The sequence below is a fragment of the Oxyura jamaicensis genome, chromosome 10 (assembly GCF_011077185.1).
Source record: "Oxyura jamaicensis isolate SHBP4307 breed ruddy duck chromosome 10, BPBGC_Ojam_1.0, whole genome shotgun sequence".
Taxonomy (NCBI): domain Eukaryota; kingdom Metazoa; phylum Chordata; class Aves; order Anseriformes; family Anatidae; genus Oxyura; species Oxyura jamaicensis.
Window position 1 is genome coordinate 8,487,722 of NC_048902.1, and position 62,663 is coordinate 8,550,384.

General features: G+C 41.9%; 2 protein-coding genes across 2 annotated transcripts in view; one reads left to right on the forward strand and one right to left on the reverse strand.

Annotated features, from left to right (window-relative positions):
• The window catches only part of PSTPIP1 (proline-serine-threonine phosphatase interacting protein 1), a 52,545-nt gene extending 27,134 nt beyond the window's left edge, over window positions 1–25,411 (forward strand). The window contains exons 4-15 of the mRNA XM_035335870.1: window positions 3,435–3,469; window positions 4,883–4,989; window positions 7,014–7,076; window positions 8,183–8,281; window positions 10,132–10,177; window positions 11,059–11,138; window positions 13,894–13,992; window positions 14,716–14,812; window positions 17,850–17,934; window positions 19,502–19,572; window positions 22,252–22,349; window positions 24,050–25,411. Coding sequence (XP_035191761.1) covers window positions 3,435–3,469; window positions 4,883–4,989; window positions 7,014–7,076; window positions 8,183–8,281; window positions 10,132–10,177; window positions 11,059–11,138; window positions 13,894–13,992; window positions 14,716–14,812; window positions 17,850–17,934; window positions 19,502–19,572; window positions 22,252–22,349; window positions 24,050–24,181 — 1,012 coding nt within the window. The 3' untranslated portion in view covers window positions 24,182–25,411. The remainder of the gene's footprint in view (window positions 1–3,434; window positions 3,470–4,882; window positions 4,990–7,013; window positions 7,077–8,182; window positions 8,282–10,131; window positions 10,178–11,058; window positions 11,139–13,893; window positions 13,993–14,715; window positions 14,813–17,849; window positions 17,935–19,501; window positions 19,573–22,251; window positions 22,350–24,049) is intronic.
• An 11,082-nt stretch (window positions 25,412–36,493) lies between these two features.
• On the reverse strand, window positions 36,494–60,686 carry TSPAN3 (tetraspanin 3). The gene is made up of 7 exons (XM_035335874.1): window positions 60,529–60,686; window positions 48,687–48,878; window positions 47,586–47,660; window positions 43,743–43,844; window positions 42,498–42,650; window positions 42,184–42,267; window positions 36,494–37,448 (listed from the first exon to the last, which is right to left on the reverse strand). Exons 1-7 carry the CDS (start codon window positions 60,589–60,591, stop codon window positions 37,356–37,358), a joined length of 762 nt encoding a protein of 253 aa, XP_035191765.1. The 5' UTR covers window positions 60,592–60,686; the 3' UTR covers window positions 36,494–37,355.
• Window positions 60,687–62,663: the final 1,977 nt, after the last annotated feature.

Genomic DNA, 62,663 nt, shown 5'->3' on the forward strand with positions numbered 1-62,663 from the left:
CTCCTTGGCTGCCCAGTTCCTCTAAAAGCTCTGCTGGTCTCCTTCTACCCCTCCACTTGGAAAAACACTGAAAAGTGCCTATTTTACCGGAGCAGCTCAGTTCTGCTGTGCTTGAGTCAGAGGATATACTACAGTACCAATATTTTAGCCACTAGATGGCAAAAATCACCAGAGGTTGCTGCAGAGCGGCTGTCACAACGGCTCTTTCTGTTCCCCGTTTTTCCATGTTCAGGTTTAATCCTGTCTGCACCTGAAATTCATTTTGACAAACGTAATCTTTAAATGTCCAAGAGGGAGCCTTTACAAACAAGCACAGCAAATTCATGTCCAACCCTATTTCACTGAGACATCTGCAAGGGGCTGCATGTACAGATAGATGCCCAAAGGTGTCCTGTCCTTACCTGGGGTGGTTTAAGTTTTCCTGAATGGGCATGGAAACACCCGATATGAGGAAGTTAAAAAAAATGGGGGGGGGAGGGGGGGGAGGGGGAACTGTAGTTTTTCTTGAATTATTTTCAACCTGTTTTTCTAATTTGGCCAGAGAAAAAAAAACATACAACAACAAAATAAATTACTACCGAAATGCCAAGCAGCACAATATGCACTGAGGATAAAAGCACTGCATAGAAGTGTTCCTAAGAGCGAGACATGCTCACTTCAGTTGCTTTGGAATCAAGCCCTTACCAGTCTTAATAGACGGTCACACCCACACAGAAGGAAGAGGCAACAGGGACTGCATATACAAGGGTACCGACTGAATTCAAACTCTGATGTACGTCTGCTACATGGGATGCTTTCATGGAACTCTCCGAAACACTGACATTACATATTTCACTGGCATAATCTGAGCATCTAGCAGCAGAGAAAAACTTGTCTATAGGATTGCTGCTGCTGTAGCCAGCACATCCCTGCAGCCCGGAAATGATAGAGGAATACCTGGTGGATCTGTGCATCGAGATTTTATTTACTTGTCCTCCCCCCACATAAGCTGACAAAACAACATGGTTGCTATTGCAAGTCCCATAGGGATGAAGGATCTGATTCACTGATTTCAGAAAGTTATTATAAAAATAGGGAAGGAAATGGCTTAAGTCTATTTCCGCCTTCTTAGGGACTGTGGCCTTGCTCTAACCAGCAGCTAAGGAACGGCCCGCACAGATCTTTTATGCCAGGAGCAAAAGGCCAGAGATTTCTGAAACAGCAACTAAAGACTGTGTGGGGACAAATGGGTGTCCCCAGCCAGGTGCGTTATTATACCAGAAAACCAACTAATCCTTACAGAAAGCCAGCAAAACTGAGAGAAGCTTTATGTATGGCTTATCATGACCTACTCTGGTAGCTCTGATGTCTGGAAAACAAACAGGAAAAAAAAAAGCAGCAAAACACTTCTGTCCTTGATATGTATTGATAATGAATTATTTTTTTCAGTATCCATTACAGCAGCTTCTTCAGCCTTCCCATAATCCAAATCACCAACATTAATGAAAAACTCTCTGAATAACAGATCAATATGTCACGCAAAAACAGCACGTGCAACTTGTAAGCGTCCTCTGTTTTTAAAATGTCAGTATTTACCTATTTCTAGCATGAAGCTGCTAGCATATTTCCCACCTCCCGTTGGATGGTCCATACTAAAAAAAAATAAAATAATAATAATAATAAAAAAATATATAGTTATGGAATAAAAGGAGCTTAAGTTTTCAAAATAATCCTTTAGAGCTTTTGGGTGGGGAAAAGCTAACTCAGCTACTGATATTCAACTTGGTTTCTGATTTCAAGTTTTTAATTAAATGAGCTGTAATTAACCCTGTTTTTTCCTTAGTGTTGTGAAAATTTAGATTCCATCAGTTTCCACTCCAGACTCACTTTGTGTGAACAAGGGTACACAAGGAAAGGTGAATGGACCTTCAAAATGACTGAATATTGTTAGGATGATAATCTGCCACCAAAACAAATTTAGTTTACCACAGCTATTTCCTTGAGAAGATGCTGAAAGAGTCCAACAGGTAGATGAATGCTCATGGTTTCTGGCTGAAAGCCTTTTCCTTATATTTCCATGGACAGATACAAAGCCAGATTTGGAAGCACATTGCAGGGCAGCTATTGCTAAGGACAGACCCAGTCTTTCCCATCCCCTGTGCACTTTTCTTCTGCCTGGTAATGTGATCTTGCTACTTGGACAACAAGCTTTGATTAGGAAACAGATGTCCAGCCTAAATTAACACAGGGCAATTAGGACCCTTCACACATTTCCTAAGCCTCCTGCAACACCCAGGACATGCAGGATTTCTCTCCCCATCTGCAGTCACACATGGCTGAGGAGTGATACGCTCCTCTTCCTGGCTCTCCCAGTAGCCAGGCTTCAGCCAAGGAGATTTTGGAGGCTTTTCCCCTGGCCTCCTGCCTGGGGCAGTTGGGCACACTCTGGAGAGCCCAGACATCTTTCCCTCAGGGAACAATACAGCCTGGGGCCTGAAGAGATGATTTCTGAATCTGAAAAACCTCAAAATCACTGCACCCACTATCTTGGCTTCTGTGTATGCAAATGTCCTTCCAGCCTGTGAACTTGGAGCTCGAGCTGATTATTAAGTTGAAAAGGCCCCTTACAGACTGTGCTCTTTCCTCTCCCATCACCTCTATACTGGTCTTTGTGCTGCTTTCCAAAAGGACTCTGGCTCACCAAAAAGCAGGACATCAGGTGAACTAGCGGTACCCCTTCACGTCCTCCTGCAACTCCCCCCTGCAGAACCGCTCTCCTCAATGCACAGGTCCATCAGAGGAGCAGTGTCAGTTTCTGCACTGTATATCACAGCCCGAGGCCTGATTTTACAGCACGGGTTATTCATGTTGTGCTTCTGGGATGCTGAGAGCCCCTGCGAGCAAGTTTCACAGCTCTCAGCACCTCGTGTCCTTCCAAGGACGGCGAGCTGCACCACACGGGGGTGCTAGGAAAGCGCAGCACGGAGATGATGCACAGCGGAGCTGCTCCAGCTTCAAGGGTGACCAAGGAGGAAAAATTTGCTGGTGCTGCATTCAACACAGGAGGCGGGGCTGGCTTCTCTCTACCCTTCGGGCTAGTGCTCTGAAACCCAATTTCCCTTGACCATCTTTATTTCACTCAGTTGACTTGCATCCGTTGGCAATGTGCAAGAACAGAGAAATGTCTGTTAGCGCTCAGTTACAAATACAGATTAAAAAAAGAGGGTGCACATAAGGAGCGCTGCAATTCCTTGCTTCATGGAGCATTTTATTGCATTTCCTAGTGGTAACAGATTGATGCTATTGTGTCTCTTAGCACGGTCAATTTTTATCACAGGACTATTAAGAGCTTTATTTCTGGGTGGATCTTTTGTTTGAGGAAAGTTTTTCCTCTAGATGCACAGTCCATCTCTCGAAGCCTACGCTAACAAAGCGCATTTGTTTTTATCTCACAGCACGCTGAAGGCAGCATTTGAGAGGCTTAAGCAACGTAAGTATTTACATCTTTCTTTCTGACCTGGGTTAAGACAGACACGTGATTGTGTTTGCCCCCTCTGGGGTCTTTCCTTCTCTTCCCCCTCACACTTCTAACGTTTCTGTCCCTGTCCTTAGTGTGGAGCGTGGAGGGAAAGGGCACTCAGTAGAGTCCTTCTCCAAGGCTGGGCATCAAATCCAATCTCTGGAGGCACAGAAAAATCGCTTGTTCCTCAAACTAGTCTTACCTGGATCAAATCACATAATATTAGTGCTGTTCTCACCTCTACAAACCACTAACGCCAAACCAGCATGCTTGCCTACTGTGCCCAAGGCTGAGCTAAACCCTTTCACACCATAGCCACTAGGACTGTGCACCTGGGTATTGGCACCTGCTCTTGGGGTAACAACAACCCCCTTAGAAAAGCACCTGGTGAATTAAGGCAGTTTTAGAGCTTGGGTGGGGGGAGTTCAACAGGCTCCGGGGAGACCTTACAGCATTCTTTCAGCATCAAAAAGGGGCCCACAAAAAGCTGGAGAGGGACTCTACCGGGGAGTGTATTGACAGGACAAGGGGTAATGGTTTTAAACTAAAAAAGGGTAGATTTAGATTAGATATAAGGAAGAAATTCTTCACTCTGAGGGCAGTGAGGCACTGGCACAGGCTGCCCAGAGAAGCTGTGGCTGCCCCATCCCTGGATGCATTTAAGGCCAGGCTGGATGGGGCTTTGGGCAGCCTGGGCTGGTGGGAGGTGTCCCTGCCCATGGCATGGGGTGGAAGTAGGTGATCTTTAAGGTTCCTTCCAACCCAAACCATTCTGTGAGTCCATAAGTTTTGGAAAATGCAGGGCTCCATTTCAGAGCCACCAAAGCTGACAAATGCAGAGATGTTACCAGCCACTTCCAAGAGCATCAGCCCGGTGTCCTGGAATTCAGCCCATCTTAGCTGGCCCTTGAAAATCCTCAGCTTGCAACCACCTCTGATGAAGTTTGTGCAAGGCTGGAGGCAAATGGGAAAGAATATCCAGCGGCATAGAGGAGGGAAAGGCAGACTCCAGCGGGATGATGGGCATCAGTTCCCTCCTTCCCTCACCCCACATCTATGGCTGGGGTAAATGGGACTGTGAAGAAACACAGCCAGCCTCTGCATTTGCCAAGGCTGCTCTGAGTGGGTGCTCCAATTCTGCAGCAAGCTGTCTTGCCCATGTATGTGCAGGCACTGCGAGGACCTGCAATAAGCCCTGTTCAGGCTGTGTCAACCCTCAGCAATGTCAGGCTCCCTGCGTTTCTGCATACGCTTTTTTTTTAAAGGCTGCTTTGCTCATGGCAAATTGTACAGTGTCCACATCTCAGAAGTATCTCCTGAAAAATATGACTTTACATTTAAAGACCTTACCACTGACTGCGTATGAATTCTGATCTGCTTTAGAAATTGAAAGCGTTGGAAACTCTCACATCCAGCTGGCAGTCATGCTGAAGGATGAACTGAAAGGAATAGAGGAGTTCCGAGAAAGACAGAAGGAGCAAAGAAAAAAGGTGAGGAATCAGCAAAACTTGGAAACACGTTGGGTCAGTGGTCCATTCTGATGACCTGCCTCCAGCCATAGGCTGGGAATAGTGCAAAAGGTGATAAAACGTGTCCAGCATATCCTGTTCACTCCATGTACTAGACTGTGGAAGAATGACTTTCTGAGCCCAGCGAGAAGTTAAGCAATGCTCTGAACTCAGGAGACAGAAGCTTAGTGACTTGTACTGTCTCTGTGTAACTGCAGATACTATTCTTATCCCCATAAGACGTTAATCCATCCTTTCCTCTTTTTATACCTGCACTAAGTACGTTGCTATGGCATGATCCTGCATGATCTCTAACATGCACTAAAATAAAAGGATAACACAAACATCTAAAATCATAAATAATCATAAATAATAATTTATGATAATAAATTATCATAAAATCATTTTAAATTTGTAAAATGAATGTTATGCTGAATGCAGCACACATACTGAATTACAGATACTGGGAATAGCATCTAGTTGTTGTTATATAATAAAAATCAGAGTATATTTATGTAAATTTCATTCTCTAGGGTCTTATTCAGCTCCAAGTCACTTGAAAAAGTAGCTCTTCACAGAGACAAGTGGTCACTCTTACTCCTCTGGTTCCACAGGCTTGAAGACAAAGAGCTGACAGTCACTTAACACTGAAAACAATGACTTAAGGAGCAGTAAAAATCAAATATCCAGTCCTTTGCCAATTTCAAACAAATGAAAATATATATGGGCAGTGTCCAATGCAGCAACTCACATCTACAGCCCAGACACACAGGAACTTGGAGCAGCACAGAACTGAATACGAGAGCGGGTAAAACCAGCTCTGCTTCTGACTGTGTTGCTACTGAGATCTGAAGCTCACAAGAATCCGATAAAGCAAATTATGCATGCAAAGACAGACAGTGTGCACCTCGGTCATCAGCATTCCTCTCCCACACCCACGCTTCACTAATGGGATCCGCAAAGAGAGAGCCTCTCTCTCCTGTTGAAAACAATAAGCCTGTAACTCAAACGGGAACTGTTCTAGGGGCCTGGGGAAAAGGTGGAATCTCCTTTGGAGTCTCAGGACCCCATCGCAAGCTGTTCTCTCTGTCCAGCATTGGCTCTGAGGAAGCCAGCATCAGGCATGCTAGGTATTAGGTTAGAGGTTGGACTTGATGATCTTGAGGTCTCTTCCAACCTAGAAATTCTGTGTGATTCTGTGTGTGTGTCAGTATTTGTGGCGACCTCACCAAACACTATTTAGTGTTTGTGCTGGCTCTGCTGTAGCTGCTTTCAGGACTGTGCTGTTCAGCCTGATGTCAAGCAAGCCTCTGGGTGGCCCTGGAGGGAGTTTTGCTTGAGCAGAATGTAAAGATCAAAGTCCCACTGAAGAAACCCAGCCCCTGCCAAATAGGAGCATATCTCACTGTCACACATGGCTGGGCACACCACAATTAAAGCCATAAAAGAAAATTCAGCGCTGTCTTCCCAATGTTGACCAGATTATGTCACGGAAATCATATTGCAGAGAGCATAAATTTGCCAGAAGCAATTGAATATAAATTACAGAAAAATTGTTTGAGTTCAAAATGAACAAGTACCCTTGCTCACATGGGTGAGACAATGGTTTGTTGTGCAAAGACACAAGATCAAGCTCTTGAGCCAGCAGATGAACTCTGCTAGCAGAGCTGATGGGCACCGTGACTAGGTGTTATGCTATTTAATCTCCTTAAGGGGGAAGAAAAAAAAAAAAAAAAAAAAAAAAAAAAGGAGGCAGAAAATGAAGACCTACATCCTCTCTGCTATTAAAGGAAACCACTGAGGCAGAATTATCTTGGATTTCTTATTTTTTTTTTAACCCGATACTGATGCTCCCTGTGTCACTTAGAAGCCTGTCGGTTATAAAAGCAGAGTGAGGTAATTTTCCCCACAGGCCTGTGGCTCATAGGAAGACTCTGACAAAGACTTTCTAAGAAAGGGGGAAAAGTCCAACGGAAGAAATGCTTACTCATGTGTGTTTCTTACAGTATGAGTCTGCAATGGAGCGCATGCACAAGAGCAAGTTGTCCCACTATAAGAAAACAATGGAGGTAAGCAAGGAGGTCCTGTGCGGGTATCTCAGTGCAAGCCAGCTCCCGTTGTAGACAGGGTGAAATCTGGATCATGTGTACCTCCCTGTGAAGAAAAGTCAAGAATGTGTGTGCGAGTGTAACTGTGTGAGAGCACAAGTGTGTGTGTGTGTGTGTGTATGTGAGAGAGAGAGAGAGAGAGGATGTGATTCCTGCTGGGAGGAATCCCTGCCAAACACTCTGAAGAGCCCAAAACAGACACTCAGAAAGGCATTAAGTTAAATTCAAACAGGATTTGACTCTTTCTAGGTGAAGATACTTGTAGGAAAATGTAATTTCCCAGTCTGTGTAAATAGCATTTTAAAAACAGTGAGGGAGTCTTGCAAACAGAAGGTAACCTCTCCGGCTGGAAGTCTCACAGGTCCAGGAACTGCAGACTGCTGGGTTTGATTGCCAGGGGGCAATTGCCTCTAAGGAAAAGTAGTTGCAGACCTGTCAGCACTACAGCTGGAAGGGTACTGACAGTTTGTATTTAAACATGGCTGGTGTACCAAGTGAAGCTCTAAGAGAGCTCTTTTGGTGTAAATAAGGATTTACTTGGCTTCTGAGTACTCCACTGGGACTGTTACCTGCGCGGGGCTGGCTCTGCCTCACAGCCTGGAGCAGCGGGCAAGACATCCATCGGCCACCTGATGCTTCAAGTCACCCTGTGGAAATGACAGCCTGTCCCCACCTGTACCCTGGGGAGCTCGGGCTCTAACCTGGGCTCTGTGCTGTAGCTCAGGCAGCTGCCTGATGCGCCGATGGCGCTCGCACTGCCTGCACACCCGTGTGGAGCAGCCACAGCAGGTGATCACCTCTGCAGGGAGCTGGCTGAGGTTGTACAGAGAGAACAATTTCAGGGCTGTAAGAAGAGGGCCTGATTTATGCTGCTAGCCTCCTGCCCTTACTTTTCCATTCTATTTTTAATAAGCACCTCTTTATGGTGTCACAGGGAGTTTCCTCCTTTGTCCAAACCTGGGCACTGTTCTTCTCCCAGCCTGCAAAAGAGAAAGTTCCTTGAACGTCAAGTTGGAGACAAGCCAGCCCTGTTCCCTAACCTCACATACGATTTCATTTCAATACAGTCAAAGAAGACGTACGAACAGAAGTGCAAGGAGGCAGATGAGGCTGAGCAGTCCTTTGAACGGACGAGCGCTTCAGGCAACCAGAAGCAAACAGAAAAGGTACCTTTGATGCCAGAGCTTTGGGGTGATGCGTAAAAGGGAGAAAGCTGCAGGTTTCTTTTTTAACATTCAACAGACTACAATTGAACAACTCATTCCACAGGGTGCCAGGTGTTGCTTTCCTTCTAATTAACCCATTAGAATCAAAATTAAAATGAAGCACCTTCCCGATGAGACCTTCCTTCACCTTCTTCAGTAGAGCCTGGTAACCCTAATCTTGTCCTATGATAGAGATCAGGGTTTTTTAAAAAGGCAGGGGAGGAACTGAGTTATCTAATTAATTTTATTTATTCCAGGCTATGATTTAATTGCTTCATGAGTTATGAAGGCAAACAATGAGATTTTTCTCCAAAATTATTCATAAAAAAAAGAAGCAAGTCAGAAGTACGTCAAGCAGTTAAGTTTTGCCTTTTGGTCGCTTACATTTAGTAGGCATAGTATCTTACAGTAAAATACCTTTTTCATAACATTTTTCTTCTTATGGTTAGTTTAATTTCAAGTAAATTTACAAACTCAAAAATAAATCATTGGAAATTAAGGCACTGCAGTCCTTCATTGCATCGCCTGATACTTGTAGCTGTCAATTCGCTAACTTTTAATGGGAACGTTTCACAGCAGAACAGATGGAGAAAACAAAATAAACGAACTCCCTTTGGCTCAATAAAATCAGTGCAGTGTAAGCAAAAAGGATCAAAAATCATCTCAAGGAGTGGGGAGATGGAGACTAAATTCAGCATCAGAAGTTGACATTTTATTTCTAGCATTCCCTTATCTTTGATGAAGGCCTTCTAGCTTAGCCATAAAGAGGGGATGAAACCCTGGCCCTACTGAAATTATATCAGAACTCTTAGCAACTTCAATGGCATCAAAATCTGACCCAGCTCCTTTCGTGCAGAAGAGTCCCAGGGTGTTTCATTGCCATTATTTCCACACACATGCCAGCACATTTGAAATGCACAGGGGCATCTCACAAGAAACGTTGGCTGTTTAATTCTGCTCAGCACTTGCAAACAGTTTGGGTCAGGACGAAAATAAGAATGAAGCTTGTGTTCCCAGCTTACTACACATTTGCCAACCAGCTGTGATGAGGAATACGGTCATGAGAACCCCTACCTGAGCACTGTCTTGAAGGGCAGAAAGGGAGAATGTGTTATACTGATGTCTAGAGCCGTGTTTTAATGTACTGTCATCACCATCTGTGCAGAAAGACCTGGGAGAACAGAGCTGTCAATAATATCTGTATTTTCATTTGTTAAAAGCTGAAGATTAAAAAAAAAAAAAATCTGCTTAGACTGAATTTTACTTTTAGACTTCTGAGTTGTTATGGGAAACAGCCTGGCATTTGCAACATGTTTCAAAGGCTGTGTTCTTTTCATATGTATATTATATGAGGAGCTTGGGAGATGGAGATTTTAACTGCCATCTTCCTCTGCTTATAAATACCTATTAGAAAAGCACGCTGGACATCATAAAACAGCAACTTGGCCAGCAGACACAAGCTTCAGGCTGGGTCATGTTGGCACTAAGCTCCTAAAGCAGGCATCCCTGAACGGACTGGTATAAGTTGCCAGTTTTCCCCTGAAGCCTGTCAACTTACAACTACGTCTTGGAAATTCTGGTCCCTTCTTCTGCATAATCCACATTCAACAGAACGGGTGGTTGGACTTGATGATCTTTAAGGTCTTTTCCAACTTAAATGATTCTGCGATCCTGAAGGCAGAACAGCCAAGAAGTATTTGTACTTTGAGATTTACCTTATGAGGGGAAAGGGAGGAGGCAGAAGAACATTGGGCTAGGAGCAAAAAACCACAGCAATTAATTTGGGGTGTTTCTTTCTTTTCCTGTTTCAGAGTCAGAACAAAGCCAAGCAATGCAGAGATGCAGCGAATGAAGCAGGTAATACTCTATTTGCCACAGAACTAAGCTTTTTCTCAGCAAAAATCTACCAGCACACTGATTTTGACATAGCACCACCTGGATCACCCAAGCTAGCCCTGTTTGAAGTCAGGTTTCTTAAGTCACCTATCCAAAGGCTAATGGGGAAGCCTCTAAACAACAGCAAACCTGAGAGACATTTACTTTCACTTGTGGACGTGCAAATCTCATTCTGTTATTAAAGGTTTTGTAGAAGACCTTCTGTAACGACTTCACCCAGGAAAGAAAAGCTCTTCTTTGAGCAAGTTTGAAAGCACAATGACACTCAAATTTCCCCAAACCAACCCAAAACAGATACAGAGGCCCCAGGTTCCCTGTACACGAGCACGGTAGCATGACTACATTCTTCAGCCAGAAACACAGTACATGTCCAAAAGGACGTGGCCAGCAACACCTGAGCTGGTTCATGAGATCAGACTTGTCGCTCACAGCTCGTGTAGAAGCTTGCACTAACTCACAGGCTCTACCTGACCTGCCCAGCAGGGAAAGAGCCTAAGGGCGGTCAGTGCCTAGGTATGGCCCAGCTTCTTGATCTCTTATTTGCATCGTCCCCGCTGTAAACTTTACAGATGATCTGCAAACCATGCACAGAGTCCTTAGTCTAGCATAAAGTTGCAAAGAAAAAATATATATATATTTATATCCTTTCTGCCCACCAGTTTTAAGCTCACATATTCTTGATATATTCTTGATAAAGTATGATATACTTTAAGGCTGTGGTTTGACAAAGTAAACACGGCAAAAGCCACAGCAAAATCCTAATGGGAGGAAAAGGAGAAAGATGGTATCATTTTTCTTTCCCCTAACTGTTGGGTTTCTATTATGTGTGTCTGTGTTTACAGAGAACGTGTACAAACAGAACATTGAACAGCTGGATAAGGTCAGGACAGAGTGGGAGCAGGAACATATCAAAACCTGCGAGGTAAACATTGACTTTTGCAGCCATATATTTGTGTGCTCTTTATTTTATCCTAGTTACAGTTATCAGTCTAAGACTTGAGATATTGTCCTAAGGGTTTTGTGGCTTGCTATACACCAAGTCTCAGCGTAAGAGATGTCTTTGCAAGAATGCTGCAAAATCTAAAGTAGATTTAGTTGCTGGCTGTCTCACTTGCTTACATGCTCTTTGCTTGTTCAGCATATGTAAGCAAATATACAGGAGGGAAATAACCGCAGAGGAGCAACATTTGAACTGGCACAACCCAGTTGCAAGCTTTTCTTGCCTGTTTTCAACTACAGCATTACTTCAGAACCCACTAACTTTAAGGATGGTTCTCTATCACAGCCAAGATAAGACTTTCTCGAATAACTGCTTTGTGACAGAACATAATTTCAGTAGAAGATGAACAGGAATATATGAAAATTCAGTTTTAGTTTAAAAGATACATTCCAAAATGGAGACAAAAAGAATTACATTAATCCATGTTGTGATTTAACCCAGCTGGCAGCTCAGCACCACACAGCCGTTCGCTCACCCTCCCTCCTCCCTCTCTGGGATGGGGGAGAGAATCAGGAAAATGAAGCCTGTGGGCTGAGATAGAGACAGCTTATTAGGACAGAAAAATAATAACAAAAATGATAATAGCATTACTACTACTATCGTATACGAAACAAGTGATGCACAATGCAATTGTTCACCACCCGCTGACCAATGCCCAGCCTATCCCTGAGCACCCCGGCTAGCCACCCCTATGTATTGTTCAGCATGACGTCAGATGGTATGGAATACCCCTTTGACCAGTTTGGGTCAGCTGTCCTGGGTCTGTCCCCTCCCAGCTCCTGCTGCACCCTCAGCCTGCCCGCTGGCAGGACAGAGCGAGAGTTTGTTTTTCCACTCCCCCTTTTTTTTTTTAAATATATACCAAGTCCAATGGAGATTAAAAGTAAAATTTTGGAGTAATCTTCCAACTGAAAGGTGATGGCTGGGGGAGAATTTCCAGTGTGCTGAGGATGGACATACAGATTTGTACTTGGTTAGTAAGTTTTGCACAACAGTTTATAGGAACTGGTTGACATCCAAATCAGCCACACATTTGGTCATAATGATCCTTCAAATTCATTCGTCCACTTGCTGAACTATGGTTTTGCTATGTTTACTTGTTTCAGACTTTATTCTCACATAAAATAAAATGCCAGGAGAATAGCTTTCCTGTTCTCCGTTTCCCCTTGAATATTACCTGTCTGGGAGCACTAGAAAGTCCCATGGCTGGCACAGCAGGCTTTCCCTGGAAATTCTGCCAAGCCTTACTTTTCCCAAGATGCACATTCTCCCCTTCTCAAAAAGCCAACAAACAAGCAAAACATTCCACAACCTGGAACACTTTATTTCTCCCACATGGCCAAAGTTTTGATAGCACAGGGCTTGTGGCCTGCCCACCGCCTAGTTCAAACAGCCAGTCATGAAGGAATGGCATTTTGAATCCCTTCTTAAAAAAGTGCTTGGAGGTAGAACCGGCAGATTTCTTGAGACCTACTGAGGTACTAATGAGTACAAAAAAAACAGCTGAAGATCCCAAACTTCTGGCTGCACAGCAGGGAGGAATCTGGAAGCACTCAGGTTGCTGAGGTCTGTAGCTAAGCACTGGGCATCTGCAGCCTAAAAGCCTGCCTACCAAGTGGAAGCACGGGGACAACCTTTATCTCGGGGCCGTGCCATCTTCCCTGGCATGAGAAGCCCTGGTCCAGCAGCAGTGGGTCACAACAGCTGGCAGGGCACAAAGGATACGTCTAATACAATGCCCTAATTTGCAAAGGGCTTGACAACCCCAAGTCACTGCTATTCTTTTTGCTGAGCTGCATTTCTCAGAAACTGGTCCCAGCACCAGCTGAGTCTCCCTTGCCTGTGACTCCTCTTTTTTTTTTTTTTTTTATAACTGGTAAGATATTCAAAGGCAGGCAGCTCACCCAACGGAATGTTCTGCTGAACATTGTATACATTTATGGTGTTCTGGACATAATTACTAGCAAATGGAAAGGGGAACAGATGGCTGGAAGCATCTGAGCTTTTCACACCTCATAGAAAACCAAAAATTGATGTTCTACTTATAACGGTATAACTTAGACATCTTTTTTTTAAAAAAAATATTTTAAGTTTTTAGAGAAAGTTCATCTGCCTCTTCCCCATCTCCATTCACTTTTTTCCTCTTTTTTCCCTTTCACTCTCCCCAAATCTTGTCAGCTGTACAATATGAGAAGAATCACACAGATGAGGGAGAGAGAAAAATGGAAAATGCCTTCTCTTTACCATGAATATAACCTTAGAAATTTGCAAAGGCAACCCCAGAGAGCCTCAAATAGATCCAAAAAAGAAGTTTGGAAGGGCTTTTTAGAGAGCAGAGCTAGGTGTTTTTGGCTCTACCTCTAACATATACGCAACCCTTTCATGACAGTACTGATCTGTTTCGCATCAACAGTTCAGTGCAATGTGCAGACAGGACCCTGAACTCCTCGGCAGCACTCAGCATTCCTTTCCCCTTTCTTTTTGTCTGTAAAACATAACTTTAATTTGGTGCAAGCAAGTAGATGTAGTTTCTCCAGTAGATGAAGAGATGTCCTCTGTGCAAGAGCGTTCAGAGTGGTTTGCAGATTTACCAGCTGGGCACAGAGGAGCCCAGCCCTGTCACTGCAACACAAATAAACGACTGCTGTGACACTACCTCATGTCTCTTGGGCTGCAGGTCTTCCAGCTCCAGGAGTGCGACCGCATCACCATCCTCCGGAACTCGCTGTGGGTTCACTGCAACCAGCTCTCTATGCAGTGCGTGAAGGATGATGAGGTAGGGGCACTTGCCAAGGAGCTTCACGTGCGGAGGAAGAAGGGCTAGAGTCCCTTAGCAGCACAGCTCTAGCCTGGCATTATCTGCACGTGTTGTCTTCAGCAAAGTGGCTGTTGTGCTGTTCTGGCACGTTCTGGCGGTGAGAGGGGAGCTTTTCTCAATCAAGCTCATTCCCTTTTGCCCAGATGCAAAACAGATACATGCCTGGATTTAGGCAGCCTGTGGCACACGTGCTGACACCGTGCCTCCTCCCCTCAGTTTGCTGGGGAATGCCTCCAAATACCAGACTGCTCGGCTGAGTATATTTGGGCTCAGGCACACCTTTCAGAAAGGCATCCAGTCATGGGCTCAGAATGGGCAGACAAAGGATACATCACTGTGTTGGTGCTTTGCTTTTTCCCCTCAAACTTTCTATCCAGTTGGAGGCTTGTGACTCACATCCTACAAAGTGTGGGTCATGTTCCTCACTCGAGTAGGTCTGAGTTTTAACTCTCAATGGTTGGTTCCTGTGATTAATTTGTCTTCCTCTCGTAGAAGGATATTCAGAACACAAATCAACAACTGTGTTTACAAAAATGGCTGTACCGGGGACAGACCAAAGAATCATCCAGATCAGACATGTACCAAGAATAGTTTCTTTTAAGGGGAAAACTATTAGAAGAACATTAATTGCTAATTCAACATGAAATGTTTAAAATTAAATTCCTGACTTCTGTTTTGTAGCTGTATGAAGAGGTTCGGGTAAGCTTGGAGAACTGCATCGTAGAGTCAGACATAGACTACTTCATTAAGAGCAAAATGACAGGAACACAACCTCCAGGTAATTATTCCGATCGGTCTCGTCAGATGAATCATCCACTAGCTTCGGGCTGCGGCTGTGCAGCACTCTCCACTGGAGGCGAAGGCAGCTGAAGGAGCCTGCTCGCTCTCCGCTCTGGCTATTCATTCCCACCCACTGTGGCTCACTTCCCCCTCACTGTGCTGTCACCGCTTGCTGTGCAGTGGTGTAAGTGGGATAGCTCAATGATCCACATTAAAAATAAACCTCCACCTCCCTCCCCCCATCCCCTCCCAAAAAATAAGAAAGAGGTTGGGTTTTGTTTTTTCAGTGATGCTTATTTCACGGCACAGCTGAACTCGCACCACCAAGGAGGTGGCAAACTGCCTTGCAAAATGGCATCCTCAGTTTCCTGCAGTGGTGACAAGTCAGAGCCAAATTATCATTTAACTGCACTCTGGCGTCCCCTTGACAGAGATAGCGCCTCTTTATTTGTAGCACAGAGAAAGCCAGGCTTGGGGCTTGGTATTCCATTTTGTTCCACCTGCCTGGTGGGGAATAACCTCCTTCATCCCCTCAAGAAGTTGTTTGTATAGGGGCAAGACCCTAGAAGGGGGAAACCCTTGCAGCATGCAGAAGCGACGTGAAGTTCACAGGCTGTCCATTCAAGCCAAAGAAGCCTCTTCATCAACTTCAGTGACCAAAGCCTCTGGGGCAGAAACAGAGAGTGGGACAGGAAGAACAGCAGTTGTGAAATGAAAACATGCTGCTCCTGGGTAGTAGTTCTCCCAACACGCCAACTGAAATGAGCCACCTAACATTTCATGTGTACAAATGCAAGCCACACCTTACTTCAACAAGCAATATCAGATATTTACAGACTGAGTGAAAGCCTGCACTTCCCTGCAGCTGCTGCAGTGAACAAGGATTCACAGCCTTTGTAAAAGGACAGAAAATCCCCATTTCATCACCTCATTAGCTGACTATACCTATCTATTCTGAAAAGACCTCCTCTACTCACTTATTTTTTAGTCGGTGTACAGACACCGTTTCACTTCCACTATCTGCTGTAACACTGCACTGAGGTGTCAAAGAGAAACCCCCCTTAGTGTCGACTTGGGAGTCTCAACAGAGCTCATTTCCCTTCAGAACAGGGAATAAGCTATACTGGCCTAAGAACATTTTATACTGATAAAAGCTTCCCATGCTAGGGATTGTAGAGGTACAAACATCAGTAGTACCAACACTGTCCCGTGGGGTAATTATCTTGTGTGGGAACAGCTCAGAGCCCTTGGATTCCATCACAGAGCTCAGAGCTGGCAGCAATGACACCCTAGCAACTTCTTCAGCAGAGCTGGGTGCTGTTGCTCATCCAGCACCGAGCTATCTAAGGCCTGGTTTTCACTCAGCATTTCTGTCATCATACCCATGAAAATTAAGAATTAGGAAGCTTGTTTGTTTGTTTGTTTTAAACTAATAATATAGATGCTGGTGCACTGGATGCCATTTTACTGCTATGTGATAGGGGATTTAAATTTGACTGCTACAGGAGCTTTCCCCTAGGAACAGCTACATTTTCACCGGCAGAAGCGAGAACTGCGCTTTGCAATGGTGTAAAGCAACCCCTGTACAAAAAAAGATTTGTAATTCTCAGCTAGTTTTTTTCCTCCTGTGTGAGATTTCTCATTCTCTAGTCACCTAGGCAATTTTCTGCAAACAGTTCTTGGCTATGTCAAGACTCATTTCTAATAGGAAATAGGAGGGAACAAGCCTTCAGAGCTTAATGAAAGGCAAAGAAACAAGTGATTCCTGCTTTTATTTTTTTGCCACCTTCTAGAAGGTGACATGTTCTGAAGTAACATCCTGGTATCTCCACAGCTCTGGCTAACGGCTCTGCTCTGTAGCACATGGTGAGCTGTTGATCTATATATTATTTGCAAAACGCAGGGGGAAAACTCACATAGGGTTTTGCATTGTGTAGGGGTAGACCTCTTGGTTCCTTGATCCTACTGCTCTCTCCCCTCTTCCACCTAATCTTAACACACGTCACAGGCTAGAAACAATAGCAGGTGACAGTCCAGAAGGTTAAGAGACAGAACCTTAAAATGGTCAGAAAACTCCTTACATTCTGAGTCTCACTTGTAGGGATTCTTCACACTCGCTAGCTGCACGTGCCTGCTCTGCTTATGGCCTTGGCTGATCCAACAAGTCCTAGCTCAATGTTTTTCTTAATTAACTAGTGTCAGAAGTGAGTTAATATGATATCAGGCCTTCTGAATCAGATTTGACTCATATTTATTTGGCTGTAACACTGAGAAGGCAGAAAGGGTGTCTGGCCACCAGCTCTAAGCAACTGCACTGCCGGCTATGAGATGAAAAATAAATCTGTAACTATTTCATCTTTGAAGCTAGACTTGTAAATGGTCTCAATTGCACCCTTAACAACACCATAGGGGAGAGTGAAGGAAGGGTAACATAACTGTGTTGGAGAGAGGGAAAAAAAAAAAAAAAACATCTCTGGGTAAACAGCAAATCAGCTCTCAGGAGGTAGAGGGGGAGATATGAAAGGTAGGAAGACACTCAGGTACAAGCACAGACCAGGAAATTGCTCATTATTGCTGCTGGAAAAAACATTCAAAATTTCCCCAGCTTCAACAGAAACTCCCAACTCAATACATTAAGGAAGAAAGAAACAAAAACCACTGTAGCCAATTGTATCAGGCTCACAATAACCGTGCTCTCTTCCCTTAAAGCTTTGGCTTTTAAGAAAACAGAGGAAACAGTCATGGAGTAAACTGTTCAAATTAGGGTTAGCCACCACTGTCGGAATGGTTATTCAGGACCTTGACTTGATCCTGGATTTTTAGCAAGGACATTTCTGCATACAATCACTTGAATGGCTTTTGTCAAGCCCCAAGTCCCTCTGAGCTGCTCCAAACACGAGACAGGCGAGTGCAGATGGATGTCGTGTTGCATTTTGTTCCAACGGCCCCTGAACTGCTGCACTGTCTGCTGCACGCTGGTAGGGTGAAATAGGTTTTGTCTGATTGAACACCTCCTTTCTGTTGCCCTTTTGCAGGTGCAATAGGATACGAGAACTACTACAGCAGAGAACCAAACAGAGGTAACAGCAGCCCAACCCAGACGTGTGGGATGATGAAGAGGTGAGCGGTACATTTCTGTTCTCATAACTGGCATTTCTCCATTGAAACACAGCAGTGTGTGTGGACAGGAAACAGGCCCCGAGAAGTTATTATCTCCTTCATTGTGGCAAGAGGCAGCCACATATCAATAAACATAACTCAACAGAAGAGGTAAACCTATTACAACTGGTGCCAGAATAATTTTACTCTGGCCTAGTGAGAAGGGAGACAAGAGGACATGTTCCTAAAACAATTAGCTGTCCAGCACTGGAGAGCATTCACTTATTTCCTCTTTCCCAGTGAGTGATGGCACACAACAACAAAAACGCTTTGTGCAAACACAACTCTTGCCGGGAGCGCAGGCTGGGGAGGGCTGTCTTTCTCAGCAATACCTCCTGGCTTACTGGATTGCACCCCCCCCCCCCCCCGCTGAGCAGAACAAAGAACTGCTCTCTGCATCTGGACCAAAGCAAGAAATACTTAGTGGAATGACTGTGATGATTAGGCAGGCTATTTTTGTTTTTTCTTATCCATTTTTTGCTGGTAAATGCTGTGACATCAATGCAGTTATATCAGCACAAGAGCATGATAGAGCTATTGGTTTAAATATTTTATGCTAAAATGGCTAATTTAAGGTGGGAATGGCATCATATTTAAAGCAGAGGAGCTTTGTATTTTGACAAGCCTTATTACATGGCAAAGACAAGGAGCAGGCTGTGTTCTCCCATTTAAACCATGGTCCAGGATGTGAGAGGGCTGATAAGGTTTATACGTAACATTATGGTTTTCAGTTGGAACAAGGTTTTCTATAATAATCAATTCCAATGCTGCATCCTAGGTAATTACAGAAGACAATTGTATGGCCATTTAGAATACAACCATGCTCTGCATGGGCAAACAGCCTAGAGGTACGCAATTTCAGTTTTTCAGAAGCTGTTGAGTTTAGATGTCCATTATCCTCAAATATTGACCACTCACCGGGTGAAAAATCCTTTGTATACATCTTGAGTACTCAATGCTATTGCTATCTGTGCTTGAGAATCCTAAACCATATTCTCAATTTTCCTCCTGTAGCTGCCCAGTATCCAGCTGTGATATTGTAAAAAAAAATAAATAAAAATAAAAAATAAAAAAAAAAATCACTTAATCTTGCAATTTCTAGAAAGGCCTGTTATACAAGCCTTGTGTTTTAAATTGTTTTATTTTTCTGTCTGCAAATGAACGGTAATTTCTTGTAAACAACTGAAATTTTCATATTGATAGCGAGGCAGTTGGAGTTTTGCCTCATGAGCCTTTGGATCCACAACAAAATAACGCATGATGCATTTTGTGCACCATTTAATGATGGCTGGCAGTTCAACAGGTTCAGTATTTTTTATGAATTTTGTTAAAGTATATTTTTAGCTGCAGATAAGTATATCTACAGCACAAATGAAAGTAGCTCACCACAGGAAGAGGTGACATCCACCCAGCGCCACGGCAGATGGAGGGAAGGTCAAGTCAGACAGCCAAGACTTGCAAAATGTAAGAAACAATCCTACCCAGTCCTGCTCGCTCATTTTGTCATTGTCTTCTCTTGGCTCTGCAGATTCTCTGGACTACTGCACGGAAGCAGCAAGAACAATGCTGAAAGCATCACTCCTTCAGCCCCTCCTCTTGGTATGCCTCCCCAGGAAGTACATTTACCAGCTGTGTTTAAGATCACTTCGCTAAATCAAACTTTGATATGGAACAGAAATGGTGCAGCACATGTTCACATGTTGGTAGACAAGAGAAAGAGTAGCCTGGAAACGGATTTAGTTCAGATTTGAGCTGGGCAGCTTTCCTAGTTTAAAGTGCCAAATCAGGCATGTGTTCTTAGGGTCACAAGATCTTCAAAAGCTCTGAGTAAGAGTGAACTGTACACTCAGACCAACACAGTCCAACTAAGAAAATAGTGTTCTCTAAGCTTGAATATACTACCTCTAAAAAGCACAAGGGGATCCCTAAAGTTTTTTAAACAACCAGCTTCATGCCTTACGAATGCAAATATTCATCTCATTTCACAGTTAGATTGTCTTATCACAATCTTTGCAGGCAGGCATTTATTTACCCGAGGATATTTAAAACATAGTATTTGGACCATGCAGAAAGGAACAGCTTATAACATTGTTACTGACTTGATTTAAAACAAACATTTTAACTGTGATTCCTGCCTGAAGGGAACAAAAAAAGTTGCTTTAAAACAGCTTTGAAACCTACCCAGACCAATTTCCTTTGCGAGGCCTGCCTTGCCTGCTTGGGCACCCAGTAAGGGAGCCCAGACTCTCTCATTTGTTGCGTTTGGTCTCGGGCAGGGGAGACCCTCCGGCACTACCCAGCACCAGCTGCACCTGCCAGGCACCAGCCGCCTTCCTCAGCATGCAGCAGCATCCACACAGATACAACCTGGAGGCACTCAGCCCCTCGCAGAGCTGTGTAACAACTGCAGAAGGAAGACGTTACCAAGAAATAAACAGCAGTGCTACATCATGTGCTGGATTTAACAGTAGCTCTCGACTTTATCCAAGTGAACAGTCAGCATCTGTGGCAGCACCTCGTGCTCAGGCCTGGTAAAATAATCTCCTTATAAGTGCATAAAAAGCTCTGCTGGTTGCCCATCTGTCATTCAGATGTTACGTGGAGCCCAAGCAGACCTTGCTGCACACGTAGCATGCTCTAGTTGTCACACTTTGGGAACCCCCTGACTTTGGTAAGATGGCTTTTCCACCTGGGCTGACATACCAGGCTGTGAGCATGCAGTTAGAGCCTGCCTTCCCCTTCACCTCTAGCTGGGCCCTGAAGGTTAGAACTGCTCAGTCCCTGACTGTTCTTCTCCTCATCATGCAGTCCTTCTCAAAGCAAAGGCAAGCTTTGGCACAGCTGAGGGGGAAGGAACCCCAGTACATTCCAGCAGCTCAGACCCATTTGGAGCACTGAAGAATTGGAGCAGACAGTGTTGACACAGCTGAGGATAGTCATTCCTTCTGAATTTCCTTAGGCTAGGGATGGGAAGGGACACTGTTTGCTGGACAAGGGCCTCAAAAATGGCAAATGGCATCTGCATTTAGCTCTTCTGCCTGCTCCATGGCTTATGTTTCATAATCTCAAAAGTCAGAGAACTGATGGTGCTCCTGAGAGCAGGATAACTACACCAAGCATTTGCTGTGGGAAGGGCCAGGCACCCAGCTGCCCCATGTGCTGCCAGAGCACTGTCATCCTGCACACCCAGAGGAGTTGCATGTAGGGGGACCTCTGCTCACCTCCATGGCAGGAGAAGGTTCCCAGGTAGATGCTGGGAAGAAACGTCTCTCTCCCCTTCCCAGCACTAAGTCAACATCCTTGATTGTGACTACGTGCAAACAGAAGCATCATGGTGTTTCTCACTTGGTTTTGACCATATTGTTACGTTGCTTTCAAGCAGAGATGTGTATTTAGGACTCTTCAAGGAGTTAGGCACACCCCGAGTCCCTCTTTAAGTCCTGCAGTATCCTGCTGGCACTGTGTGTCCAGTGCTTCTACGGGGGCTTTTCACCTGGTGACCCAACTCTCACGCTCAGTCCTGCACCCTCAAAGCCATTTTCAGAGCAGTCCTTCAGCCAGGTCTAAGCTTACAGTTGCACTCTTGCTGTCCAGGGGATGCAGAGTACACTAGAGCACAGCCTCAGTGGGTATCGTTGCGTTAGCACAACAGCATCAATGCTAGCAAGGCTTTGGTGGTTCCATTTTGCTGCTGTGGTCCCAGCAATAGCACTAAAATGGCAGAAGAGACCCAGGAGGTGCTTTTCAAAAGGGCCACCTCTGCCTCTTCCAGAATAACAGGCGTTTTCCCCAATTATGACAAGCTGGGTTAAAACAACATCTTCCAAAAAAAATGTCAGTGACAAACAGCTACCTGGAAATTCTGTAAACTAGTGGAAAACATCTGATGACCCATCTCAAAGGAAAAATAAAAGCCCTGTGTGCTAGAATTTTACACCTCTGGTAGCAACATTTTAAACCTGTTTAATCACAGTGCTTCCCTTTGGGATTACTGCGATTGTGCTTTAGCAGGGTAAACATTTTTCCCAACCTGGATGAAGCTAAAGCTATCTTCTGGCCTCCCACAAAGCTGAATGTGTGCATTGTCATCCAGTCAATGGGGGACAGTTTTTGTGCAGGATTTTACCTACACTTCATGGCAGCTTTTCTGTACATGTACACCTCCAGGCAGAGAACAGAGACCCTTGTATTTGGGAACTCTTGCATATGATCCCATGCATTTCTAAGCAACTGAACCATTTATTTGTTTTCTTTCCTTTTTATTCCCCCCCCCAACAGAGAAAGCTGATGGGGTCTACGCATCCATTTTTGTAAATGAACAAGCAAGAATCACATCGTCACAGGACTACAGAGTACTTTATGACTACACAGCCCAGGTGAGCAAAGGCTTCCAACTAAATATTTCATACAGTGCCAGATTTAAAACAGCTGACATTGATCCAAACGCCTTGGAAGAGTTAATTCTGTGAAGGAGGTGTTAACTCCACTTTACAGACAGGGACACAGAGACTTGTTGGTGAAGGTAACTGGCTGAAGGCCAATTGCTGCCACAAATCACTGGGCTATGCTCTCTCAAGATAACTAATAATATTTTTTGCAAGTGATTACATATTAACATGCTTTACCATTGCCTAAATCACTGTTGTGCTGTTGCACTCTCATTTTAGAGATACAGGGAATTGAAGAGACAAGGAAAACTTTAATTTTCAGGTGCTGATGGCTACTTCAAACGTATATTTGCTGTGAAATGTTCTCCTAGGGAAAGTGGCTACAGATCCCTCACATAAACTCTGTTGTGGCTTTATAGCAGAAGTGAGAACGTGTGACAGAGGCTTATTTCAGAACACTTCTCCATGTGATCTCACTTATTATCTGGAGATTCCTGCTCCAGTTTAACACGCTGGGCTTTAACTGAGGTCTCCTTCCATGCTGGAGAGGACTGAATCCCCATAAACTATAGCGTGTCCCTGTACTCCAGTGGTGCAAGCAGCAGAATCACAGTGCACTGGTTCTATGTCTACGCACCAAAAGACAACTACAAAGAGCAACCTGCATCCTTAGCCTGCATATTGAGCTCTCGCTGGTCTCAGACCTCTCTAGGCATAACACCATTAGTAAAAATCATAATACTAGTGGGCAAACCACTGCATCAAGTATCAAACAGAAAAATACACACTTCTCACGTTTACATTTCAAGCTGTCTGAAGGAGAGGTAACAACATTATTCTTATTGTATAAGTTACCTTCTAAAACACCAGAAAGGACACAAAACCCTCACCTCCACTAAAATCTGAGCACTGAAGGACCCAGACAGTCAGACTGGTCAGGCCCTTGATGCATCCTGTCTGATCCCTTACTTCTGCCAGCAGCCACGTTTCAAAGGATGGTGCAAATAAAACCTACTGCACACGGGACACAGGGGATAATCTGCCTCCCTTTTCCACCCTGTGCTTTTCATGATTTCATTCACATCCAGAGATAGCTCTATGTCCACAAAAATGAAACCTGAGATTCTTTCTGCATTTTCCTCAGGATTGGTTATAAATGGTTTTTTATTCACACGGATTCTTGCTAAACCATTAGCCTTCCCTAATGGGACTTTCACAGCTTGATTACCTGTCAGCTTAAAGGCTCCTCCACTGGTCACCACTGTTCTGCATTAAGGGAACTGAAAGACCTATTTAAGGCCTGGATTAGTACAGATACTCTTTTTATCTCCCCTGGGAATTAAGCCTCGCACTGTTCAATCGAGCTACCCCTGCAGACTGAGGGAAGGTCACGGCTGGCTGGGTTAGGACAGCCGCATTAACCCCTTCCAGCCTTCTGCCAGGATGCACCAGTCAGGCTGCTCAGGAGGTGACAACAGGGAGGCTAGGGAAATTTCTGAGGGTCTTAAGGAAATAGCCAGCTCAGTAATTGCTTAATCCTTCACTGTCTGGTATTTCGAGTTTATTCCCAACCAAATTGACGCTGACAGACTCTCAAAGAAAGGCAGGGTCAAAACCCCACCAGATACATGCTCAAGTCCCCCTGCACTCTCAGGCTAACCACGTTTCCTTTCCCTGTCTCCTCTCAGAACATGGATGAACTGGACATCAACGAAGGAGACATTGTAGCTGTCATTGAAGAAAACGAGGATGGCTGGTGGACAGCTGAAAGGAACGGGCAGCGAGGCTTTGTGCCAGGGTCCTATCTCGAAAGGATTTGATGAAGAGTAGTCGCAACCCTCAGACTTTGAAAATATTCTACTACTGAAAACAAAGAGCATGCAGGGCTGCTGCAGCTGACCAAGGGCAACCCATAATACCGTCCTCTACAGTTACCAGTCAGGAGATAACCAACTGACCATGCTTTCCTCTTCCTTCCTATCCTGACTCTCTCTACCCCTGGCACCTTCTGGCCTACATTGTCTGCAAAAACTGGCCCCACCTCAGTGAGACGAGGACTCAGGTTTCTTACAGAGGTCCTTCCCACTATCTGCACACTGTGCTGCCATCAGTGTTACAAGTCTTGGTAAGTCTGGGAGAAAAATCCTGCCTAGAACTTAACTACACTAAAGGAAAAAGAGCAAAGAAGTAACCATGGCTCTGCTCTGGACTCTGGGACAGCAAAATAAGGACAGATGAGGAGCCCAAGTTCTGCTTTTGTCTTGGTTGGATAGTTTCTCTGACAGCTTGCTGGGATTTTTCATGTTTAAAGGCAGAGGGGAGAAAAAAAAAAAAAAAAAAAAAAAAGCAGCCTTCCAGAAGTGTTGCACTGCCCTGATCTCTCTCCTTTATGCATGGCAAAGAAGTGTCAAGCATTGTCCTTCCAACTTCGCTGTTCACTTGGCCAATCCTTTCCTTCTCCTCCTCTGGCCACAACTTTTTCAGTCTCTGACTATCTACAGCCTCTGCACCTCTGGGAGAGCTGGCACAGACCTGTCCTGGTTCCTTTGCAGTTCCTTGTAATGTGTTTGCTCTACAACAAACCCTCTTTAGAGCAGCTGCCCTGTGCAGGTTCATTGTACTTCACAGATGACTGCTCTATCAGTCTTTCTAGTCTAGTATTTAGAAATGTTTCCAGCCGCCACTGCACTTATCATGAGATCATTAAATACTTTCTATCACTCCTCCTCCTTCAGCATTTCTATATATATATAAGCGATTTAATCTGAAACTGAAAGTGTTAATTCTGGGGCCAGAATGACCTTGTTTGTAAAGGTTTCAGATCTTAAAATTGAACTAAGTCAAGGAAAATGGGTTAAATCGCTACTCAAAAAGGCATGGAGCAGGGAGGAACTGTTAGCTAAGACAACAGAAACAGGAATATAGACAGGAGGAAAAGCCACAGCGTTCAAATAAATTATGTCTTAAATGAAATACAGTGAGGGTCAGAAGCACTTGCATTACCTTATAATTTCTTGATTCAGAAGTCAAATAAAACTTGCTGCAGCCCCTTTCTCTTTATTTTCCTGCAGTCCTTTGCATAGCACACTTGTCCTTCCCACACTTCCCCAAGCTATTATGCAGCACATCTGCATCAATGCTGAAGGGCTCTTAGTACCTCTCATTAGAAGAGGCTCAGAGGTACCGCAGGGACTTGGTTGACATTTATGGCACTAGATTATATGAAGAGTAGTGCTCATTCAGGCTGACAAGTTTCTGTGAACACATCTGAATCGAAGAGTGATAGAAAGATGGTCCACAATAGCCTTCAACTAGGCCACCGCACTGTAAATGGCTCCTGCCAGACAACTGTAACAGTTCCTTACATACAGCGTGAGAGGACACCTGAAGTATGAGGGATTTAATACATTTGCTTCTTGAGCACTGAGTCTTTCACAAAGACAACGGTAATAAACAAAACTAAAATGATACTTAAATAGGTAGTTATTTGGCAGATGATCTTAATTAAAGAGGAATAAAATCCCTCAGATCTTTAAGATGCATCTCCTCTAACTATGTATGACATAGACTCTACCGAGACTCCTCATTTCTCTGGAGCCCAGACAGTCTCACACAAGACATGGCAATACCCACTCCTGGTTTCCCTGAAATCCCGTTACAAACCATCTTTGCCTACACGTCCCATATGGTCTACATCAGCTGACAGGCAGCTACTGGAACAGCGACTACTGTTTCTACTCCATCAAAACAGTTCATATTTTTGCAATTTAATTCAAGGAACTGATTTCATTTCTACCTATCTTTTCTTCTGACAAGTTAATACTGTTGCAACTGCAAGAGGCTATAGATATTTCAAGGTTTACCCGCTGTTGCAGCATTTGGATCCCACATGCTAATTCCAGACTATTCAGGAAATGAAAAAGCTGCAGCAATGTTTGCTCATAATTCAATTCCTCTGCTTTATGCTGAAGAATGTGGCTGATAAGTAGTTACCAAGCCAGTTATGCAGTTTGCCCCATCAGTGTGTCAGCACTTGTCAGAGACAGAACAAAGATCAAAAGAAATGTAGTTCTTTTTACAGAACTCTCCCTCTTAGTACACCCACACTTTGGGTGCCATCCACCCCAGGCAGGAGGAAAAGCAGGAAGGTCAAACGTAGGTTACTGCCCTAATAACAAAGTCACCTCTCCAACTTGGTAACACTTCAGTAACAAAACTGATGCATTCATTTAGTTTTCAGGTGAAACCAAAATGGACCCTATCCAGTGGCAGACATTCTTAAACTAAAATCCAACATTTTTGGTTGAAAATCTTTTTGATAAACACTTCTGATAAGCCTCTACCTCCACCCTGACTACCAATTTTTGGCAAGGATGTACCAAGCAACATGTGTAGCCAGAGGAACAATGGCACACAAAGCTCTATCCAGTTAACTCTTAGACAAGTTAATTCCTAGCACGCTTGTGATAAGCAGACTACCTCTTTACTTACGCTGCTTGTGCTCTAGGTGGGTTTACACACCAGAACTTGTTTCCAGTGAAAACATGCTTTTGCCAGCTGCTCTGCAAGGGGGGAGCCTAATTACCCCTTTACAGCCTACGACTAGTCTTTACATAGAGTCAAACTAATTCAAGCAAATTTGCAATTTGCTTGACTCAGCACTGCAGGGTATGCTTCACCTTGCAAAACAACAAATATTTTATGCTGAACAATTTCAGACTTGTAACCTCTAGAAATTTCACTAGGCCATAAGAAACTTGCAGGCTTCTTCTTTCCATTAAGAGGGACAAGAAAGATTGGAGTCATTACCCACACGGACCACCACAGAAAAGAAAGGTACTAAGGTTCATACCTGCTGCTCTCCTCAATGGATTTTGCATTTGAGCAACACAGTCATAAGACTGCTGTAAAGAAGTGTAGGAGCAATCTGTTTCATTTTTCTTTTAGCAGGAGCAAAAATGCTGAACGTGGAAGTAGGCACCCAGACCAGTAGCACCCTTAAACCAGACTCGGATATACATGCTATTCTTCTTTACCATGTTGTTATTAAGAAAGAGGAAAACCTGCTTAAATATTTAACCAACAACACCCATACACAATTATGAAATACATGTAAGTGCAGCGTGCGGCCCATCTGCACAAAACAGGTTTTAGCTGCTGCATGTACCATTAATAGCTCACAAGCCAGTTGTAAAATTTGGGTCAAAAATGCAGCATCAGACCGGAAACACAGGTAGCGCTGTGCCCCAGCTCTGGGACAGCCAGCACAGTCAGGGCTTAACCACAAAGAAAGGACCTCTTGCTTAGCTTGCAGGTCCATCGCTACAGACAGATGACTTCTAGCATTGTTTGCAACTACTCAGCAAAAACCAACCCGTTCTACATTAGATAGAACAGCCAGCAACACCAGGAACACAGTAGCTGTTTTTGGAGTGTTTGTCACCTCCTTGAGGAACCTGGATTGAATTTTGTATTAAGAATAATCCCAGCATACTTCAGCTAAAGCATTGGCAGATCATATACCTGAGAAATAAACAGTAGCAACTCTTACCTTGGCTTCCTTCTTGTCCTGCTTCTTCAAAGGGTGCATTTGAGGTCTGAGGCTCCTCTCCAGAGGTAGCTTTCTAGGTGAACACTCCATATTGCAGCTTACTCACTCCCTACTGAATGCAGTCTAAGTGGAAGCACACAGATGCCAAGAATAGATTCATTATAAGCCAGGCATCAGGTGATATCTGGCTGTAGCTTGATTGAACATTTAGTAACACCTAACCTAAGCACTGGGGGTAAATGAATATGCTTGCTTCTCTGGCACTACGAAATCTCTTGGCTTTATGGGTACTAGGTGACTTAGAGAACCCAGGAGAGTGTACATCAGTAGTCCATAAACACAGCCTGCTGCACTGAAAGATTGCTGTTAACCTCCGGTGTAGACTGGCAACAACTCTGCACAGTATAGAACAAACTGCCAAGGCTTGAAAAGCAGCCTCTGCTGCTCAAAACTACCTGCTCTCCCCTTGTTTTGTTGCTCTCCAGCCACATACCTACTAGTATTTCAGGTGACCTCAAGCACAAACTACACTCAGTGCTAGTGAACAAGGAGAAAGTGCCCTGAGCTTGGCCTTCACTCCTCAGATCCACATCTCCTTACTAGCATGGGGTTATGGGCAGGAGTGAGCAGCAAGTCCTCAGAAGTAAATCAGATGGCTCTTAGAAAACAAAATTAAAAACGTGCTATCTACCAGCAACACTCACCAGTCTCCTAAATTAACTAGAGTTCCCATCACAGGTGTTTTCTGTAGTGCAGCTGTGGTGTTGGGCATGCTCACCATAGGGGGGACTAAAGGAGAGAGGATGGCTGAGGAGTTGCTCCATTTCTTTTGTTACTAGGAAGCACCCTGTAGAACACTGCTTTTATACTGTTGGCTTTTGTGCCTTTTTTTTTTTTTTTTTTTTTTGAGGAAGGAGATAAAGGCCATGACAGGCTTCTGGAAAGTAAATAATTGCTAGGAGTCTGCAGGGGCTGATTGGTAGGTTTTTATGGTGGGGGAAAAGATACTCATGTGGAATAGATTTTGGAAGAGGAACAGAATTTACTGTCCTGCTTATGACTGGGTTAATAACAAAATGAAAACGCCCCCTTGATAGAGACAAAGCTAACACTGGGGACAGAAAAGTACTTTTAGTCAAACTGCTTGTGACTGATTATCTGATTTCAGTGGCCAACTCACATTTTGGATGAGAGAAGCTCAAGGTCACAGTTACCTTCAGAGTTATGCACTCCTGGCTCACACACAGTGCCAACTGGATCTGTTTCTGGAATGGCCAGATAATCATACTTGCATCACATTTGCCACTGCACGTGGTACAATGTTCATCCTGTCTTTCTACCAGCTGTTGAAGGGCTGATGACACCTGACCTGGCATAAAGCTGCTTGGTGCAAAGTGAAGAGCAAATCTACAGCCTGTCACTGTTGTGTGTCATGTAGCTGCAGCATTTCTCTCTGGCACAAGGGCCCCAAAGCCAGATTTACTGTCTCACTGGGTCCTGACCCAAGGCATAGACTAAATACTAGTTTTAGATATAAAACGCTAATAGAAACCACTGACATCTCCCAGCTATCCTTCAGCAACATCAGGAGAAATCAGACTTGACATGCCTGAAATTTCTAAGGGGAAAGACAAAACCCTTCAAAACCAGTGGGCAAACAGAACTGGGCTTTAAATGTAACTATCAATTTATGGCCCAGGGTTTCCATATAACTTCTGGATGATGAAGAGGGTATAAAGACAACTGGGGTGGGGTAGAGGGAGAGGTAACATATCCTGTGGGGTTCTGTGAAATCAGAAGGAATTTTACTTATCAGATTTAGAAGAGCCAGTGTTGTACAGATTTGAAAACATAACACAGCTTCGCTGCCCCTACAATAATTCAATTAAATGACCAAATCACGGGCAGACATACAGGGAAGTAACCAGCAGGTTAAGTGGTACTATACTGAATGAACTGTAATTGCATCAGTGGTGTTTTGACAACCAAATCCTGTTTCACTCGACAGAAAACAAATGTGGGCATTTGTTGTAGCCCCTGTCGCAGGGGCTCTGGACACCTGGGGAAGCTGAAGAAAATTTAGCCTAAACTTTAATGAAATTTTCTGAGTGTGGGATTACACTTCGATTGTTTGAAGAACCCATGCTAAACCCCTTTAAAAACAAACAAATAAAACAATAAAACAAAACAAATGTATTTACTTTGTGAAGCAAAGGTATGTCTTCTCCAAAGTCTCACACCTCAGTTCACCCATCCATCACCAGGAGTTTGCTGAGTATTTTGACATCATCACCTGACAAGCCGCCTGGCACGCTACGTGTTTCTGTGATTGTTCAGTCCCAGACTCGCTCTGAACAAGTGAGCAGTGGGTGGTGGGCAGATCAATATTCACAATAAAAAATATTGTACAAAAGGACAAATTGTGTTATAGACACACTGCCATTGCTTGATTTGCAGTGATACTGCATGGCTTTTGGGAAGGGGGTTGCAGACATGAGATAACATTCACAGCCAATGCAGGGAGCAGGGGGAGGGGGCTGAGCGCATTCCCTTCCACTTTGCAAGGGCACAAATGCTCAACAGCTGCATTTAAGGAATTGTTCTGAAATTTGAAACTGAGAATAGTCTGTGTAGGAACTTCTTGGGAAAGTGATGAACTTTAACCTTCCCAGGATAAGAGTGTTAATATAAGTGTGAAAGGGAAAGCTTTCAATGGACTGACAGACATGAGAAATGCTTTGTCTCTAGAGCTGGGCGGCACAGCCCTCCTTGTGTCTGAACTGCAGTGAGGAAGGGAGGCATGGGCAGCAGTGACTTTGTTCTGCTAAGCAGCAGCTAAAGGTTTTACTGCCATCACTGCTCAAGTCTGGGATTCAAACCCAAAGGAGATGCCATCTTCTAGAGGTAGAAGAAATGCATCTTCCCACTCTAGGGTCCTGTGAAAACCCAGCTTACCTATCAGCATCAGCCCTAAATTTATGTTCGTTCCCATCTTGTGTCCTATATTCTCAACACCCCATTTCTTGATGCCGACACCTTTGATTTCCACCCATGTGTTACAACATTGCCAGGTTAAAATGGCAGCTTTTGTGCTCTCGAATGAATGTTGCATTCAAAGCATAAGAGCACAGTACAGTGCTAGGCTGCTCTTAGCAACAAGCATTGTTCCCAGGTATTGGGCATTCTCCAAATCCTGAAAGTACCTTCCAGGACCAAGGCTGCCTACTACTGCTATAGAACCTGCTGAGAAATAACCTCGTCTGTAGCCTCTTTGGTTGAGGCCTGGGTACAGATCTACACAAGGCGATCTTTACCAAGGGCAGCTTATCCTTCTCTAGCAATTGAGAGCATTTCAACACTACCCCACTTCACCTGATGTGCTAGCAGTCTCATTCAGTGGCAAGCATTATTTAATATCTACTGCTTCTTCATTCCAGGTGAGAGAATGAAACACTTCAGAGTTTTGCTCAAAAGCAATTTTCCCTGAATGATTCTGTTCTTGCTTTGGTCTACAAAACAGACTGCTTTTGCATGCAAGGAATCATAGACACTCTCAAGCACCTCAAATGTCAGAGATTCACCTAAGCACTTAATTTTTATGAAGGAAATGAGTTCTAGTTCTTCAGTCACAGCATAATTCTAGCAAAGGTCTGACAGCAGCTCATCCTGGGAAGAACTCAAGTTTATCTCTGAAATGGGCAGAAGCCCATTTGGTCAAAGAGGCTGCTGCTCAAAGCACTACACATTGAAGATGAAAGTAAAGCTGTTCCTTCTCCAGAGTGTCAACAGGAATAACTCTTGTGGCCCCACACTACTATGACTCACCATTTTGCAACCCATTTTTGCAGGCTTTCCTCTGGCAGAGAATTTAATCCCATAAAGCTTTGATAGGAAACATGATCACTCAGGAGAAGATGGGTAAAAGAAACAGGTGAGACAAGTGTTATCCATTGTGGAGCACTTAAAAGTTTTGAAACTTTGCAGTAGACATCCTTGGCTTGCTCTGGCAGGACAAACTAGATCACTGAGTCAATCCCTGATAAATTGCCAGACCTGAACTCTTGGTTCAAGTGGTCTCCAAAACCTGGCCATGCTTTTAGGCTGTGGGTTAGCTGTACTTTACATCCATCTGCAGTGTAAATACATCATATGACATACAGCTGGACTGCTACGCTGGGGTCCATACATGGAGGGAATGACCCCCATCAGGCACACATCCAGCAGAGGCTACTGCAGTCACACTATTACAGCCAGTTGACCACAGCAGGACAAATTCAGATTGGACTAAGCACACATCATGAAATAAACTATCACAGTGAGGGAGTGAATAAACAGGTGAACGAAATGTGCATCCTACATTTACCTCTGCTACCCCAGCCAGCTGTCAGGATGTTATTCAAACTGCCTGGGATGTAACGTATGTGCAAGCAGCAGCTGCACAGCTGTGCTTACCTAGCACTTTTCTCCTCATTCTAGCAATAAGTAGCCTGAGATTAAACCTTGCTTTTGAGCAGTAATCTTAGTGATAGGCTACATGGAAGGAAACATGTTACAGGACTAGTTTAACATTTTTTGGAGATTGCCCTTTCACCTGGTAGTAGCAGAGAAAGGCAAAAGTTTGCACCACTGCTGCATACGGGTACAGGTCTTTTTCAGGGCTGCTTGCACACAGGCAAACCCTAACGCGGTCACGTCAATATCAGATCATACCTAGACTTTGCAACAAAGCAGCAACATACCTTGTATGTATATTGTCACTGGTTTTTGCTCTCTCCTGAACAGTATCACAAAATACAAATTGAACAAATAGCAAATTCACAAAAGACAAGCCTACAAAGGAAACAAGAGATCATTGCTGAAGCAGGCTAGAAATAGAAGAGAGAATGTGAGACTAAGGAAACAGGAAAAGACTGTTAGGATCTCATCAACCAACAGCTGTGCACAGCCCTTGGCAGCCAAATACCATTGCTACTTTATAGGCCACTGCATCAAGCTCAGCAGTTTGTCAGGTAGGGGAAGCTGTATCCTAGCACTATTTCAGACGTGCCCTGATATCTGTTTTTAGCAGCTTCCCAAGCATACAACACATTTTAAAAAGATGCCGCCCCAAAAAGACTTTTCCACCTACTCAATGCAGCTCCAGAGGGAACAGACCAGCTATAAGAAGGTACAGAGGTACAGCAAGGAGAATATTAGCAAGCTGAGACTTTAAAAGGAGATTGGAAGTGGAAGTCAGCTTCTATGTAGAAGGGGCAGCTGCTTCAACCACTGACAACGGCAGTGAAGAGTGAAAACTTAAATACAATTTGGAGGTTCAAGTGGCAGTCTGCTAAGCACTGCATTCACACAAGTACACACGTATGCTAGAGGATACAGCGCACAGGAAAGACTAAGACCCACTGCACTCAGAGACTTCTATTGCTTTTCAGTGGGATTTTATCTAAGGCTTAAACTTCAGTTGGTTACAAGCTCCACTAACTTTATTACAGAGGCTATCGCTATATCTGTTTTAACAAGTAGTATCTCAAATGTCATCTGAAATTCCAAGTACAAAAAAAAAAAAAAATCAAGACTTGTCATCCTCCCGCTACCAAGACAGATTTAGTTACATTTACATTACATTAAGTAGCACTTATTAAGCCTTTCTTTTCTCAGTTAACAAACCCAAACCTGACCATACCTTACAGGACTACATGGCTTGAACACAGCTCTTAGATTCTCACCAGCCACACGTTGCACTTCTGAAAGTAAAGCACAGGACTTGCATGCCAAAGCATTTAAAAGTAATTCTAATAGCAGCAAGAAGACAGATTTATGTGAAAGAAAAAACACCACCACCCCAAAGGCAATTCTAATATCATGTTAAAAAGCTCTGGGTCACGTGAGGCTCCCTGCTGTAAGCTACATGCTTATGTACTCCATGGAGCACCTACACAATCATTCTTTGAATAATTTCTTGCGCAGTCTGCATAGGGACCTCATTTCCTCTTCAGCAGAAGGCACCAGAGCCAGGTGGTTTGGATGAGCAGCCATTTCAACTATGCAGCTATGGTGAAGTAAACATACTGCTTTTGAAACTGGAAACTGAACTATTGTCAAGCAATACAGATCTACCCACTCCCCTTAATGAAAACCCAAACTTTTGCTATTTGAATCACCCAATGTGGCTAGTGTTAACAGTTTCACTGGCTGAACTAACAGTACAAGTAATAGATGCTGAGAAGTGGCTAGACTTCATAGATGGCCTTATCAGTATTTGGCAGTGCAGTGAAACATGAAAGTGTTATCAATGTGTAATCAGTCCTACAGAGCTTCTATCAAGTCTATCAATGGGTACCAAAAGTCATTTATTAGTTCTCTATTTCCTATGTTCTAAGATCTTACTGCATCAGATCTGATTCCTGGTAGACACTGCGTAAGTCATAGCAGACCAAGTAAGGGGATAAGAACACCCTATTGCATATTCAAAAAAAGTACACAGAAGAAACCTCTTGGGAGCAGTCATCACAACTCCATCCAAAAATTCAGAAATGTGACATTTAACTTGTCAAAAATTAGGATTGTCTTGTATCCAGCTACAAGATAATCAAGAGGAAACACAAACAGGAATTCCTAGAATGCTGCACTTTTAAACTACTAAAACATATTGATGCTGTGCCTAGAAGAAGAAGGCAAAAAAAGTTAATCTGTGATACTAAATTGAAGGAGAAATCAAGAATTCAGGTTTAAAATGTTAATGAGAATGGTGCTCGTTCTCATTACTCAGCTTCAAGTACGTAGCTAGTGTACACAGGAAAAAGGCTGAGAGAAAGCGATAGAGGATTGCAGGGCAGACCAGAGATACTGAGCAAGACTGATTAACATGTGGCTCTGGTAGAACCTACACTGCAAACTACAGCACTATTGAGCAAACCAAACTGGCTGTTACTAGAAACAGTGGACCTGTATTTCATTAAGCACAGGCTATTTTATAGTATTTTTCTCAGTAATATTAAGTAGCTGCTACTAAGTTGTGTGCTGCCGTACCTCAGTTCCCTTTAATACTTGAGCTTATTTTAAGCTATTAGTGGAGTTAACTTCGTACTGCACTGCAGATTCAAGTCCTGCACTAAACAGGATTCAACAGTAACAGCTAGATAAACTAGCAACTGAACATCTACCATAAAACAGTATTCCATCCTACTCACACGTTTCTATTTTTTTCTTAGATGGACAAGAAGCTGTTTGGTTCATTATGACATTGAAGTCAATATTGGAAAATACTGTCTTGAATGTTTACAGGAGCCTGAGTTGTTTCCATATAACTTCATTTAAGGAGTCGCACACCAGGTAACAAAGAAGAAAATCTGCTTATCTAAGCATTACTTGACAGACAGACTTGTACTATTAAGACCTTTCCATCGTGCTCTAACAATAACACAGTTTCTTACTCAACAGCAAAAGACACCTAATCTTGTTGGGATGTGGGTCTTTGACTCGGGTGAAGACTTTTCAACACAAACCGTACTTACACTGTTCAGCAATGAGTGAAGCAGTAAGGCATAGAGCTTTAGCAGCTCGCTAAAGAGAAACAGCTCCTAATAGCACACTTCTTCCCACAGGAAAGAAATCTGGTCTCCTGGTGTCAGAGCACATGAATAGTTTGCTAAGAGCACAGTTTTATTAATAGCAGCAGACAGCCTGGAATACAGTAATCTGTTTTAAAACCTGCCCTGGTCTGATTCTTACAACCCAGGGTTATCTCAGTCTCATTAGTCTGGGATCTTACCAAGCATGTGTAATATATGGAATACAACATCATGCACATAACCTTTATTCATCCACTCTCCTGACAATTGATTGTTAGCAGGCTTACCTCCCACATCCACTGATTTTAATACTAGAGTCCCAGGAGGCCTTTCAGGTTATTAACCCACATATAATCCTAAGAATGAAAACCTAATAGCATATTATCTGCAATCCACATTTAGAAATTAACACAGCAGTCAACAAGCATGCTTCTACAGTACTGAAACATCTCTAAAACTTAAATCTCTCAGGTCATATTGGCCTTAACATCATTAACGCAAATCAGAATTCCCTGTTCCTAAGTGACATTTCTTTGGGTATCTGAGAACATTACATTGCCATCAATTTGGTGGAACAAATGTACTTTGCATGATAAAACACAACCAGCCACAGCAGAAGTTCTTAACATTTCTGTCTTCCGAAAAGAATGTTGTAACTGAAACCACTGAAAGCAAAGCAGTGACTAAGTATCTGAGTATCATATAACAGACCAATGTGTAATTAAGACACAGCAGTTACAGTATTCATCCCCCACTGCTGAGAAATGACAGATTCTTCCGGAATGGTATTCACAAAGTGTTTCCTTTTCACAAAGTTTAACTATCTTGTACTGTTTCTCTAGTATTATTTCAAATAAAAAGTAATGTGACACAAACAAGCTTCCACCAAACCTTAAATGACCTCACTTAGATCTCGAAGACAGATGCTTTCATATATGAAAGGTTACACTTCCAGCACATGAGGGTACCATTTGAACAGATACATAGGAATCTTAAACAGAAAACCAGACATGTTTATAGGGAGGATATACAGAGATTTATTTAATCAGGTTGACTATTTACAGTTGAGATCACTTTCACATACTACTTCGCTACTCTACATGGCTACATTATTTCCAAACCAGTTTAAGATCTACAGTCTACAGTTCACTCAACACATAAAACTGCTCTTCATAGAAAAAAAATGAAATATTTCATTATAGAACAGTAGTGCATACATTATACTCCTGAAAAGCCAGCCCATATTTTAAAACACTAATGCTTGAAAGGTTTGATCTCTGAAGGTCAAAACTTAGTCTTATGTACCTAAAATTTTGGTTAGTTTTTTTGTTGTTTTGTTTTTACCATTATATATAAAGTTTACTGGACTTAAGTGTTTTTTTAAAAAGTGACACTGGTGATGGGCAAGGTTAAAATATTTTTCAAATTAAATACAGCTGGCTTTTTTTTTTTTTTTTTTTTTACACAACTTCGGCCAAAGAAGTTCCATGTAGTGAAGGTTTAACAAATTCTCTCTATATGCAAGAATCAGTCAGTTAATGCTTAGAGGTAATCCACCAACGTAGGCACACATCCTTTGACTTTCATATCAACCAAATCACACTTAACTTGCAAATGGTTCTGAAATTAGAAAGTTTACTAGCATACTAAAACATTTAGATACATGAATAGCTGGCTAAAACAGTGAAAGTCACAGGTAATTATATGGGTGTGTGTAAAGCTGAGTTGCTTTGCCCGTCACCAGTGTACAGTACAGCTCTTCTCTGTGAAAGGTGTGCTTCAACTAAGCTTAGGGCAAGAAAGCTATTGCAGTAAACCTGGCCCATTCACCTTCCACACAAGTGAGATAAGATTGAACCATGTTCCCATTCTCTTCTAGGCGTAGGTTCCGCCAGTGATGAGAAGTTCGTAAGCAGGATCCCGACTCCTTCTACATAGTACTATACAGGCACACAACATGCCCAGAAGCTATGGAGAAAAAAGAAAACAAGCTGAGTACAAAGAAGATACTTCATGATTTAACCTCTGCACAGAAATTGTCAGCATGTTTCATAGCACCATGAACGTCCGTAACAAATGGCAACAAATGCATTGTTCTTGAAAAAAGCTTCACTTCCTGCTGCAAAAAGCAAGGGCCACAAACTTCAACCTTAATTTCTCAAAAGATCCTAGACATGGGTTTGATCAGCCACTTGGATGCTGCCTCAAAAAATTCAAATGGAAAAATGACTGATTTCTTCCTGAAAGATACAGCTGCAGATACTGCATGTCTTATGAAAGACAATGAAGTGAAATTTGAATATATGAGCCTCAGTTGTTATGATGAAAAACAAAACTAAGCATTTTGTGACGCTGTTCCACCTTACTTCAAATGCTCAATCTGTTAGTATGCTATATTACAAAGCTCAAGGCCAATGTGAATTATTCACTAAAAGTGAATTTCTTGCCATTGAAATTTCAGAGCTGTAACTATGCAGGCAAGTTTGCCAGGAATTTAGTGTTATGATCACTTGGTATACATTTATAAGACTTGAATCAAATGAATATGGTCAGGGATTCAGGGTATGGTTTTAGGAAGGTTGCATGTTTTTTGAGAGCAATTTATTTTTTGGGGTGTAGGTATAGACTTATTCAAGTTCAGTGATGTGTTCCGAAGTCTACAATCATTGACAATAGCTTCTAGTGATGTAAGAGATTATCTTGATTTCTTCATACGCATACAGGGAAAAAGTCTATTCACAGATAAAAGTATTTCAAGATGCTCCTGTCATAGCTCTGGATTATAAAGCATCACCCAGGCAGTAAGTTACTTAGAACAAACAACATGAGAGACTTGAATGGGAAGCACAAAAGAATTAAACTGGAGACCAGCCAACCAAGTGTAAAGCATGATGTTTTGTGAAAACACGCCACTTGACGGGAAGAATGATTTTTTTTAAATGAAGTCTGATGCAAATGCCACATGCATAACAAATTTCAGAAACCCAAGCTTAACTGAATGTACATACAACTTGGTACTTAAGCGTGCTAAAAGATGAAAGTTTTTAAAAATCTTAGTTAAGTCTAAATAAGCAGTGATTAAGAAGCATGATGAAATTTTAGTCTAAACTTTGTACTTCCTGGAAAGGAACAAGATGTAAAAATTAAAAGTATTATTTCTCTGTATTTTATTCTCTGCTTTGGATCTATAGCCAAATTCAGCTCAGGTCCAGAAATAGCCTATTGGGAGTAACCTAGAGTATGGCCCTTGAGCCTACTGGTAAAAATGAAATCTTCCTTTACTTCCAGTCAGTACTTGGATGGTTCCAGTTCACAGGCTAACTCCTATAAATGCTATATGCATTATGCTCATGTCAGAGTAAGAGGAAGAACTGAGTTACATGAAAAGCACTCTTCATGGACAGAACCCTTCCAAAGGAAGAGGTAGCATCCACAATCAGAAAAAAAACAAGCTAGACTTGCAAGATTTGTGGTTACCTCCCTGTGGCTACAAAACTCTGAAGAGTTGTATACTACAAGCACAAAAACTTTCTTTTATGCTGACGAAAACAAGATAAAACGAAGAGTGCTATACAAACATCTCCTTTTTTTGCCATAAGTCATTGTAGCCATGTAATTCAAATAATAAAACTAGTTCCATCACATTTACGGCTATTCACATAAAGAATCCTGGTCAATTGACTGAAGACATCCAATTTATGGAGTTGTGTAAAATCCAAAACAATCAAGTATTGTAACAGACTTATATAATCAGTTTGAGTTAATATCAAAAACATTTACATACTTTAGGAGGCTAGCAAGCATATTGCTGGAATTCACTGTGAGCACAGAATGGACTCCCTACAGTTCCATTTTCTTCACAGAAATAATTCAGCGTATAGTTTTCAAAAAGATGTACTAGCATCTCTAAAATCTTCTTTAAGACATTTGATTCTGTATCTCTTCAATCTCTACTTAATAATATCATAAACAAAATCTTTTAGAATTCTGTTGAGGCATGATAGATACATCTTCTAAAGCCTGAACAGCATCAAGAAAAGTTTAGACGTCTCCCACAGTCAGAAATTCGTTTTTAATTTGCCTGCTAGCATTAACCATGGCCAATCTTCTTTCACCAAACTAATTTACCTTTTTTTTTTTTTTTTTTTTTTTTGCTTAAAAACCTCATTGGCTGTATAGATATGCCAAATTTAATATCTCACAAATTATCACTAACTACAGAAGATATCTTTAAGTATGAACTTTGCAGCTCATCAAGCAGCACTTAGCGTGCTGCAATACCTTTGCTCCCTTCAGGTTGCCTCCAATTTACTAATAGTTCAGAGCTGTCACTGTGTTTTAGACAAGGGAATTACCACACACTGAGAGTAACTGGAACACAAACACATCAGAAATTAATTCTATGCAGAAAAGACTGAGTTTTCCCACAAATTAAAATCCTTAGACAAGTTCTAGCCTCATCTTCTCAGTCTTTTCATTTTAAAGAAAGTGGTGCAAGCTAGATTTGCTTATTGTAAACTATGAGGTAAATTTTCAACAGCCTTACTGCACTGCATAACATACAAACTAAAAATCGGTTCTGAGCGGACTCTATCCAGCATTTCTAGGAGTGGTAATAGAACTGTCCAAAACAGATTATTCTTCCTCTACACGACACAGCTTAGGTTACAGGCCGTTTGCTCACGTTTACATTTTTATCTACATTGCAATTATCCTGCAGCCTATTTTGCTGAGAATCACACTATGTACATACTTAAATTCTGTATTCCAAATAGGAGGATGTCACAACTTACATCCTAGGTTTTGGGATGCAATAAAAAGAATAGTTTGAACGTGATTTAGTATTAACTTGTCTTAAACTAAAGCCTTCTTAAAACATGCCAATTTACAAACATTTGAAAGGTGGACCGAAGATACAAGAATATGACCTCCGATAGACTTAAATCTGATTACCACTCAGTGAATATTACTAGACAGACATTTCAAAGGTATTCCTAACACCCTGTACTCTATTTTATTCACTTGTCTAAACCAATGTCACAACTTGTGACACATTGTGTTGTTACACTGCAAAGAAATTGCTTTGATGTTCTTATTTTATTCCAGGCTGTTTGTCCATGTACTTTTGCCAATAGCTTGATTACCAACACATGGAGATAAATCAAAGCGTACCCACTGCAGAAAGTATAAAAACACCATGCTTGCCTAGAATTGATGAACCAGGAAAAACAGAAGGATACAAGTGGTCACATTTTCACTCTATGTGTGGTAGAAATTCTGGTCCAATCCCAAAGAGGATTATAATAGTGCTGCACTTTACAGTAGACCAATTGATCAACCTGCAAACTCTAATATTGGGAATAATGCCTCCTTCTCTACATTCAGCTCACTCAGCCTCATAACATACATTTTCGCATACATAAAAATCTGCCATAGTAACTATGGTTGTGGAAATACCTTCATTTTAATTACAGAAATATTTAAGTGTTTGAACAGACTAAATATTGCTTTAACAGATAAAATTTTAAGAATGATAATTTAAAAACATCTTCCTTTGGAAGACTAAGCACAGATGTCACCAAATTTCAAACTCCATATCTGAAGAAATCTGGTTCTGGACCATTCAACAACATTATGGTATACACTGTTACCTATGAGTATAGCCTTGCAGCACTGAAATAGACATTTGGCTATTTTCACAAAGCTGTTTGCAAAGGATTATCTACTTACCTTCAAACATACAAACCAGCTCTAAAGCTGGTTTTGAAAATTAAAGTGCTTAAGCTTCTCAATTCAACAGGAACAATGTTTTCTGAATTCAAATGCTATTAAGGGCATAAAATTACTTTGAAATCAGTTTTCAAATCTCTTGGGATTCAGCATACATAGTAAATTTCTCAGAGACCACAATACTGACATAAACTGAAAATGGGATTAATGTATTAAACCTTCCTGACTGATGAAAGCACAAAATTCTGATTTTACAGAAATAAGAGACATCATCATATGGGTTTATTTGTTTTTAAACTTAGTAAATAATGAGATGCACATTAGTCTATTTCCCCAGTTACTTTTTATGACCAGAGAAACTACAACAATTTGGATTCCTATGATAAGAGAGCCTTCATTCAATTTTAAGCAGCTGCTGTCTCTAGCTTAGAGCTTTTTTTTGTTCAACTACAGCACCTTCAAGACAATGCAAAGATCAACCAAACAAAAGCAGAACATGCTATCGAAAACCCTGCCTTTTGTGTGTCAACACTGTACACATGCCATGAAGCACACTTAAGCTGATGTGACTCTAAAACAGCATGAAGTATGAGCCATCTGTTTCAAAGCTGTAAATCAAATACTATACAAATTCTTCAAGTGTTAAATGCTTTCAGAGCACATTGATAGATACTTGATGCTTAAAAATAATCAGTTTTCAAGACGTAACTTATCATTTACATTCTAGTCAATTACTACTGTTAATGTTCAGCTACCTTCAAATCTAACAATGCACATTCTTGTTGCAGTAGTTTTTAAACCATGCTTAGTTGAGAAGTTCTGTGTTAAGGTGTTCAGGTGCTTTTGACTGAGACTCGTCTGTCTCTCAAACCAAGTACAAACCAAAGCTGTTGACACCCTGTAAATAACTGTAATAACCTGAACAGCAGTTCACAATTTCATTTGAGTTTACAAATAAAGAATATTCGCTTACCTGAATAGCAGCAAATGCTAGTGCTGCCCAGATGACATACATCATTATCTCTTGAAGCTTCTTTACAACCAGAGCCTCACAGCCCTAAAACAAGTAGGATTGTTACATATCCCTCTGGCAACCACATTTAGATACACACCAAATACCCCCAAAAGCATCAAACAGGGCAGAAATATAAAACTTGATTTTCTTTAGAGGACATTTATTTCCTATTAATCATAATTCCTTTCACCCCAAACTTCACAGTTACACTAAATGATTGTCAGCAAAAGCACAGGACTTGTACTTTGCTCTTCATATTTTGGCTGTCTTACCTCAGAATAAAGGTCCATTGGACGGGTCAAACTGCCAGTACAATTGCTGAGAGCTGCTTTGCAACAGCTAAGTGGCACACTGTTGTTTTTAGTTTGCTTGAACCAGATAGTGTTCTCCCAGTCTGAGTAGTTATGGATCCCACAACAGCGCAGCTGAAAACATACAGGTAAAGATTCACCATGTTTACCAATCATGAAGTTGGATGAGACAGTTCTAATTGCAATACCAAAACCACAAACATGTTAAGGTTTGGTTGACTTTGTTACTCCAGTAACAGAAGTTATTTGACAGCATTATCAAAGTAAATCATGGACTGAATGGATTGTTAAATGACTTAAGGCTGCAGGCCACAGGTCCTTAGAAAACAGACTGGAAATGTTAGTTCTTGGGGAACGGTTGATGAGCCATTTTTCCTTTCTGCCCCCAAGACAAGACAAAAAATGTTATTTACAGCTCAGAACAGCTCTATCAATAAAGTTTATGACAGATGCTGGAAAAAAACTACACTCTCTGGATGTAGTCCTGGCATGAACCAGAGTTTGTTCTTCTCACAAGAGTTCAATGCAGAATTGAAGTTCATTTTATATGGCCACATAGACATGTGGCTATACAGAAGAGGAAGCCTTCAAGAATGAACCAGCTGAACATAAATACAGTTCTGTTCAGAGTTAGAGTTTCATATGTACAGTACAGTCTCAGAGGTACCACCCTAAGTATTAGCTTATGAGCCTGTCTTTCATTTCAAGGGGCAATTTAGGCAAGGTATTAAAAAGTATTATAAGTGCTTTAAATGTACTAGATATTTAATATACAGACATTAGAATTTTATTGATGCAATTCTAAGAACGCTGAAAGCTCCTGCATTTTCCATAATCCCCCCCCCATCCAGCAACTCACAAGACCAGCATTCAGCTAGATTCTAGAGCAATTTTCTTCCCCAGAAGGTTCTAGATGAAACTGCATAGATAAGAGCATGCTACAAAATCCCACTGCAGAAAAACAGAAGTACTAAATATTTGAATACAAATACTGATTCACTGATAACCCCCACAAAATACACCTTCCCACCAACAATTTCTTCATTTTACTAATCATATCAGAGTTCAGCTATTTATTGACTGCTGCTTACTAAGTTTGTCAAAACTGCCAAAGACGTGTCAGAAGTAGCAGAGTAACATAGCACCTGTGGACAGAAAGAACTGAAAAGCTCCAGTAAAATTATTTCATGCATCTGGCAGTCTCACCTGCCTCTGTACATAGTCAATGGCACGACTGGCTGCATCAGGATTTGTCCCATTGTATCCATTGTATACTTTCTGAATGCTGTGATCAACTTCATCCTCCACCTGCAAAGCATTAGCAAAGCACCACCATTAGCACACCAACAGAAATAACAGAGGTCTAGGTACAATAATTCCACTACTAATTACAGAACTCAAGAAACCAAAACAACTCACTAATATCTGAAATTAGTGTACTTTGATGGTATAGCTTCTTAAAATTCTGTCCTGACTTTTGCACAGATATCATGAGCTTACAACCAAGAAAAAACTTGCAGCTACGTTTGGTAAGATTTTAGACAAAGTAGCTTTGCAATGCATCTCAGAAAGAAAATGGCTTCTATTTAAAACACCATGGGCATAACAGCAGACACTATGAAGAGAAGAGCTACTCTATAAGACCACGTATTCACCTTTCCGCTTTCTAGTCCATGAAAGTTCCAAACCAAAACCAGCATAACCATCCAGGCTAACTCATTTTGATAGGGACCACGAAGATATCAGAAAGTCACGTGGCCTGCTCTGCCCCTTCTGATCAAAGCATGGGGAGTCCCAAAGACAAGCTCTTTTGGCTGACTGTTCTAGCTTACAGTGACCAACGTTGCTGTTCAGTCTGCCACTCCCATGTTTTCTGAGAAACGTTGGTGGCAGTACATGGTACATAGCAACAGCTACTGGAATAGCTCCTAAAGCTACTGCAGATGAGTCAAGCTGCTAAAGATGCTGTCAAGTGCATGTGTTTAAAAATGGATGCCACCCAGGAATCATCACCTGTCCCCCAAAAGATTTCTGATAATACCCACTTCAGAGGATACCTTACTAGAACCTTTCAAGTAATAAGTTTCAGTATAAATTGTTCCTTAAATGCACAAAAAGTTTGGTGTTGCCAAAATTTGGTACTAGAGTAAGATTAGAAAAAAAGTCAATTCAGGGCTATTGCATTCAGTGGGAATTATGTGCAAGGAACGTTCATCTCAGAACCAAACAGGAACTAAGCAAGCATGTTCTTTAGATTGCAAGTTATAGTAGGAAGATCTTGCCAACACATCATTGCAAAGAGACTTAAACTGTTCGAAGAGAAGAATTTTCTGCAACAACAGCACAAGCTTCATTTCCCCTCACAAGAATGCTGGTTATCTTCACAAGTAGATCTGTATCAAGACATGACTTAAAGTCAATCTAGCCTTTGCAGGCAGCTTGTTTCAGACCAGTCTGGAATCAGTTATGATTTAACTAATGATTGTCCTGATTTCAGCTAGGATAGAGTTACTTTTCCTCCTAGTAGCTGGTATAGTGCCATGTTTTGGATTTAGGATGAAAATAATGCTGATACCACACTGATGTTTTATTTGTTGCTGAGCTGTGCTTACACTAAGTCTAGGACTTTGCAGCTTCTTGTACTGCCCTGCCAGAAACGAAGCTGGGGTGCACAATGCACAAGCTGGGAGGGGACAGAACCAGGACAGCTGACCCAAACTGACAAAAGGGATATCCCATACCATATCACATTATATGGAGTAATTCATATGGGGCGGCTGGCCAGGATGGGAGGGGACCTCTGCTCAGGCACAGGCTGGGGAGTGGTGAGTAGTGAGCACTTGTATTGTGGATCACTTGCTTCGTACATTCTAGTATGATTATCATTTCTCTTCCTTTTCTGTCCTATTAAACTCTCCTTACCTCAACCCAAGAGCTTTTCCTTTTTTCCTCCTGATTCTCCCCCACTGGGGGGAAAGAAGGGAGTGGGGCAGTTGTGAGCAAATGGCTGTGCAGTGCTTAGCTGCCTGCCAGTTTAAACCACATCTGTGATTTACAACTCTGGTTCATATACCAAAATGCATCCTCAATTTGTTACATAGGTTTTTAAATAATGCATTTCAGTGCATGCTTATGTTTCAATTAGGGCAGCATATATGTGAGGGACATGCAAATTACATAAACATGACTTGAGTGTCTTTTTTAAATTTTAAAACAAACTCCACAGATCTATACAGGCCATGTGTGCAATAAAAGAGTAATACTAGCAAGAGAGAGAGTTGCTTTATTTATCGTGCCAAAAAGAAAGGCATATTTCACCTCTAAGTTCACTGGTAGTAAGTTAATTTGACACTCTTGTTGTGCCTGAAAATAACAGTTCTAGATACTAAGTACTAAATGACAGTAGAAAACAGCCCTTTTTACTAACAATACCTCTGCCTCCCTCTCAAGAGATTTAAGATTTAGTTTCCAAATGCTGACTCTTGCAAGACATTTCAGTTAGCATAATACCAAGCTGCCACTGAAAACATACTCCATTCCCTTCCTTCTTCTCTCAAGCTCTGATCCTGCATTACTGCTTGTGAGGCTGTATGGTAGCAAGACAAAATGAGAGGCAACAAGAATGTACAGTTGAGATTGATCCAATTCTCAAGTGGTTCAAGTGTGTAATTTCAGACAGGCTAGGAAAGAAAGATATATGCGTCTTCTTTTACATGCTCTGAATCCTGTTAACTAGAGATCAGCAAACCACTTCTCTGTCCAGATCAGAGACATGGTAATTCCTGCACTACACAGTAGCACACTATCTCTGTATGTATTGGAGCAGAAAGCAATCATTCAAGCTATCATGTAGGAACTCAACATGTTTCCCTTTCTCCAGGAAGCATACAGCTTTCCTCAATGGCTTCTAAGGACTACTTGCACTACCAACTAGAGCCCCAGCTGATGAACTCTGCCAATATACTTGAAACCTAATGCAGACTGTGAGAATATATCCTTAAATTAAGTATCTTTAATAGAACATTCCTGTTGAAGCAATCTGTTCTGTAACAGAGATTAATAACACATAGTTCAAGGTCTTCTTGTTAGCTGCTTATTTGAAGTAGTTTTCTTTCAGTTAACAAAAGACTAAATTTTTCCTTAATGCTTGACACTGCTTCTTCCAGAAAAGGCAAGCAAGCAGGACTGAACTATAAATACCTTTGTTTCTTATATAAACACAGATGGGCTAAAGGAAGGTCAATGGGGCTTTAATTCACCTTGCTATTAAGACAGAACTATAATGCCATCAAAGTATTTCATAGCTATAACTTTTTTTCTGCTGATTTTTTTTTCCTGCAACATTGACATGTAGACAGATACAACAAGCATCAGTGAAACTGCAAGTTAAACTTTTATTTTCTTCAGACTACATTGTGGGATCTCTAACAGCACATGGTATACTTCTACCATGTTATATTGGTAGAAGAACATTTAATTTCATTTTTCTGGTCCTGTTTTCTGAAATTCCATTAATGAAAAAATGGGAGAAGTCAATTTCCTTAGCCACACCCCCACAGCCATTGCCAACAAGCTGCATAAAGCTAGACAGTAAATGTTATCACATTCAGTCTATTTGGCTTGATTATTAAGCAGTGTTAATTCATAGACTCTAAGTCAACATTTAAGCTAGGGCATATTATTTTGATATGCAATATGTTCAAATACTGTGTAACCTAAAACGTGCACTTAGTCAAAAGCATAAATAGGCTAGAAAGCCATCTGGAAAATTGGAAGGTACTAATTACCAAGAGTCCCTTGTAGTGTTCAATTGTCATCGATATGTTCCAGGCAGGTTTCTTTCTTTCCCTCAGAGAAAAGCTTCCACTTTGCTTTCAGGAATATTGCTGTTCTAAATTTTAAGATATTGATCTCTAACAGTTTTCCCTTAATGAATATCCATTAACAGTTTCACAATCACATACAGAGAAGGCTGAAAAAGCTACACCTCTATATTTTGGTCACAGTTCACAACAAAACATTTACTGAAATTGAGAGGTTATTTATTACCTTTGCTCTGTAGATGTATCCAAGAACCACCACCACAACTTCAGTAATAAAAACCAAGAGCAGGATAATCACAAACTGTAAAATACAATCCAGGATATTTATGCAAATAATTTCACCCATTTCCTTTCTAAAAGTCTCAATATAGCCTTTGCTATTTATTATGCATATTTTAGGGTTTTAACTCAGCAACTAACCTAAAGCAGGCAATTAAGTTGACCAAATGGGTCCAGAAGTAATTTAATTCAAGAAGCTTTAGTGCTCATAGCTTTACAAAGCAATACAACTTAAAACTACCTAGCCAGGCAAGTGCTGATCATTAAGACCAAAAAACTGTAAATTGAATGTTTTAATCAAGTTCTTTTTTCACTCTTCTATTAGATAAATAGGACTGCCACATCACACAAGTGATGCAGGCTGTTACTATAAGTTGTAGATATATTAAGGGAATATTTATTCAGATTAAGCCCTGAAACAACTAACAGCAACAGCAAACTATGCATTCATCTTGGTATGTTTATGAACACAAACTGTTAAAGCAGCACACACAGCATCCAAAAACAACAAAATGGGGACAGTTTAAAAGCTGGCTCTCTCCTCTTCTTCCCCTACCTAATACACAAACTGAATCTGCCATTAAAATGCTCGGAAACATATGACATATTCCTAGAAACTAAGTTTTCAAATTAAGCCATACGCAGACAATTTAGGCATCATAACCACCCCAGTCACCCTCAATGCAATACACTTAACAATAGAAGACTCCTGACTGGTTCATCGTTCTCCCTCTTCAGTTTTAGCTTTTCAATCAGAACAGATAAGTGAGATTTAATTATATAATTAAGTCAGAACAAATGTGTTTTATTCTTTAAAAAAAACAGATGTTCACTTTCTAACAAGTTGAACTTGAGTCTGCTGCTGCCAGAATCAGCAAATTCAACACCATCATTCAAAACAAAAAAATTGAAAGAAGGTGTTCAGAACAAAGTACAAGGCCAACATACAAGACAAGAAAACAAACAAAAAACTTAAACTATATTTTACAGAATCAATTAAAGGGGAAAGGAACAGATACACAACAAGCAAACATCATACACAACTTACTGTAGCGAGTCCACAGCGACTTTCTCGAATTGTGGCACAACACCCAATAAGTCCAATAATAAAAAGAAGTGTTCCCACAGCTATGATAATAACTGCTGGAATGAGCGTGTAGACGTCTTCAAAGAAGTGATCATAGTCGTCATATGTGATGAACACATAGGCTCCCACGTAGCACAGTATGCCTGCTGCTGCCTACAATAGACACAATAACACTAAATTTATTTTAACACTAAACCTTTGTGCAAGGCTACTTTGCAACAATTATTTTATCAAATAACATGAACTACTGCTTTTACCTTTTTTTTAAGGCATCATCACTAGATTATAGTGCATGTTTGTTCAGAATATCTCAAATGGAGACCAGCCAATTCCAGCTTCCAAACTACATTTCATCTAGGCAGATTCAGTTTTGACTGCATTATGGAAGCCTTCTGATGCATGTAGTCAAGAAATGAGGGTAACCAGGCAATGAACATCAAAATCTTGCTCCCTTCTCTTCTCAAATACATCCCCTCCTGCGCTATGAACTTACGCTTTTACACTTAGAAACTACGTACCTTTGATAACAGGATTCCAGGCCACTCAAACAGCAAGTTGTTTGTAATTGAACAGCTTTTCAGAACGTGTGCAGTTTGTACCTGCCATTTACCTACTACTTATTCCTCCATTTTGCCTACTGACTACTACCTATGATTAGGACAGAATGGATATATGCATTGTAGACTAACTTCTGCTAGAGGCAACAGCTTTTTTCCAAGTAAGACAACAATTACTGAAAGACTGAATCAAATACCTACAGACTTCTTAAGCTGAAAGCTCTGGCAGTGACTTTCTAAGAAGAGCCATTGTATAAAAGGGTCTTTTGTTAAATGTAAAAAAAATATCACATCAGGTTACTACGGTTTAATAGCAAATAAGGCCTGAAGGGTTATATGGCCTGAACCAAATCATGCCACCGTTGCTACAGAGTTAAACAATCCTGCTATCCCTTAAAATGAAGCAATTATATTCTACTGAGTTGCAGTGACAGACAATATCATCGGAATGCTTCATGTTACACACTTCCCTGGTGTCACAATACATAAAAATCACACTGCCTTGCTAGGTTAAGCTAAAAACAGCCCACTCAGAAGATGCAAAGACTAAGCCATGATCTGGGGAATTTACTCCTGCTATAAAGAGTAGCATCCCCCTTACAATCCAATCCCCAGGCACAGAAGTACATTCAGCTGGAATATGACACAATTCAGCTCTGACCTGAGAAAGAATACAGCAGGCTGCCTCCCTCCTGCCTTCCTTCCCCAGCGGTTTTGCTATCACCCCTATCCCTGTGCTGGAAAGAAGAGGGCACACCTAGCTCCAGCAGCTAGACTACTCTAAGACTGCATCGTGCTATAGTAGAATCAAAGAACCAATAAATAATTCAGACCAGAAGGGATTTCAGGAGATAATTTAGTCCAGTTTCCTGCTCAAGGCAGGGTCAACAATGAATTCATACCAAGTTGCTTGAGGCTTTGTCCAACATCTTGGAAATCTCTAAGGATGGAGACTCCACAGCCTTCTAGGCTGTTTCACACTCCTGTTCAGTGTGGCACAGAACAAGAGATCAGAAAACTGATGCCCACCATTTCAGCACTGTTTGCTACTATGCATATTTAGTCTGCAACATTACTGCAACTATTTCCCACAAACAACACTGCATAAACACTGCTAGCATATTACATACAAAGCATCCTCAGCAGCACTTTGCTATAGAAACACTAGCTCAAAGAAAAACGAATTAAGAGCAAGCTCAGAAGTGCCTTCAGTTCTGTGTGGATCTGAGCATTGTATTTCTCCTCTACCTTTATGTATGCAGTGAGGGTAAGTGTGTACTCTGCAAGAATCTTAAAGCATCCAGAGGGCTCACATTCATCCAATAAAAGGTGCTATGGAGATACAACAGTAATGAAACAAAAAATTAAGTCAAATACCAGAAGTGCGGCACCACCAGAAAAACAAACAAACAAACAAAAACAGAAGTGATCAAGCTATTAAGATTGCCCCTTTGCCCAAAACACATCCAAGTGCTAATCCAACTGCGGAAATCGTGCCATGTTAGGTACAACATGGCAAAATGCAGACATGCAATTTCTGTAGACAAAGATTCAAAGTAGTGTCACTGAACAATGGCATAGCATTAACTGTAGCCTAGCAACAAAGCATGTGAATGACAGGCCAGTGAGGTAATTTCTCACTTCGAAGAATTAAATTGGTTCTTAGAAATATGGTATTTTGTAAGATGGAAGAGAAACAGCTGCAGCTGGCATGAGCCATAGAAAATATACCACAAAACTGCAATCAGACCCACTTGTGAGCCCCTTTGTCTTCCTCCACAGGGTGAAGTTTAAGTGGCTCCCCTCTTTTTTAAGAAAAATCTGGGTCATAAAGGAAGACTTAATATTCCTGATAACTGGATGTGCACATACATTAAAAAAGTATATTTGAAAGAAAAAAAATATACATTAAGAAGCCATCTACACATTGTAACTTTCCATCCCTGCTTGGAGATGCATACATTTTTGAGAAACTTCTTCCTTTCCAGCATTACACTTAAGATGAGCCTAGCCAATAAAGTCTAAGATATTAACAAGAATTGTCAAGTGCGTTTTTTTCTTAAAGAAATTATTATTTTATAACAACTGGAAATGCATGTTCCTCTTTGGACTCCTCATCTTAAATGAACATGGTCTGAAGATATCACTAAAACCTTTTCATAGTGACTCACCAACCATGACAGCATTTGTCCTTAGGTTTTGCTCCCAAAGGCTGTAGAACTGGTGTTTCTGTGGATAAAGCTGCATAATTTTGGAAGCAGCAGGGTGGACTCATCTGTCTGAAAACCACGTGCTAGATCCATGAAGCAGAAAGTAAAGACATTGCCTCTCTGCTTGATGCGGCCACCTAGTCAATGAAGTCACAATTACGACTACCCCTTCCTCCGAATCACTTCAACAAATAATCTTCTAGAGAAAAAAGACACCTGAAAACAAAGCCTGCCAGAGTTTTCATACTCAGATCAATTTAAAAGCAATAAAGATTTAAATTCCTTTACTCCATGTATTACAACTGAGCACTTGTTTTGAACAGGTACAGTGGCCTGGTCTCTTGCAGTACTACGAAAAAAATGCAGTGCTGCCCTTCTCATTTACAGGAATAAAGTTTCAAAGCCTTCCCTTCTCATTCCATGTCAGACATGTGATGCTTATTGTTTTTCTGAGCATGCCCTAGATCAACAAGGGAGGGTAAGGGGAGGTACCTGAATCAGCATTTTGGCTAGAATTAGAAGAGTCCTTTTGGAGCAATCCTTTTTGCTCATCTTCTGACAATTTTCATTAACTATCTTCTAGCCAGCATCACTAGATGGGCTTGGCATGTACAACAGGACCCCATTTAAATGAAACTAAGCCAGAAGATTAGTGCTTCTACTGTGCTAACTACTAATGGATGTTGAATTACTGTGACCAGTGGTGAGTCCTTCCACTACTCAGTAGTTTCAAAATCTGGTCCTTCGCACAAAAGGTTTTGCTCCATTTCTATAGTATAGCACTGTGTTGTATGTTCAGGTAAATAAAGCATAAATAGCGTGATACGCAAAGAGCTTGCTTTACCTATAGCAAGTATACATTCCATATGGGTCAGTGCTGTACCAGTTGAACTGCACATTTCCCTCTTGAAGTCCAAGAATGGTAAAATTCAACCTATGCTTACTGATGTGATTTTTGTTTTTGTTTTTTTTTTTTTTTGTTTGTTTGTATGTTTTTGTAAACACAGCTTCTATCTAATCTGAAGCTGATCTGAGCTTCTATCATTTGTTCCTCAAGAAGGGAATAATACAGAGAAACTAAGATCTCTATCACAAGTAATGACAAGGATAATTAAAAAATATAAAGCAATCCAATTCTCAATGCTTATTATTCTGAAGAATAAAAGGTAAATCCACAGAATACTAAGTATGCTCAAATTAAACAAAGACATGAATAAAAAGCCACCATATATTTACAATCATGCATTTCTCCTATCATTAAGTGGTAGTTAAATACATGAACTGCATACAATTCAAGTAAGTCTTTGATAAGCAAGACCTGAAAGAAGAATTCTCTAATAAACTGCTCAAGGCTCTGAATAGAGATGGCAACAGCTCCTGAATCTGCGCCAGGTCACATGCATGCTCCAGGGAGCCGGCTGGTTATTCAGCATTCACACATCCCTTCCGAGCTGTCTGCAGCTAACTTCAGTACTGAACCTGACATGGCATGTGCTTATTTTAGGATGAATTAACCTTTAAAAAGACTGCTAAGGCAAGTACAGTCAATGAAAACAGTTTGCTGCAAAAGGCTAGAACGCATAGATAACCCCTTTCATAAAATTTACAGATTGACCTCATAGATCAGAAAAGCTTTGTATTGTTGCTTTGGTATGGGCCTCTAAGGAATTACTGAAAACATAGTAAGTATGCAAGTAACTGGAGGGAAAACAGGAAGATCTCATGTGCAATGCATACAACAATAAAAAGTATTATAGGTAAGAACATTTAGAATCTGGGAGTTCTCCCTGTCTTGGGGCTGGTGCAATAACATCCTCCTAAGCCCATGTCTGTTTTCCAGAAGTCAGCTTTTACCTTTCACATGCACTGAGTTGTACAAGCCTACTCATTGTCTAGACAAACCCTGAATCATTTTAAGTAGGCTGCAAATTAAGAACTGCCTTCAGACTTCCAGTAATCCTCATACGTAGCAGCAGTTTGAAAGCTAAAGTTCTTGCTGCTTAGGAAGATGACTGGAAAATAACAGATCCAGGCTACTGGTTCTGCTGCCCATTTGTTTATCAATAGAAAATGCAGCTCCATTTACATACTACTGCTTTCATATACTACCCCACTAATGTTTTTCCCCAACAGATCTAAAGGGGAATCAAATCATTTTATCTCTACAAAGCACTGTCCTTCGAGTTACTTTTGCTATTCGACACTCTGGGGACACAGTAAGACCCAAACAGAGACTTGGTGACTTTTTGGTACTTTTTCATTTACCTGGGCTGAAGAAGAACATTCATCTCTCTGGAATCTTCATTTTATTCCGTTTTTCTTAAAACGTTATCTAAACATGCAAATGAAAGTAGCAGCAAAGTATTATATGCTATGAGAAACCATTTTCACCTGATATCTGATTAGGTAAGAAGGTATTTCACCCTTTTTGATAAGGACAGTGAACCCTGAAAGAAAATAATAAGTGCTTAGTACTGCCAACTTCACCAGCACTGATGGGTAAGTTTCGGTGGTAATACAGATACCACTCAGCCCAAATACTTGTCATTCCACTCCCAAAATATCTGTCAAGACTGTGACTGTAAAACACACCTATGGTGTACTCTGACATGCTATGTTCCCAACCTGTCTATTGCTTTCTTTATGTTCAGGCTTTAGCGAACCTTTTAGTTCTCACTACCCCTCTAGTATGTTGGCAATGTGCATTTTTAAGAAAATGCCATGCACTCGAGACTTTTTAGGGGTCTACAGTTCTATCTGTTTCATTCTTCGTAACACCTCATTTTCTCCACACATGCCAATGACAATTTCTACCTGTACGTATATACAGGCATTGTCATCACGGGTTACTATCCAGTTTTTGGACTTCTTGCAACAGCACACTAAATTTTTTTTTCTTTTTCACACTACTTTTTTCTCCATTTGACTTCTGCTGTATTTCTCCATCATTTTCTGACCTGTTCAACACACTAAGATATTCACAGCCTGATTGCTTTCAGATACAAAAAGTTCCTCATGTTTATGTTTTTTTCACCTTTTTCTCCTTCAAAGTTGAGTTTCTCAGTTTTAACCTCAAAGACCCTAAATAAGGCCCTCAACTGTTTATTTCTCTTTACATTCCTCTCAGCACTTCACTACTCTGTATCTCCCTTTCCAGTTCCTTCTGAAACAAATGCACACTCACTTGACATTCTTTTCCCTACTTGCTTAAATTGGTATCCATCCACCACAGAACCCAATGGCTTCCGGACCACTCCTCTACTTCTTTCTCATAAATAATTGTTTACGTGGAAAACCGGACTATGACTCCCTCTCAAAACCCTTTGGGAAAAGAAAATTTAAATTTTCCAAGAAGGGCAAGTTTGAACTGATGCTTCCTATTGCTGCATTTATCAAGTACCTTTAGGCTGAAGCATTCTTTGCCAAGTTATCCAAAATTCAAATGAATGTTTCATAAGATCTACATCATACTATTCTTGATGACTACCACTTTTTAAGTCAGCTGCATGTCCACAGCAGATGCCCAACTTCCTATATGATAAACCACTAACTGTCCTGCTGTGAGAAGGCAGTTTCTCCATCTCATTTTCAATAAAAAAATCCCTGTAGTAATCAACATGGGAATGTAGCTAGTATAAGAATTTACAGGCCACAAAATAGTTTTCATAAGACTACATAGAAAGATTTTTTTGTTAATGCCAACTAGAAAGCATAATAAATAACAGCACAAGACTTTTCAGAATGTGTAGAATCACTAGCAAATTCAGTGGAGTTTGGGTTATTAAAGTTAGCAGTCACAGATGATGAATGTGCACAGCTATAATCTGGTAGCATGCCACCTTTTTCAGAAGCCTTGAAATGCAAACATGGAGCTGCCTTAAAATTATTAGAATTGACAACCTATTTGACTCCAATACTGAAAAACAAGAGAACCTTATTCTTAATGATTTGTGAAGGTTTGTGGGTGTAACTGAAGGCACTGCTCTTTATGCCTGCTGCCACAAACAGGGACAGCTTGTCTTGGCAGAGGTCTTTGGCAGTACCATTTAAGCTAGCTTGCTTCTCCCAGCAACAATTTGTAGCAGCAAAAGGAACTTGCTATTGCCAACATACTTACTCTGTATTAATTTTACAGAAACAGCCTGTCAACTGCAGAATTTGTTAACAATATTAAATCATACCTGCACTAACAAAACTTAAAAACTTTTTTTTTTTCTTGTTGCCAGTCTTTCTAAAGCCTGGACATTACCAAACAGTACCATCTGAGAACCTCTGAATTAAAAAAAATGTTATGAGCTACTGCAATATATACTCAGAAGCCTGAGGTAAACATCTCAGAGCACACTGCAATAGATTCATACTGAACAGGAATAGTACTGTGGCTTCACATGAGTAGAAGTGCCGTCAACAAAACCGTCCAGTTCAGTAGAACAAACCAACGCTCTTTATCTATAAGAAAACATCACAATTTAAGTTGCTTCTTCTGTTCCTAAACAGTTCTTCAAAATTGAGGTGTTTTTGATACTGCTGTCATACTGATCTAAGAGACCTAGCTGTTGTTTAGAGGTGTGGGCCCACAGTGCTGTGCTCCTAGCTTTCTCTTGTTTCTTGCCCTTACGTTATACCACTGTGTCCATTTGATAGCTGTTCAACCAGGGTCATCAAATTAAATACACATAAGTTCATGCCCAGCTTTTCCCAGGATTAGTTTTCTCCTGGAAACAGGACTAAAGCAGTTAATTATGGAATCAAATGAACACTGGGGCCTGCCCAAGTAAGCAGCAGAAACACGGGCCTTTCCGGTAACAGCCATAGCACTTCATACCCAACTTCAAATTACCTTATGGGTGGCAAAGATCAACTGATGATAGTATCAAAAATACTTTAAGACTTACAATAGATAAGAAATCTTAAATTTTCTGATCTACACATCATTAGGTTCACAGTATCCAAACCACAGCTGATAGATAGTAAATTTCCCAACTCTGTTCTAGACTAACAGCCCATCAAGTTAAGCGTAGCACAGAAAATAGAACTACAGGAAAAAAGGATCAACATGTTTAGTAGTCACGAACTCAGACTGCCAATCATCGTTATTATTTTTAACAAGTTACATTCTAGACTACAGAGCATAACAAGAAAAGTCTCTGCTTTTTCTTCAGGCAGCAGAAGTGGTAATTTTCTGAGCATCTCACATTCATAAGACTCAACTATAAAAGCATTCTGAACATTCACACCCTCCCACAAATTTCAGACCCATGGTAAGGGAGAAAAAAATTATAATCATGTAACAGTAAAATATCCTGAGTTGGAAAGAATCATCAAGTCCAACTTCTGGCTCCACACAGGATCACCCCCAAAAAAGGATCAAACCATACTTCTGAAAGCGTTATCCAAACACTCCTTAAAGCATGGTTTGCCTGGCCAGTCTAGCAGAGCTTTCAATGGCTTCATTAAAATAATCTTAAGTTTAAATGCAGAAGCAACTTGATATATCTACAGACCATGAAGATGACAATGATCATCATGATGAGATTCATATATCAAACTCGAAAGAGCCATATTAAGTTTATAAAGGAAATTAAATGAGGTTTCAGAGTTACTTGAGAAATTATAGGCTGTTGATTACTGTCAAAAGTCTCAGTGCAAATCTGAATGATCTAACTACTAGAACTGGAACTATACATGAATGACAATCAAAAGATTTCTATAACAGTACGCAAGCAATTAACAGGTAGTGCCCATCCAGCTGACAATGCAACATAGACATTCAGCTCAGACACCAAATGAAACATGCTAAATCAAGAATTCAAATGCTTCCTTTCTTTTCTGCTATATAAAAAGAAGATGTGCTACTTTTGCTCAAAGTATGCAAGAAAGACAAATGAATTCTCTTCGTATTTTTATCATGTAGCTTGGCCAAAGAGGCAAAACATGGATTCTGCGATTTTCACTTTTTGGGAAACATGCTTTTATCATTGTACATGCAACTTAGCAGTATGGCTGTTCCAGCTGCTTCCCTGTCAAAAAACTATCCACATAAGTTGACTTCTCTCACTGGATATTGTTTGCAGAATACATCAATGACAATTTAACACAAAGTACTTTGTATCTAAACACAATCTGTCCTGAGTCAAGTTTGTCTCAAAATTAAAGCCATTAAAAATGGTAAAGCACTGCATTCAGCATTACACAAAATAACTTCTGCACTTATCATTAAGCTGGATAACTGCACTTACAATTGAATTATTAAACCCAGCAAATGGCAAACAATACTTTGCAAAGATATAAAACATGAAAACTATCACTAAAGTTTAGGGGCTGATGAAAATTGCATGCAGAATGCATTCATTTATTAGACATATAATCTAATTTAAACCAGCAACCAAGGAGAGAAAAACACTACTTCAAGATGCAACTCAGACTACCTACATAGAATCATAGAATATCCTGAGTTGGAAGGGACCCTTAAGGATCATCAAGTCCAACTCTCGACACCGCACAGGTCTACCCAAAAGTTCAGACCATGTGCCTAAGTTCACAGTCCAATCTCTTCTTAAATTCAGACAGGCTCGGTGCAGTGACCACTTCCCTGGGGAGCCTGTTCCAGTGTGCAACCACCCTCTCTGTGAAGAACCCCCTCCTGACGTCCAGCCTAAATTTCCCCTGCCTCAGCTTAACCCCGTTCCCGCGGGTCCTGTCACTAGTGTTAATGGAGAAAAGGTCTCCTGCCTCTTGACAACCCCTTACGAGGAAGTTGTAGACTGCGATGAGGTCTCCCCTCAGCCTCCTCTTCTCCAGGCTGAACAGGCCCAGTGACCTCAGCCGTTCCTCGTACGTCTTCCCCTCCAGGCCTTTCACCATCTTCGTAGCCCTCCTCTGGACACTCTCCAACAGTTTCATGTCCTTTTTATACTGTGGTGCCCAGAACTGCACACAGTACTCGAGGTGAGGCCGCACCAGCGCAGAGTAGAGCGGGACAATCACCTCCCTTGACCTACTAGCGATGCCGTTCTTGATGCACCCCAGGATACGATTGGCCCTCCTGGCTGCCAGGGCACACTGCTGGCTCATATTCAACTTGCTGTCTACCACGACCCCCAGATCCCTCTCTTCCAGGCTGCTCTCCAGCGTCTCATCGCCCAGTCTGTACGTGCAGCCAGGGTTTCCCCGTCCCAGGTGCAGGACCCGGCACTTGCTCTTATTGAACTTCATGCGGTTGGTGATCGCCCAGCTCTCCAACCTGTCCAGATCCCTCTGCAAGGCCTTTACGCCCTCATTTGAGTCCACAACTCCTCCAAGTTTGGTGTCATCAGCAAACTTGCTCAAAATACCCTCTATTCCTACATCCAGATCATTTATAAAAATATTGAAAAGTACCGGCCCTAAAATGGAGCCTTGAGGGACCCCACTGGTGACCGCCCGCCAGCCTGACACAGCTCCATTTACCATAACCCTTTGGGCCCTGCCCGTTAGCCAATTGCTCACCCATCGTATGATGTTTTTATTTAGCTGTATGGTGGACATTTTGTCCAGTAGGATCCTATGGGAAACCATGTCAAAAGCCTTGCTGAAGTCCAAAAAAATCACATCAGCTGGTTTCCCTTGGTCCAGTGAAAAACTAAGTATTCTGTAGCAGCTACCAAATCGCCTTTTTTAATGCCACTTGCATGTAACAAAAAGCCACACCCTTCAAAGCACATTCCAAACAAATGGCTGTGCTAAAAGATTGGTGCAACTACATGATACTTCAAGATAAATAATGGAGCTAATACACCTCAGTGAAAATGAGCTATTCCTAACATGCATCACTGAAAGTCACATATGCCTCACACTTACTGTTCATCTCTCTAAACAGCTGTATACACAAATGTCAGTGAGACTGCACAGACATGCATTTTGCCTGACCGTGATTCATGTTTAGGCACCCAAGAGAGGCAGTCCTTTGTAAAAATTCAGACAAGAACATTTATCCTCTAACATTTGTTAGCTTTCATATGGCTTTCAATATTATTCTGCTAAATATAGCTACATTTTTATGGTCTGATATCTTGTTACCCACTACCCTTTTTTCAAAGATGAAATCTTTGAGCAGCTGTGACAAATCTTCTGTTCCTGGAGCTGGAATTAGAGGATGAGAAACAAAAGATCTAAATCCAGAAAACGAATTCTTAAGATACACAGATAGCCTTAAATGTAGTTTCATTTATATATATGTTATTCTAACAGGGCACTCGTGACAGTAAGTAAGATGTCAAACTACAGCTTGTTATGTTATGTCCGTCCTCAGAAAGGGGGTTTACAGCAGCCTACTGCTGCACCAAGCCAGCACGGCCAGCTTACATGGTTGTCTTGCTGGCAGCACAGCTGTAGTTGCAGCAGGTTTAAGCAAAGCGTAAATAGTATGATGCAGCTGCGCTCACTGGAAGGAACGAACCACAAGACTCGCTGTTAGACTATTAAGTTACATGCGTATCACAGAGTTGTGATAGACCAGTGTGGGGGGGAAGCTACATACTTACCACTAAGTACTTAGAACAGTTGTGCTAGGTGGAGGGCCAAAAGCTAGGTGGCTGTAACAGCTCTTTAAAGTCTAAGCCGGCAGACCTGAAAGCCTCAATAACACAGACCAAGCTATATTCAATTACACAAGCGTCTCTCGTGCTTGTTAAACCCTCGCTACCAGGCTGCCGAGGCACCAGACGCAGCTCCCTCCACCTCTGAACTTCGGAGGCGAGGGCAGCTCGGCAGGGACGGGCTGCGCACAGCGCTACAGCACAGGTCTCAAAAAGAGGGCACAAAGCGCCTGTCACACAGCCTCTAAGCAAAAACGGGACCAGCACGGCGGCACAGGGACGCTCCCAGCCGCCCGTAAGCGAGGCCGGGGCAGCGGCCAAGAGACGCGGCCCCTCAGGGCGCCCGGCCCGCAGCGCCCCGGCCCCTCAGGCCCGGCCCAGGCCCAGGCCCAGGCCCGGGCCCAGCCCCCCCCCTCCACGCAGGAGCCCCCCCCCCAGCCCCAGAAGCGCCCAGACTCACCCAGAAGATGAGGTTGAGGAAGACCAGGACGGTTTTGGAGGAGGTGATGCCGCACTGCCCCATGGCGCCCGCCGCCGCCCCTCAGCCCCCGGCCCCGCTCCGCTCCCCTCGGCTCCGCTCCGCCGCCGGCCCCACCCCCACGTGACCCGGGCAAGCCGAGGCAGTGGCTTGCGGAGCCTAAGATGGCGGCCGGCTGCGTCACGTGCCAGGAGGGGGGCGGAGGAATCTAAGATGGCGACCGCTCCCCCTTAAAGGAGCCTGCGGCCGGTAGCCGGGTGCCCCGCACCGTGACCACAGGGGCGGCAAGGTGCCTCACGAGACGACTTCGGTCAACTGTCTCCGTCCCTTCCCTCACGAGAAGGACACGGTTTGTCAGCCCCATTAGCAGCTTAGACTGAAGTGGCCCTTGGAAATCCCCTCTACTAATGACTTCTTTCGGTAGATATTTACATCGTGTAGAAAAAAAAAAAGAAAAAAGAAAAAAGAAAGCGCTCCATGATTTCCCCAGTCAGCGGTATGATGGCAGGGCTCTGTGCCTTCAGGAGGCTGAAGGACAGTTTCAGGGACTACCTAGAAATCTCAGTCAGTTGAGCTAAAACTAAACGTTTCAGAAATTACAGCTGCACCCTGGGTGCTGCTTAACCTCTCAGAACAGTGCTGAGAGCGCTGGGATGCAAAAGCTGAGGTATATCCCCACAGGAGCAGCCGCCCGAGAGACATCTCTTCTTAAATGACCGCTGTAAGGATCGCGCTGGCTGGGTTGCCTTCCTAACTATCCCCCTATCAACATGTGTAAAGGTGAAGCATGAAGTGATTTCCTGTGAGGAATTCTCTGTGGACATTGATGGATTTTAAGATAAACTTGAACCTCTGCTACTGGCTCTCAGTGACTGTTATTTGTGCACCAAGGCATGACAGGCCTAGAGGAGATCAAATGTATAAATGAAGAATGTCACGCATTCTACAAACAGGACATTTGTCTAGCAGGAAGAAGTAAAGCTTCCAGTGAAGCAAGAGAATATCACTTTTTTGTCCCACACTGAGGAAGGTGCAAAATTGGGTAATTTTTTGAACATTTTTGACTCATCCAAAGAGAGTGGTTTTCCCTGTGAAGAACGAAGGAAATGTTAAAAAATGACGAGAAATCATGCACAGTTTCCACAAGATGCACTTCTCTGAGACTGCACCAGCACTCAGGGAGCTAGGGCAAGGTAACATCTAGCTAGTATTTGCTGCTCTGTTTACTTATAATTTTATCTTTAGCACAATCAGGATAGAACTGCTCATTATCAAGGCCTTGTTTGGTATCTCACTAGTTAACCCAAACACCTTCTCCCCCATTTCTTTTGGCATCATATTTTCTCGATCTTCCTTTTATTCCATTTCAGCCGTTTGTAACCTTCCACGTCACAAAAATACCTCTCATCCTTCAACTGTTCTCCCCAAGCTTGGTGAGCTCATTGAATAGCTTCGCCTTGTTCCTTTTGTAGCAGATTTGCTTCACAGGTAGAAAAGAAATTACTCATGTTACCGAGGGCCTTAACATTTTAGGGATCCGTTTTGTAAATGGAGACAAGTAATAACCAGTTCCATTGCACTGCTCTGTTCCCATGGTAGCAAAGTTAGTTTTTTTTCTCATACAACTATGGGAAATTATATCCAGAAACAGCTCCTTGATACCATGGAGATAGTAAGTCTTTTTTAAGGCTACTTTTCAAGTCCTCACATCCTCGTGGAAGAAACTTGCCAATCTTGCAAGCCTTATCAGAGCATTTTCTGTCTCTACAAATTAATTTATGTACACAGGTTTGCTCAGTATTGGTTGTACTATTAATACAGTTTTGCAATGATTTTCTGTCATTTACAGTGTGTTTCGGTCTTGTAATTTCTGCTTTTTATTGTGCCATTTGAGCTGTCGAATACCTCCATTTTGGGTAGCAAAGGAGTCCTTTTTCTATCCAAAGAGACAGAAGAGGGCATAGGACACCACCTCCTTCGTGCACCCGCAGCCTCCTCGCTGGCAGGGCGTTTGGTACGGGCAGCTGGAACGTCCTGGACTCTGTGTAAGCACTGCTCTGCAACAACTAAAAGATGGGTGTGGAATCAGCATCACTGTCATGGGGAATCCAGAACCC

Bases quoted from the DNA above. Each gene is read 5' to 3' on its own strand.
- TSPAN3 (XM_035335874.1), bottom strand. From the start codon at position 60,591: ATGGGGCAGTGCGGCATCACCTCCTCCAAAACCGTCCTGGTCTTCCTC. The intron at 43,845-47,585 runs GTAATAAATAAC...AATGCTTTGCAG, and splicing joins GATACATCTACAGAGCAAAG to GTGGAGGATGAAGTTGATCA. The intron at 42,268-42,497 runs GTAAGACAGCCA...TACTTGTTTTAG, and splicing joins CAATGGACCTTTATTCTGAG to GGCTGTGAGGCTCTGGTTGT.